At 42.6% G+C, this 71,941-nt stretch overlaps 1 protein-coding gene across 3 annotated transcripts; it reads right to left on the bottom strand.

Moving 5' to 3' along the window:
- Positions 1–16,257: 16,257 nt before the first annotated feature.
- Positions 16,258–48,111, bottom strand: VLDLR (very low density lipoprotein receptor). 3 transcript variants are annotated; one of them, XM_055578196.1, is made up of 19 exons: positions 47,585–48,111; positions 34,513–34,632; positions 30,279–30,401; positions 28,761–28,883; positions 26,749–27,120; positions 26,524–26,646; positions 26,311–26,433; positions 25,749–25,868; positions 25,519–25,644; positions 24,856–25,027; positions 23,789–24,007; positions 22,214–22,332; positions 21,506–21,645; positions 21,030–21,171; positions 20,049–20,195; positions 18,767–18,850; positions 18,296–18,376; positions 17,273–17,442; positions 16,258–16,362 (listed from the first exon to the last, which is right to left on the bottom strand). In XM_055578196.1, the coding sequence occupies exons 1-19, from the start codon at positions 47,664–47,666 to the stop codon at positions 16,327–16,329; spliced, it is 2,622 nt and encodes an 873-aa protein (XP_055434171.1). In that variant the 5' UTR covers positions 47,667–48,111; the 3' UTR covers positions 16,258–16,326. The 3 variants fall into 3 exon arrangements, with proteins under 3 accessions (XP_055434171.1, XP_055434168.1, XP_055434170.1); XM_055578193.1 differs by lacking the exon at positions 18,767–18,850; XM_055578195.1 differs by lacking the exons at positions 18,767–18,850; positions 28,761–28,883.
- Between the last annotated feature and the right edge of the window lie 23,830 nt (positions 48,112–71,941).

A 71,941-nucleotide genomic window follows, 5' to 3' on the forward strand; every position in this document is an offset into this window, starting at 1 on the left:
ATTCATTCCAGAGTGTAAACTTGTATATTTCTATCAGGATTAGTCATCTGGGCTATGAGAAAAATCTAAGGGGTTTCTTGTTTACTATATGGGTGGGAAGAAATGGAAGTACTCTTTAAAATGCCAAATTTAGAAAAATTTGATGCAAAATTCTCATCAAGAAGGACAAAGTTAAGTAAATTGTGGAACAGTCATATAACCTATAAAATCATGTTTTAGACAAAACAGATAACACAGCAAAGTTGTCATTATTTATAGCTAAATGAAAAAAAATGCAGGTTGTAAGAGATGTGTAATGTGATTATGTTTTTATTAAAACAAAACTAAAAACTTTCTTACTATATGCTTTCTGTCTCTCTAAATATTTCAGTAGTAAGACAAGGGACGTGTTCATAAAATAATCCAGAGGACAGAGCCCTTTCAAAATAAGACCAGAAAGTTGCTTTTCCAAAAAAAATTGTCCCATCTGATAAATACTGTAAGGAAATAGTTTTTCTATTATTCTGGCTATTTGTTTTCTACTTCTAATCTTTTCATCTCTGTGGCTCGCAAATGCTTCTGCATGACTATGTGGCCAAATTAGGAAGAGGGCTGCAAACGCTCTGACATAAATTACTGAAGCACTCATCTCTGGCATGAACTTAGGAAACTAAAAAAAACAAACAAAAAAAACACCCTGAGGGCAGGAGACATATAAAATGAAGAAAGTGAGTAAGTTGCAAAAATCTTTGGGAGCAGCATTTAGGGGAAAAACATTGTTTTTTATTATTAAAATGTTAGCTACTGCAAGCATTTTGACAATGCTGTTTGTGAGGTTGAGGAGGTTTTAGTCCTAGTTTGCTTAGAGTCTTTTTAAATTAGGAGTTGATGTTATATTTTGTAAAATCATATTTCTGCATCTGTTGAGACAACTATATTTTAGAAAAAAATCTATGAATATTATAAAGTACATTGATTTATTTTCAAATTATAAAGCAGCTCTGCATCCTTGAATATGAATAAATCTCATTTGGTTATGCTATATTAACCTTTTCATTTTATTGTTGGTATGATTTGCTAATATTTTGCCAAGAATTTTTACATTGGTGTGAAATTATGCAACTCAGATGGGATTCAAACCCAGGAATCAAACCTACGAGCTGGACTCGAACCCAACCTAAACCTAGACTGGGACTTGAACCCACATCTTTGAATGTCTTTTATCTGAGCTCACACACCTAGTCTCAGGACTTACTGAAGCTCAGGTTCATGATGTCTTATGGCAAAAAGAATTTAGCGAGAGACTAAGTGATAGGTGAGAAGTGGATTTATTTAGAGATACACATTCCATAGACAGAATGCAGCTGGTCTCAAAAGACAAGAATGGCCTTGGGAGAACCATATTCCATAGACAGTGTGTGGGCCATCTCAGAAGACAAGAGGCCTTGAAACATGATGTGGTTAGATTTTATGGGCTGGGCAATTTCATAGGCTAATAAGTGGTAGGATTATTCTAGCTATTTTGGGGAAGGAGTGGGGATTTCTAGGAAGTGGGCATCACCCAAATTGGGCCATCACCCAAATGGATTTCCAGGAATTGGGCCATCACCTCACTGGTAGGTGTGTCATTTAGAATACTAAAGCATTACAATGAGCATATAATGAGGCTCAAGGTCTATTGGAAGTTGAATCTTCCCCCATCAGGACCTAGTTGGTTCTATCCAGTTTTTGTGATGTCCTAGGACTATGTCATTCTTTTAAAGATTGTGCCTTGCCCCCTTCCCTTCTGTTTAGAATGTTCATGAGAGTTATTGATGTTTTCTCGTAATATTTGCCTGGTTTTGGTATCGGAATCTTTTGAAATGGCTTGGGAAATACACCTTCCTCTTTAATTTTCTGGAAGAGATTGGGCAAAAATAGTACCATTTCCTTCTTGAACATTTGGTTGAATTTAGGCTCAAGGGCTTGGCCTTCACTCTGAAACCTTCAGTGGTTCCCATGGTAAAAAGGATGATGTCTGAAAAGTGTGTTTTGGGAAGATGAATCTGGCAGCTGTGGGCAGGAGATACATTGGCAGTGAAAGCCTAGAGAAAAGCAGCAGGAAAAACATTTTAATTTCCAAAATTCCGGCAGATAAAGCTTTGCTCGATTTTTCACAGGCTCGAAGGAATTCCTCACATAAAAATGAAAGTGACTCTGTTTGATGGGAACTGCGCATAGCCTGGCAGGTGCCTTTCCTTACAGAGAGGCCTGTGCACGGGTGCTCAGCTGAATCTGTGGACTATAGCCTGGCAGTGGACTCTTCTGTCTATGGGATTTCCTGGGCAAGAATACTGGAATGGGTTGCCATTTCCTTCTCCAGGGGATCTTCTCGACCCAGGGATTGAACCCACATCTCTTGCATTGCAGGTAGATTCTTTACCACTGAGCCACTTGGAAAGCCCGGAGATGCTCTGAAGTGAAGTGAAGTCGCTTAGTCGTGTCCAACTCTTTGCCAAATGGTGGACTGGGGTGGTACAAATACTATCACTGAGAAATTACTCTTGGTGTCCAAGGTTTCTCATTCAACTAAATAAATCCAGTCTGGCTTTAAAAAATGCCCAAACCATAGTTATATTGCAACATTTTAAAAATTACTGGAGTTTTTTTTTTTTTTTTTTTTAAGGAAAGTGATTATTTCAGATTTTATTTATGGTTTAAGGACTCATAAAAGAAATACACATCTTAAGGACTTGTTCATAACACAACTATAAATTTGCTGTAAATTTGTTGTCATTTTGAACAAGCACCATCTTCTGGGCATGATATTCTACATATTTCCTTCTACACTGTTAACTAATTTTTTTTAAGAACAGTATTGCAACTTGATCATCTGATTGCAGCAGCCACTCTCAATGAGTTTCACTTTATTGCATCAGCTCTTGGGATAGGACAGGCCAGTGCCAAACAAGGAGCTTAGTAATTCAAACTGCAAAAATAACAAGAGGAATTTAAGATTGAAGCCATCATATTTTAAAGCTATTTTCAATTCATGAGTGAAAAATACTTCCTCAAATATAAGTTTATGAGAAAATCATTCAGCATTTTCTTCTACATTGCAACTCAAACAATGCCTATGTATTAGTAAAGCAGGTACACTTTTCTAAAGTAATACAATGCTTTTGGGAGGGAGACACAACTGACATCAATGGAAGATTCAATGAATCAGGGAATGCCTTTCATTTGTCATCAGTGTGAATGACTTGGCATTGTCAATATGGGTGGTGTTATTTTAAACACCGAACATCGTGTATTGTGATTTTCATTGTAAACTAAAAGTCTGTGATGTCAAGCTTCAATAAAATTTCCTTCTGGCAAGTGAACCTACGAAATGTACATAAGGGCATTTTTTTTTTTTTTTTCCAAACAGCCCTGAAAAAAAAAAAAAAAAACACCTCACATTGAGATAGTACCTATTTGTTTTCTCTTCTGGTCCTTAAGACAATTATGTGAAGTGACTTAGTCAAATTTTATCATTGACTCATTTTACAGGTAAAAAAAAACTGGAGGCTTGGAGATGAAAGGGAATTTACTAGGATTACAGAGCAAGTGAGTGGCAAAACTAAAATCAAAACTGAAATCTCTTAACTCTGGCTCCCCACTTTTACTATTAATGGCACGCTTCCTCTCTTGAGTGAAACACAGATATGCTGACAAAGCAATTCCTCATTTTCAGAACTCAAAATACAGACACCTGATATGTAACACAGGGCAAGCTAACATTATATTCCTGGTGATGAGTATTTTGTAAATCAACTCCCTAATGTTATAGCTCCGCAGATAGAAAAATCTGTTAGGTTTTGTTATTAAATAAGGTCTTAATTACTTCTATCCATTAATATACTATTTTTAAAAAGTCTATTTTTAATTGAAGGATAATTGCTTTACAATATTGTGTTGGTTTCTGCCATACATCCACATGAATCAGCCACAGGTATGCATATGTCCCCTCCCTCTTGAACCTCCCTCCCACCTCCCACCCCACCCCATCCCATCCCATCCCACCCCCAGAAGACCTAATAGACATTTCACCAAAGAAGACACGCAGATGGTTAATAAACACATGAAAAGATGTTCAACATCACTCATTATTAGATAAATGCAAAGCAAAACTACAATGAGGTATCACCTCACACTACTGGGCATATACCCTGAGAAAGTCGTAATTGATGACATCTCAGAGTACATATGTATAGAATCTTAGGGAAAAGGAGACAGTCATGGAAAATGTGCATTTATTTAAATGTATAAACCAGAGACTCATGCCCTTGGGTATGGACTTTTTTAGAATCCATAGATAGGCACAAGGAGATATAGGGATCCCTGAAATGAAATGTAGTTTTGCTTTTTTTTTTCTTCTGGGCAAATCCTTTGGTTTTATCAGACTTAACAAAGGGTGTGATTCTTAAAAAAATCGTACCCTAATGCAGTCGTCCCCTACCATTTTGGCACCAGGGACCAGTTTTGTGGTCCTTGAAGACAATGTTTTCAAGGACTGGGGGTGGGAGGGGTGTTCAGGATGATTCAAGCATATTACATGTATTATGCACTTTATATCTAAACTAATGCCACCACTGATCTGACAGGAGGTACTGATCTGTGTTCCAGAGATTGGAAAGGTTGGCCCTCTTCTAATGGATACAAAAACAATCCCTCCTTTTTCACACCAAGGCAGCCCCCAAAATTTCTCCATCTCCTAGCAATCAGAGCGCTTATTGTCTGTTTGCAACATTTATTTAGTACCCATTGAGCACAGTTTCGCCTTGTTACTTAACTATAAATAAGAGAGGCTTCATTTCAATCATCTGTGTTTCAGAGTACCCAGCATCCTCTGTGTGTGTAGTAGTGCTTAGTAAGTCGCAGGGTTTGTGAATGTTGACTTTCAGCTCTCTGATAACTAAGTCGGATTTTATCATTGACTCGTTTTACAGATGAAGAAATGGAGTCTTGGAGCTAGAAGAGAAGTTACCAGGATTGTAAAGCAAGTAAGTGGCAAAACTAAGATTGGAACTCCAATTTCATAACACTTTCCCAAGAATACATGAAGGCTTGTGGGATGGAGCTTTTTTGTAGCCATGCTATTTAAGTTGTGTGTTGGCAAATTAATTCTAAATGCTAAAATGAAGTAACAGTTGTGATTGTCAAGTTACAGAATAACTTTTTAAATAGTCTCAGCAGTATATAGTAACCTAGATGTAATTCCCTGGTCTGGTTACATGTTTATTTCAAAGATGGTGCTGTTGGCTTGAAGTATGTTCTGTATGAGTTCCTTGCTAGGATGGCCAGGGAGGGTCTCAAAATGTTTTTAACCAGTATGACAAATTACTGTGGTCTCTAGCAGAACACTCAATGATTTTGTTTATTTACTTGGCTGCTCCGGGTCTTAGTTGTGGCACACAGGACCTTCAGTCTTCGTTGTGGCATGCAGAGTCTAAAGTTGCAGCATGTGAACTCTTAGTCGTAGCATATGGGATCTGATTCCCTGACCAGGGATCAATTCCAGGCCCCCTCCATTGAGAGTGAGGAGTCCTAGCCACTGGACCTGCAGGAAAGTCCCTACTCAATGATTTTTGCTGTTTCAAAATATTCAGTCTACACTCAAAGATGTAAGATTTATTATGTGAGCAAAATATGTGACTAAAAAACAGCCTTGTGCTCCCTGAACTTAAGTTCATAAAAGGAGCTCCAATTTGTGTGCGGTGTAGGATATGTTGGCAAAGGTAAATGACCTCTAAAGGGTATTTCTTTGAGATTACGCTCCCCTGAAGGCTGGTATGCTCTTTTACAAAATCTTGCCTGCATTTGTGGGATTAAGTTTAATGAATGGTATTTCTGTTAAAAAGTGTCCCACTTCATGCTATACACCCTGGTGGGGATGAGGGAGGGGGACAAAGATTACCAAGACTAAATTTTTACATTAGAGAAGCTTTTATTTCATTCAATCAGGAAGTTATACACATAAAAGTAGATAATCTCTACATAAGAATTGTACATGCTCTTGTGGAATTATATGTGGGTCGATAAGAGACACACGGGCCAAGTTGGGGCAGCAGGGAAGGTTTCCTGGAGAAGGTGACGTGTGAACTAAGTCTTAGAAGAAGAATAAGAGCCAAGTGAGGAGAGATGAGAAGAGCACATAAAGCAGAGGGAAGAGTTTGAGCGAGACTCAGCTTTGCATGGGAAGCAGCAATTTGTTGGAGTAGGGCAGGGCTCACAAACAGTTCAGTGCTACTGGAGCATGAAGTTTAGCCTGGGGGATCACAGGATAGAGGAGGACTGAGTAGAGAGGTCAGATCACGGTGGTCCCGAGCCTGAGCCAGAGGACTCCAGCTTTCATTCTGTCGACAGCGAGGGCCACAGTCATATTGGCAGTTTGAAAAAGTGACTCTATGATTTAACATACTCCAAGCCCCTTAGAGGTTGTTGCTATGATAAGTTCTGTACACTGACTAGCAAATGCTGAGCTCACATCATCTAAAAGCCACCAGACCCCACCTATTACATGGTATCATTTGTAGCATCACTTGGAGTGACTCTGCCCCTTAAGCTCCAGTTATGGACTTGAGCTTCCATCCCACATTATGTAGAAAGTCCATGGTTCCCACTAAAGAGTTCCAAGGGTCCCAGGGGGCTTCTACTCTCTAAATTCTGGCAGCTATGAGTTCAGTTCAGTTACTGGATTGTTCTGTAGGTCCCTGTTCTGCTGTCAAGTCAAGCTGCGTCTGAGACTGACTTTCCAAGACTTTCATCAAAAGCCACTCACACGAGGTGTGAAGCATGTGCCACACACTTTCCTGAAGGGCTGGACAGGTTGAAGGGTTCACAGCACAGCAACTGCCAGTGTCTCCAATTGCCTGTTAGGTGTTCCTGGTGTCTGGCAGTGGAGCCCCATAGGTCCATGCACACACCCCTTCTCCCCTTCCTGATTCCCAGCACTTCCCCACCCCCTCCTGAGGCCTCTATTTCTAGAAGGCAGAACAATTCATCAATCTATCCCTCTCCCCAAACCCAGCCCAAGACCTCCTTCGGCCTCTCCAAAGATTTCCCTTCTCTCACAGCAGTATAAAAAATTCATTTCCCAAGACATTTCCAGCCCTCCTGCCAAGGCAAAGGAAACAACAGTTACTTTGGGTTCTTGTCTTTTTTTTGCACCTTCATGTCACTGATTTCTGAGAGAACTAGAGAGTCCATGCCAACCCGTGTGCCACTTTTGGTGAGTTGGCACAGTTCATTAGGCCTGTGGAAATCTTATCTGCCTCCTAATGGAGACAGTGCGCAGAGAACTGGGAACACAGTGCCCGCTGCAGGGGAGGAAGAAGCCAGGGAGAACAGCACGTAGCCTCTGGCCCAGCCTCGTCCTGTCCTGAGGTGACTGGGTCCTCAGACGGGAAAGGTTGGTTCTCTTTTCTGAATGAAAACAGGTACTGGTGCTGACGTCTGCCAAGAGCTTGTTTTCTGTTTCTGTTTGTTAATATTTGGCTTCTGTGACATGCGTGGGTGCCCTTCAGAGACTCACCTTACTTAAAAAAAAATCTTTTCCTCTGAAAAAGGAAAGATCTTACACTATTAAAAATATATATATATCCTTTTTCTCAGATTTGGGGTCTTAGGGGGCTCTTGTCTTCTAAAACAGAATATCCTTCTTCCTCTTTTTTTTTTTTTTAATATTAAGACCCAAACTCTTGTTGAATTTCTAGGCTTATTAGGTGAGTAACTGTGGCTCTGTGGGTGACTTACGTAGGACATTGTCTGAAGAATGGGTTCTCCTTGCTGGGTAAATAGAGGCAGACATTTGAGACATGGGTTCAGTCCCTGGGTGGGGAAGATCCCCTTGAGGAGGAAATGGCAACCCACTCCATTATTTTTGCCCAGAGAATCCCAGTCAGAAAGGAGCCTGGAGGGCTGCAGTCTGTGGGGTCTCAGAGAGTCCGATGTGACTGACACACACACACACTTTTCCCCTACGGGGACTTGTTACCAATTGTATCAGACAAGTATCCAACTCAGTGACACTGGGATCCCTCTCAACTGACAAATACCAGGATCCTGAAATTTCCTGGGGGAAGTAGTTCCATAATCCAATGCCTTTAGAGACCAGATGGGGAACAGGGAGCATACATGGTGGTTGGATAGATGGAAAATGCTGGATCCTATCTAGGCCCATTACATTGAAAAATTGTGTGACTATAGAAAACATATCTGTACAGGAAGTTGCTCAAGAGCCAGCACAGAACTCTGTACAGAAAAGGACCCTAGCAGATAGGAGGACTCCCTTTGAATGGGTGAATCACGTGTATTTGTGCAGACTGGAATTTATGCTCCAGGCTCTTCTGTTCTTCTCCCTCGTCAGGGAGGAGAAGCACGGCATTCCCCTTAGCTTCCATGCAGCTTTGTTGAGTGTTTCCACTGATGCTGTGGTCATGCCTGTCATCCCTGCCCAGTCAGGGTGCAGCCAGGCTGATACCCAGCAGGCAAGAGAGTACTTGACTTGCCGAAGCCATGGCCATCTACCTGTCTACTGCCATAGTCTCCTAACTTATCTCCCTGCTTCCACCCCTGTCTCCCTGCCACCTATTCTCAACAAAGCAGCCAGAATGATCCTTTTAAAATGGGATGTACCTCCACTACCCCCAAACCCTCTCAAGTTGTCCCATCACTTGAAATCCCAAATCTCTACCACAGCCTTTGAAGTCTATATCACTTGGCTTCTGCTGCTCCCTTCTCCCCTCCCTTTCTGTCTTGGTCACCTCTACCTCCAGGGCCACCTTGCTTGTTTCCAGATGAGACAAGAAGGCTCCTGCCTCAGGACTTCTGCAGTGTCCTCAGTGGACTGCTCCCTTGTTCCACCAGGTTCTCTGCCCAAGTCACCTTCTTGGAGGGCTTCTTTGACTGCTGTCTCTAAAATAGCTCGTTCTTTCATTCTCTAATCCCCTGCTCTGTTTTGTTTTTCTCTGGAGTTCTTATCACTACCTGACTTAATGTCTGTCCTATTCCTGGCTTCCAGTTATAATGCAACGTGAATGATGGGGCTTTTGCTTGTCTTGTTCTCCACTGGTTCCCCAGAATCCAGAACAAAGCTTGGCACATAGGTAGCATTGAACAAGTAAAATAAGGACCAATGAAGTGTGTGTGTTTGTGTGTGTGTGTGTGTGTGTGTGTGTAGAGGTATCTTTTGAAAATTTTCATTCATATACATCCTTCCTCATTTTCATTAAAAGTTCAAGAACTTGTATTTCCCCCAAACTGACGATCAATTTGTTGTTGTTTAGTCACTCAGTCACGTCCAACTCTTTGCGACCCAATGAACTGCAGCATGCCAGGCTTCCCTGTCCTTCACTATCTCCTGGAGTTTGCTCAAATTCATGTCCAGTGAGTTGGTGATGGTATCTAACCATCTCATCCTCTGATGCCCCCTTCTCCTTTTGCCTTCAGTCTTTCTGAGTGTTAAGGTCTTTTCCAGTGAGTTGGATGTTCACATTAGATGCCAAAGTATGGAAGCTTCAGCATCAGTCCTTCTAATGAAAATTCAGGGTTGATTTTCTTTAAGAATGACTGGTTTGATCTTGGTGTCCAAGGAACTCTCAAGAGTCTCCTATAGCACCACGGTTTGAAAGTATCAGTTCTTTGGTGCTCAGCCGTCTCTCTGGTCCAGCTCTCACATCCGTACATGACTACTGGAAAAACAATAGCTTTGACTAAACAGAGCTTTGTTGGCCAAGTGATGGCTCTCCTTTTTTATATGCTGTCTAGGTTTGTCATAGCTTTTCTTCCAAGGATCAAATGTCTTTTAATTTTGTGGCTGCAATCTCGCATGATCAATTTAGGATATGCCAATTATAAAGTTCTAGAACCTTTCCGAAACTGTCACTGTAGGTCCCCTGAAGCCAATGAAGGAATGTCTGTTCTTATCTAATTATCTAAAATCATCCTCCAGCATTTATAAGCCCTTTTTGGGAAATCACAGTACTCATTGTTTGGGGTCAGGTAAAAAGGCAAATTTGCTTTTGTTTTAAAGAATTATTCTCAGCCTAACTTTCACTTGTAAATGGGTGAATTTAAGAAAACATAAATGACAATGGATTTAAACCATACTCTGCCCTCAATCAACCAGTAGGCAAGAAATACCTCTAAATAAGAGCCTAGAGCATTAATTAAGTATTCAAACCTGCAATTTAGTGTTCTTCCACATTTCTCAGATTACCGGCACATCACATTAGCTTAGCATGATAAATCCAAAGATCAAGCTAATCTCACCTTCTGGAGTGGTGCAAAGTTTAATATCTTCTTCCCCCACTGGTTAAACAGACTTCTGTGTATAACCAGTGAACCTGAAATAGTCATTTTGGCTCTTTAATCAGCAGAAGGTCACACATAGGAGGGTTTCTGCAGAGCTCATAGGTACACCACCATTAATCTTGATTTCTTGGAATGAAAAAGATCTCCAAAGGCTAGAATTTCAAGGGGAGACCTCAGAGGGAACACTTGCATATAGGATTAGTATGAGTGCAGACCAAAATCAGATCTACAAACAGACACAAGTGAAGAATTTTAACTTTACTTTAAAAAAAATGAATTATGATATTTGGGGGGGAAATAAATTACAATTTTTTGGTACTGGAAAGGAAATAGCTGTTATTTGAGTACAGCATTTTATAAACATTGCCTTTTTGCCTTAGGAAGACTCTATGCAAGTAGAGGTTAGGATTTTAAGAGAAGGACAAAAGTTTGGGTGGTAAGCAGCTTACCCATGACTGCAGCTAGTCTAGTGGAGTAGGAAACACCCAAATTTACATTTCTCTCACTGCAAAGCTGGTATTCACTCAACACTTCATTCATTAAGTGAATCTTATGTTCATTAAGGACTCTTTGTTGAGCTTTTAAAGATTTTTTTTTTTTTTTTTTTGGCTGTACTGCACAGCATGTGGGGCTTCCCTGGTGGCTCAGATGGTAAAGCGTCTGCCTGCAATGCAGGAGACCTGGGTTCAATCCATGGGTCGGGAAGATCCCCTGGAGAAGGAAATGGCAACCCACTCCAGTACTCTTGCCTGGAAAATTTCATGGATGGAAGAGCCTGGTAGGCTACAGTCCATGGGGTCATAAAGAGTCAGACAGGGCTGCACAACTTCACTTCACTTACAGCATGTGGGATCTTAGTTCCCTAACCAGAGATCATGCCCCTGCATTACATTCCCTGCACCAGGGAAGTCTCTTAGAGACGTTTTTTTTTTTTTTAAACAGTTTCTCTTTCCCTCAATTTCCTTATTTTCTTCTCACTGCTCCCTGTGCCAGTTTCAAGGTTTAGCACCCAAACATTTAGGAGCCATTGCTTAGAAAGTTTCAGATGGATTATCTATCTCTAAGGCTCACAAAAAATTTAGCCTTATCATAAATGAGTTTCAATACAGACTTCTTAAGAGCTGATGAGCAGAAAGTATCAAAATTATTTTTCTTGCTTGTCAAGGCCTGCCTTGTCCTGTCACCCTGGGGCTTCCTCCCTTCAGGGCCTGTTCTCTGTCATCCTCAGGATGAAGCTCTGGCCCAACATTCCTTGGTAATAGTGGCTTTGATTTTCATTTCTCTCATGAGAGGTGGAGAGGCGGGGTTTGAGAGGGTGAAATATTGGCTGCCTGTGGGGAGACACTAAATTGACCTCTAAAAATGGCAGAAATAGGGCGTCTCTTATTCTTTCAACTTGATGTATCCAGATCTGGTTCCCAGAAAGCAGTGACTGAGCCATCTTCAGTTGAGGAAAGGAGAAAGATTTGGGCAAAAACTTTTGGAAAAGTTCTTTAGAAAAAGGAAAGGCTTATAACAATTTGGGCTTCCCTGGTGGCTCAGTGGGATAGAATCCACCTGCCAATGCAGGAGACATGGGCTCCATCCCTGACCCAGGATGATCCCTTGGAGAAGGAAATAGCAACCCAATCCAGTATTCCAGCCTGGGATATCTCATGGACAGAGGAGCCTGGTGGGCTATAGTCCAGGGGTTCACAAAGACTTGGATGTGACTTAGTGACTAAAAAACAATGACACAACAATTCTCTCAAAAATAAACTTTATTTAAGTTACATGTACAGTTTATTAATAAAAGAAATATTTATCTACAGGTCAGCAGGATGGGATGTGTTCCAACATGTGCCTCTAGAATTCTGAAGATCCTGAGCATGATAACTGGTTGTATGCTCTGGACTTCTGAGGCCTTGCATACTCTTAAGTCATATTTTGGTATCAAGTGACGTTTTTAAAAAACAAGAGAGTTTTGTCAAAGCCAGTCATTTCATTCAAAGAGTTCTTTCCCCTCTGTGCATGTGTGAAATGTGAGCAATGCCCAGGTCTCATGGGTAGATGCCAGAATACCTAAGATCCAGGGTTAGGTATTGCATCATCAATCCATAGACTCAAGTCACAGTTCTTTCTGTCTTCTTGGGCAGGTATCTCCTTATGAGAACCTTAATATTTAAGATATGTTGTGTTATAGTTTGTTTTCCCCAATGTCTTCATACACAGGAATGATGTTGCATGTTTATAAATTCCTTTGGGGACTCTCTATCTTTCACCTTGTAATCCAGTGATCTACTCTACTTCCCATGGGCAAGGAAAATAATTCTGGAACTTTTAGCATCTTGTAGGCCTGGCACTGAACAAACATTTATTCTGTGCCAACCTGATACGGAGGTGCTATCGTTATACCCTCCTGGTGCTGCCATATTGGAAGCCAGTTACTATGGGTGTCTGAGAAACTGTGGAAGCATCCAAGGTCATTAGTAAAGGAAACTCAGCAAACACACAATGTGACATTCAACTTAACCTTCACACAGCACTGCCTCTTTGTCTGAGAGGAGTGCCAGTAAGCACACAGGGTTTGGAATCACCTATTATTAGCCGCCTCAGTTTTCGTATCTACAAATTGGAGATAATACTTACCTATTCATGTTGTTGTGAAGATCAACTTTTATATTTTCCAGAACTTCCACAATTTAGGTCCATTGAAGCTGAGGGCCCCAAATGAGTGATAAAGACTAACAGGTTGTATTCCTCATTCTTGGATGTAAGTTGTTACAGCAAAAGTGTAGATGTGTTTTAAGAACTTCCCCACCATTAAAACCAAGAATTCCAGCTTCTATTGGGTTCAAAATAATAAACTGCTTCCCAAGGTAAGAATTCTAGGAAATTACTCCAGTTAGACTGCATGACACAGACGCATACCCCCCTCAGAATCTTCTGCTTGGGCATGAGGGTAGTTAAAAGGTAGTCTTCAATTGAGGTCTTCTGTTTCTAAGTGTTAACTGAAGAGTCAGTTCTTCCAATGCCCTATATCTTTGCTATTTAAAGCCTGTCTTCTCATTTTTTGAGGAGGGTTATCAGATTTCCAAAGATATAAGGAACAGAAGCAAGTGTCAAAGTTGAAGTCTCCAGGTTTTTGCCTTGTGTTCATCAAGAATAGAACACCAGAGGCTTGGAAATGATACCAAGGCTTTAAAATAGCTGTAAGAATGTTTTAAGAGCTGACTGAACAACTAGGAATATTTCTTACCAAACAGATAGCTTGCAAAGGCCATTTAAAAATTTGGACTCAAAACCTTGACTGAATTTCTTTACCAGAGGCCACAGATGTGTTTATCATCAGTCTTCATAGCAGTTGGTAAAGTCTCTAGAGGGCTTCCTTTCTGTGACTTGCATGACAGGCTCATTTAACTTCAAACATCCTTCTTTAGTGTCTGATAAGCTTCATACTTTGCCTCTTAATTAATTCTCATTTCCCATATTAAACTCTAGAGACATAGCAAACTCATGCCAATAGGTTTTTACATTGGAGTCTTAAAGTTCTTGTGTGGCTCCCGATGCACAAGGCTCCAGTCTCCCATGAACTATTACTTCATGCTGAATTGATTAGCCATGTAACTGTTCTAATTTCCATAGAAATATCTAGTTACCACATTTCTTCAAGTGAGTTTGTATCTCTTAAGGTAGAGTTTCTGTCCTTGGTTACTTCTGTAGAGAGCAAGGTGAAAGAATGAGATGCTATAGACTCTTTGAAGGTTGGAAATCAGGACCTAAAACCTGGAAGTCCTACCAGGGACTGGAATCCAGGTGATGATGGAGGATCTGCTTGGGTTTATTCTTAAAATCTATGGCTTTGGGCTTTCTAGTGGACTAATACTATATAATCCTTGTAATGGGGGGAAATACTGGTGTCTTTAAGCTTCCAAGGAAGGAATTCTGTTTTGCTCTAAATGAATAAACCTATCAATGGGTTTTATACAAGAACAAGGTCAAAGTCCCAGTCAACCAAGTGGCCTTTAGAGTTTACAGAGATGAATGCTCATCTACTTATAGAATAGACACTCCAGACACCTCACAGGAGCAGGGCACATGCTGTTTAGTGTCATGACTATTTGCAGATGAAGCAACAGGTGGCAGGCAGAGACTCCTACCTTTACAACTTCATCCTTATCCTCTGTATGTTTGACCTCCATACCCCCACAAAAAAGGTCCACACCAGAATTCACTCTCATCCATTCAACTGGACTCACAAGAGGGCATCTATTAAACAAGATGACAGACGCACCTTCTCATCTAGGATTATTGATCTCTTCACCTAAGCCACAAGCCAAAGGACAACTGTCTTATTTACATTCCATATGCAAATGGACTCTGCCTCATCCACTGATCCATTTAGCTATTCAAAAATATCTTCTCTTCATCCTTTGGCTACTGCACTGATCAATCTGCAAAGATTGCAGCTCCTTCTGCAGTGGACCGTCGCCTTGCTTTGGACTTGGAGCATCTTCCCAGGGTTAAAGCTTTGTTTCTTCCCTTGCTTGTTGGCTTCCTGAGGTTTAAGAGAAAGCAATGGCCCATCTGATGCAAATCTTACACAAGTTGTCTGCTACTTTTTCTTCTACCCAGTGTCCTTTTCTACTCTTCATATTAAACGCTTTGAAAATTGTCCATAGAAGGAATTCATTCTATGCCAGCAAGCCTGACAGATGAGATCACCTTATAGATTCTCCATGAAGTCACTTTAAAATAGTGGTTTTCAAATATTAGTTTACATCAGAATCACCTGAAGGGCTTCTGAAAACACATATTCCTGGACCTTGCTCTCAGAGCTTTTGATTGAGCAGGTCCAGAGTAGGGCCTAAGAATGTGCGTGTTTAACAAGTTCCTAGATGATGCAGATGCTGACCTTAACCCCACTGAGAACCACTGCTTTAGACTGTTCAAGAATGGCACTGCCTGTTACCTCCCTAGCTGTTCTTCAGGGTCGATGGTGTAGATGTGTAAAAGAAAGTTCTTACCCATGCACTGGAAGGCACTTTTCCTTGAATGACACATAATTTTAGGACATGGAAATCTGAGACAAGTACAGAAAAAATTGATAGAAATCTTTAGCATATGTTACTGGATCAGGAAACTAATTGGAGTAGGAAATTTCCTCAAAGGGTTCTAGGTACCGGCTAAACTAGCTTCTTTCACCAAACAAGAAGTATTTGGGGAGGCAAGTATTAAGGGGTACCTCATTCTTTTAGTACTTAGTTGTAAGAGAAACAAGCCATATTATAGGCTTCAATATACAACATCAAGATCTAGAGCTCATATATTTAGTTAGAACACCTGATACTACTCAGGCTGTTTATAGAAGTTCATCCTAGAGGAATAGGCACAAACCATGGTTAAGCTGCTTGGTTTAATTTTTTTTTTTTAGCACTTGGAAAAAAAATGTACAGTAGTTTGAACACTTAAGTCTTTGCAAACCTCCATTGAGGTCAAAGATTTCATTCATACGTACAAAATTAGTTTACAAATTTTTTTTTTTTTTTGGCAATTTCACCTTAGTAACCCGTTTTATCCTATTGCCATTGTCCCAACCATTGAAAAAGTTTACAATAATTTACATAGAAATATTTTCAAAGTGCTTAAGAATAGTGATTGTTCTCTGGGATATTTACAGATGGCCTATACAATGTATGTACATGTGGTATACACTATAGCACAAGTTTCACTGCTGGAATATGGCTTTCGAGGGAAAGTGCATATTTGGCCAGAGGTGGCAATACTGTTTAGAGATTCAAGGGTTACAGATACTTTTGGTAACCACATCCAAAACTGAAGGAGAATGTGGATGGGAATATTTACAAAAGTAATATAAAAATGATTAAGTATACAAGCTTGATCCACGCAAAGATATCTTGATGTTCTTCCAGATGGGAGGAAGAAAGAGGCTTCAGCTGCTGGCTTGGTTACCATTCCAAAGTGGGGGGTTTCACTGGTTCAGACTTCAAAGGTCGTGACTTGTCTCAGAAGTCAGGCTAGATCATCGTCTGTGCTTACAACTGATATCTGTTGGACAGAAAAAGCATGGAGTGAGTTTGGTGATTCCTTTGTTGGTAGCAACTTCATTTTCTAAGCAAACCTTGTTTTTGAGTTGTTCATTCAGAGACCAAAGGTGCCCAGAAGGGAAGCCAGACCCCAAACTGTACTGAGTTGCATCACTAATGCATTTTAATTTGAATTCAACTATATTTACTGGATAGAGAGAGAAAACAGTGTGACTGATTCTGCCTATTCTCCTGAATGATCTTAGATTGTGGATAAAAATGTGAAAAGACATGCATGTGGCATGAACTGACCACCACTCTTGCTTCACCAGAGCTCTGCACTTGTTTGGTTCAGACTGTTCCAAAAGTGAAGGCTAAACACTCCATGTTGGTTTCAATTGAAGATCAAGTGACTGACTCCAGTGTTGAAAGGAAGGATAGCTCTATGAAGTGGGATAGGTGATTTTCAAGCATTTGGTCGTTTTGGCTAAATGAAACTTGCTCAATACACTGACTTTAAGTCACCCACCCTATAGGCACCTGCTTTAAGTTCAAAAAGGAGGTCTTTGGTTCATGCTAATATTTACATGTAGCTTCCATAACCCAAAATATCTTAAATTGTACAATGATGTCCTTAAGTTGACTTGTCATTCTGTTCAGGGCAGACAGTTGTCAGCGACTTAAATTCTAACAGGCTAGACTGTCTAATCTTCAGGGAGTAGATGAAGTACTGGCTTGACCAAAAAGTTTGTTTGAGTTTTTTGATAACAGCTTATGAAAAACCCAAACAAACTTTTTGACCAACCCAATATTTGGTGACTCCATGGTTCTAATGGCTCTTTCCAGCCCAGGCAATCATAGCTTGTGTCGTGGTCTCCTTTCTAAAATGTCTGACTGCAAGTCATGTACATAAAGACACAGAGCTGACTTACTGCTGGGTACGTGTGTCCAACAGAAGCACTGTGTCTACCAATGTCTATTGACAGGTCCTCTTCAGTGGTCTTCAAGTACACAGGATTGTCAAAGTTCATGCTTTTCATGTTCTTATGTTGCCAATTCCGCCACATCAAGTAGCCACCTACTGCTGCCATTGCTAAGAGCACTGAAAAAAAGTTAGAAGGTGACTAATCAAGGTCTAGTCTCAAAACATACAAAAAAGGAGGATGCTCAAGAATCCATGATTGTTAACTAATAAAATCTTCATGTTTTAGGAAGCTGGGATGACTAGAAATTAGAATATAAATGGGCTAGGAGCTTAAAACAAGTTCAGACCAGAGGTTGTGTTGTTTTATAGACACTGATGCATAGCTAGACACCTCCGTCTGGGCAGTTGTGGAGTCCTTGGCTCCTCCCCAGGCTGATCGAGTTCAAATTTCAGAAGCTTCTGGAGAGTTCTTCAGATGGTCCTCCTGGTGAGTTAGCTAAGCTTGGAATCTCATAATTTAGGATAAAGAGACCACTGTAGCATACTGCCTCACACTTCACATGCCATAGAATAGTGTTAGAGGTTCTTCTTCCTGGGCTTGAAAAGGCTTAACTATTTTTAATGTACCTTCTATAACTCCTCAAATCATTTAAGAACTCATGTATCTCCTCTGTATGAAGTATTATACATATTTCAAAGGGGAACAGAAAAGTGCTCTTCACTGGGACGGACTTATTATGAAAGGGGATAAAGCCAGACAAACACCTCTGAAGTAGAAAGCACTGAGCATCTTGTACATGACAACTGAACATTCACGCCTTCCAGTTGCAGTGCTAAGGACACCACTGTAGAGAAGGTTATGGACTCTTAAATGAGCATGCCAGCTTGGGGAGGGGCCAAGGGTGATTCAGTGTCCGGAGTGCTGTGACAGTACAAGGAGCTACAGGAAGGGCATCTCTAGATGAACTAGAAACAGCCGTCCAGTATCTATGAAGTTCCTTGGATCCAGATGTGTGGGGAATGTACTTACAGAGGGGAAGGATGGCCCAGGCAGCAGAAGTCCCTTTAGGGGGAACACTGACCTCCGATACTGCTGTGGTCACGTTGATCCCTACAGGGGAATAAAGGGCATCAGTTTAGAAGGATCTGAATTCAGACTTAGAAATTCACCCACCTGGTAGAGAGCCTCATGGCCTCTTGCATCCACCACTGCTGCTCAGTATCTACTCCAATTGTATACCTGGTCTATAAGAACAACTGGTCTAGAAGTACTTGTGAGTCTCATGTTATAACAGCCATTTCACAGAACAGCTCTCTCACAGATGTCTTATTAAGTAAGGTCAGGCTAAGAGCTGCAGGTTCTAAGTCTTTGGAGTTTAAATACAGGTTACCAATTAGGGGCAGAACGAGGAGTTAAAGGCTGCATTAATGATGTAAGGGACAGGTACAAAGAATGTGGCTGTTAGTTGAGATTAACCGTTTGCAGTACTGAACCCAATACCTCCAGGAACTAGTCCACTAGTTGGAGAAATTTCTGCTGTGTTGGTATCTTTTGTCTCATTGTAATTCACAGTAGTTGCAGTACCTGAATTATAAAACCAATAACCTGGTTAATGCCAGGGTTCCAGAGTGGCTAGCTCTTTAGTCCAGACAAGCCATGCAGTGGGGTATTTTAACACTGGGAAATTGACAAACCACTGCTGAACAGAGTTGCATGGTGGATGTGTCAAAACTAAGGGAAACCTCAGCAAAACCACAGATACACAAGTCTTTGGGCAGAACTGTAAGCACTGGGAATTTGACAATTCAAGAGACACTGATGTATAGAACAGTCTTATGGACTCTGTGAGAGAGGGAGAGGGTGGGAAGATTTGGGAGAATGGCATTGAAACATGTAAAATATCATGTATGAAACGAGTTGCCAGGTCAGGTTCGATGCACGATACTGGATGCTTGGGGCTGGTGCACTGGGACGACCCAGAGGGATGGAATGGGGAGGGAGGAGGGAGGAGGGTTCAGGATGGGGAACACATGTATACCTGTGGCAGATTCATTTTGATATTTGGCAAAACTAATACAATAAAAAAAAATTAAAATAAAAAATGATAAAAAAAAAAAAAAAAAGATATACAGCCACACTTAATGACCTCTCTAGGCAAAGTCCCAGGCTCCTGGAAGTTGCAAGAAATGCTCTCAAAACCATATTACCAGGCATACTAGTCTCACTGTCAAATTGTTTTGTGATTTCTTTCTCAGTAAACCGAGCTTGTCCCTGCAGGGACTCAGTATCATGCTAATAAAAACCTCACATTATGAGATCCTAATTCACAACATGTAAGTTTTAATTTGCCACTTAGTCAAAAGCTAAGAACAGGAGACCAAGATGCAAGTTTCATTTAAGTATGAATTGAAGATAATGTCACCCACGAGGGCCAGAAGTTCTCCTGGAGCCCTGGCCTTCTTTAAGCCTCATTTCAGACCCTTTCTTTGAAGGACAATGTTAAGACTTTAAGAATCTGCAAGTTGGCTGGGTCAGGCTGTTATGGGACTAACTGGTACAAACCAGTATAGTCACCCATAAACTCATCTTATGTGAGTTAGAAGTCAGTCCTCAAGGAATGACACGAACTCTTGGTAGAGTTGGTAGCAGATACGTTCTCTAATTTATTCCAAGAGTGAGTTAAAACGGAATTCTTAAAATCCAGGCTAATTTTTATAGCTAGTGTTTTATCCTATTGCTTGTTGTAGCTCCTGCTTATGGTTGAAAAGGAAAAAAGCCTTACTGTGGCACTCTCGGCCATTGTCCTCTAGATTGTATCCATTGGGACAGGAACAGGTGTATTTTGGAGAGTGGTCATTAATCTGTGGGGCTGGCAGGCAGAGGTATTCACATCCTCCATTCTCCATATCTTCTTCACACCAGTTTTTACCTATTCAGAAAGAAAAGTCTTTTCAAAATGGGTCTTCCAGTGCCTGCTATACATAAAGCTTGGTTCTAGATGCTGAAGACATGAGTCCTTGTCTCTAAGGATTGCTCTGTCAACCCCTAAAGTGAAGCCAATACTCATGAAGGATAAATAGTAGGAGTACAGGCAGCATGCTCTAAGGACACACAGAGCCAGAGAAACTTCTTGGAAGTAGGAAAAGAGTTATGCTGTACACAGATGTATGGAGGGAAGAGGTGGGCAAAGGAGGTGAGTGAGCAGAGGCTTCACTATCGGTCCAAAGCTTACAGCCAAAGCTCAGAGGAAGGAGAGAAGCATGCTCTTCTGGCTTTGTCTCACTCCCACAGAATGGGAGGAACCCAGCTACGGGGAGGCTTAGAGGTTTCGTTTAGATATAACCAGTCATGTATTCTGAGCAGGAGACCACATGCCCAGATGTGTTTGAGCGTCTATACAGTACCATACAAGAGGTGTCATGGTGGAGAGAGGGAAAGGTGATGGCATAAAAGCTACTTTGGAGGCTTAGTGCAATAGTTGTAGCAAGAAGGAATGAATGCCAAGGGGGATGGAAGGGATTGATATAAAAGTCAGGAGGCTGACAGTTGGGAGGGAAGCTAAAAGCTGAAGTTCTGAAGCTCTTTGACCTGTAAGTCAGACTATACTGAGCACCAGGTCTGAAGGGTTGGAGGGAGGGTCCAGTGGGGGGAAATTTCCATCGTGGAGCAAGCTGAGTTGCTAGGGAGCTGCTGATACTCAGAGGGCACTGTGTCAGGCTGCTGCCCTGAAAGTAGCCAGAGGGGCTCTGCTTCCCCACGATACCTGATGGTTGTACAAGTTCGTGATAGACAATGATGTCCTGGGCATCATTAAGGTTGTTAACTAGAGTGGCCAGCTCCGAGCCAGTGAATTTATTGGCACCATAGACTGCTTCATTTTCCCCATCTATCCAGTAGACACGATCCTAAAACAGAACCCCCAAATTAGTATGTACATGTAGGATCAACATGAGTCAGTCTCTAAGGTCATTATTATTTACTGCCAATTTAATGGATCAAATTTATTTAAGGCTGGGTTGGGACGTCAGATGTAAAACTCTAAGAGAAGCAAGTTCAGGTTCTTAAAATGCTATGGGGAATCAGTATGTCAACTGGCCCAGGTTTTAGGTGATGGCCCAGGTTTGGGTTTAGGTTTCTCGAGTCATGCCCCTCCATCCTTCCCTCCTTCCCCTATTCTTTCTCTCCAAGCTGCTACAGTAACTCAGAGGTATACGCTTAAATGTGAGACACACATCTTACCTCAAATATTGTGAGTGCCAGGGGATGAGCTAGGAATTCCAGAGACTTCAGGACTATCCTGCGATCTTGGCCATTCAAGTCCACACTGGATAACATGTGCAATTTGGAATCCAGCCAATAGAGGCGGCCCTTTATAAGGTCTGGTAGGAAAAGAATGGTCAGAAGTCAGAACTGGTCTGCTTCCATTTAAAATATCTAAGGAATCCAGTACTCTGCTTTCACTGTTCCTCCTATAGCAGGGGCTCTTAACAGGGTCCCCCAAACCTTGTGCAGCAGCGTGCAGAATCTGCACCCACATACATCTGGGGGGACTCAAGGGGTACCTGAGACTGTCAAAGTAACTGACTCAAGTGTTAGTGACATCACAGACATATTAAAAGAGGCCAGCATTTTGTTGTTCTCCCCTTAGGAGCCAGAAGTGCCCTGAAATTCAGGAAATGTAAGGCACCTAGGTAAGGAGTGTTTATGATAAGAGTTCACCTAATTCATGTCACAGAGTAGTCCCAGATGGATAGAAAAGCTAGTAATTATGGAGCAAGTGATTTGTTAAGTCCACCATTCCATTTGTACTGTTTGGTTCTTCTCATCACAAATCCCTGCTTAAGAAGGAACCTTAGAGTTGTCTGCTATAGTCCAGCATTCACTATAGAGATTAGTAAAACTCTGCAGACAGTCAAACCGTGGTTGAGGAGGGAATAAAGCACATACCAAGTGTAATTCCATTAGGCCACTGGATGTCCGCTGTCACCAGCGCCCGTCTGTCAAACCCATTCATTCCTGCTTTTTCAATTTTAGCTGGTTCACCCCAGTCTGACCAGTAAACAAAGCTGGGAAGAATTAAATTAGAAATCAGCTTCAGTGGTTTAAAAGGAATAAAGTTGTAGCTTGAGACATACATGTTCAAAGAGTAAATGGGAAACTCTCGAGTATAAATTGTACCACTTAAGGGTCAAAGTTATGTTCTGGGTAAACTAAAGTTAACACTCTGGATCGACAAGCTCATTATTAACTATATTAAACTATATAAGTCTGATATTAAACTTCAGCCCGAAGTCACAGGTTATATATTTCCTTTATGAAAGGCCAATGTTTTCAAGAGAGTAAAAGGCGAGTTATCTGGTAAGTTTTACAGACACCCAGGGCTGGGCTGTGAGAACACAGCGAGGCTTCATGGGAATCACTTGTGATTACTACAGCCTTGGTCAAATTGCTAATAGCTGCTTTCCTGTTTTATTTAGGGGCAATTTGGAGGAAGTCCTCAGTGAAATGTTTCTAGAGAGGTTTATTTATTTTCATTGGACTTTCAGACAACTTGCACACTTAGATGAAAGCCTAGAGATAACGTGGTTACCAAAATCTTCACAACTCATGTGACTACTTAGGTTGGATCATTCAGAGCTAACCTGATAAAAGTGTTCAGACAAAAATTAAATCACTTGCATTTAGAAATGAGCCTATCTATGAAGCAGAAACAGACTCACAGACATAGAGACAGACTTATGGTTGCCAAGAGGGACATGGGGGAGAAGGGAGGGGTGGATTGGGAGTTTGGGATTAGCAGATACAAACTATTATATATAGACTGGATAAACAACAAGGTCCCACTGTATAGCACAGGGAACTATATTTAATATCTTGTGATAAACCATAAGGGAAAAGAATATGAAAAAGAATGTGTGTATATATATGTGTGTGTGTGTGTGTGTATATTTATGTATCTCCAAATATACATATATATATTTCCAGGCAAGAATACTGGAGTGGGTTGCCATTACTTTCTTTAGGAGATCTTCTCAACCCAGGGATTGAACCCAGGTCTCCTATGTTGCAGGCAGATTCTTTACTGTCTGAGCCACGAGGGAAGCCCTATATACACACACACACACACACACACACACACACACATATACATATAGCTGAATCGCTTTGCTAAAAAGCAGAAATTAACAAATTGTAAATCAACTATACTTCAGTGTAAAAAATCACTTGCACAGAAGCTGGGTGGGCATAAGAGTTTAGATACAGCTTTTGATGTATCTCAAATCAGAATTGTTTCATTCATGTGAACTAGCAGTCATCTGCTCAGGGAGGGCCTGTCATATAGATGAGTCCATTCCCGGCTTGCTCAACCATGGCACCACTGACATCTTGTACTAGATCATTCTTTGTTGTAGGGAGCTGTTAAATCTTGGGATTTCAGTACTATTTTAGGCACAAGGGAAGCTCCTGACCTACACAGATAGCATCTGAAAGTCTATGTGATGAAAAACACAGAATACAAACCCAGACAACGGGTCCACAGCTATGGAGGCAGGCTCTCGCAAGTCAGAGTTAAACAGGAACTTCCTCTTGGTTCCGTCTAGGGTAGCTACTGAAATAGTCTTAGAAGCCGCGTCAGTCCAGTAGATGGTCTTGTACACCCAATCAACAGCAATGGCTGCAGGATTATAGACATTGTCGATCATTTTAACATGTCTACCAACTTTGTCATCAATTGAGGCACTGAAACAGAATAGGTCACAAGAAATTTAAGAGTTTGACACCATCGGAGCCTGGAGAATGGACTTTCTGCTCACAACATGGTCAACTACTTTGTTCAGAATGAACTCTAGTAACCCCATAGTTCAACACTCAAATTATGTAACCACGCGGCTTACCGATTCCAAACTACTAACCCTGTAGGTGATCTTGTTGTTGGTCTGCATGCTACTTGCAAAAACACCATACTCTTAAGTGAAACTATTTGCTTCAGTAACTATCATCTGAGTTTCTACAGTTCCCAATAAGAAAAAGCTACCACTACTATGCTAGTTGTAGCAACTATGAACTAACTCAACTAACTGGAAAAAAAAAAAAAAAAGGGAGAACATCAGAGAAATTAAGATGTTACCTGTTATAGTCTTATAATTGTAGCCATCTTTTATTTTACAGGTGATTGTTAGTTTCAAATGAGGAACTGATAATAATTTAATAATTAAAGAATCAGTGTTTAGATTTAATGTGTATGTATGCTAAGTTGCTCTAGTTGTGTCTGACTCTTTGTGACCCTATGGACTGTAGCCTGCCAGGTTCCTCTGTCCATGGGATTCTCCAGGCAAGAATACTGGAGTGGATTGCCATGCCCTCCTCCAGGGGATCTTCCCAACTTGGGAACTGAACCCGCATCTCAAGTCTCCTGCATTGGCAGGTGGGTTCTTTACCACTAGCGCCACCTGGGAAGCCCCTTAGATTTAACATTCTTGACATTCAATGCTAGACTGGAACTGGAGATGAGGGAAATTTCTCCAAACCTTCAAAAGGCCAGTGACAATGACTTAGACCAAGACACCAAGAATGGAACTGTAAGTTACCTGAAGATGGCCTTTTGGCTTAGATCAGCCCAGAACAGTTTCTGAGCAGCGATGTCAGCGTCGAGAGCCACAGTGTTTCTCAGCTGTTCAACTAGTTGGATATATTCTTTCCTCTCCAAGCCAATCTTCCTGATGTCTCGTCTATTGGTGAAGATCAAACTTGGCTCTTTGCCTGCAAGACAGGAGTCAGGTTAATTTAGCTTTGCTGAAAGAAGACAAGGTCCTTCCAAGTTACTTCCTGCCAATAGAGGTGCACTTAAAAAGTGAGGGCACTGCTGAACACTTCAGGAGTACTCTTGCCGAAGTCCGTGCCCCTGGGCCTGCGAGCACTTCCTACTGTTTAAGAAGGCCATCCTTGGGTCACAGCATTCAACAAAATAGGGCAGCTGATGAATAAGTTACTTATTTGAATTGCACTCAAGTTTTGGAAGCAGTGAATAAGCAGGTATTCATGAAACATATGTAAAAGGAATTGACCAAGGCAGGCATCTGAGGCAATGATTTGCTATCTAACATCTGCAATTGCACTGTGAATTTACTAGCATTGCTCTCAAGTACTATTTTATTTTCATATTTCATTTGACTGTTGTAGTCACTGGCTGTACCTTTCATGAGCACTTGCTCATAAAAGTACTAGAGCAACACTAGTCCAAGTCCATTTACCTACTGCCTTGCACACGCCCGTGGCAAGATCCATTTGATAGCCACGACTACATTCACACTTGTAACCGCCTTTTAAGTTGATACAAATTTGGCTGCAGATTCCCGGATTTTGGCATTCATCAATATCTAGGAGGGAAATTAGAATTAGTCTTGCTTTTCCTAGATGATCTACAGAGATCTTCTGACCTTTCCCATCACCCCCTGTTCTCAGGCTCTGTTCTTCAACTCACCTCCACAGGTTTTCCTATCTATGAGTTCAAACCCAGCTGCACAGTCACATTCATAGCCTATAACTAGGTCTTTGCAGATATGGGAGCATCCGCCATTATTAACCAAGCATTCATTTACATCTGAAATAAAAAGGTAGTAGAGTTACTCAATACTAAAATTGATATTTGATCTATTAACATTTAAAATCCAGGCTATTGGTGATAACTTGTCTGGATAGTCTAGTCAAACCCATGATTTTTCAAGATCTAATAATGTGTCTTGCAGATATACATCTCAGCCTGTATTGGGGAAATAGTAAACCCAATCTCTTGGCAAGTTAACAGTTGGTTAAGCAGTATTTAGCCAAGGTTCTCTATTGCTGATTGGTTATCATTAAGGGGATGAAACTATGAACTACTTTGTCAGCACTTTTAAGTCATAACATTTCACTTTTAAGCCCAGCAACTGAACCTAATTCATTAAAGTAGTTTACCCAGGCATTAGGCAGGCTCTAAACTGCATTAGCTCTGCTGGGTCTGCTTAACCTGCCCCACTCTGTCCTCACGCAACCCCTTTACTTACGGCATTCTTTCAGGGGCTCGTCACTCCAGTCCCTGCAGTCCTGCTTCTGGTTGCACACTTGACTGATATCAATGCATTCCCCACTTCTGCACTTGAACTTCCCGGGACCCAAGCACTGATTGACTACAAACCAAGACACGGAAGAGAGATTCCATCAGTGGATCTGATCAGAGCAACCATTGGACTAACAACCCACAACCAGGGGACACCCACCATTCTTGCAGTTGACTTCATCAGAACCGTCCACGCAGTCTCGGATGCCATTACATTGCCTGCTGCCGTGGATACAGCTGCCGTCCTCACACTCAAACTGGTCGGGTCGGCAGGTTCGGGAAGCTACAGGGGGAGAGAATGGCATGGGGTGAAGTCAGCCGAAGTGTCCCTGGTGGATACCTGGGTGAGAGCTGAGCATGCCACACTGACAGGAAAGTGACTTACGACAGTTGACCTCATCGCTGCCGTCCTTGCAGTCGGGATCCCCGTCGCATCGCCATTTCTTGTGGATGCACTCGCCAGAGCCACACTGGATCTCGCTGGCCGGGCACCTGGTGTGGATCACTGGCTGGCGGCCACACTGCTCCAGGGACTCATCCGACTGGTCCGAGCAGTCTGCGTCATCGTCGCACACCCAGCTGATGGGGATGCAGGAGGAGGTGCTGCACTGGAACTCGTGGGGCCCGCAGGTTGGTGGGGCGCAGTCCAGCTCATCGCTGCCATCGCTGCAGTCATCCTGGCCGTTGCACATGAAGTTCCTGGAGATGCAGCGGCCGCTGGAGCAGGTGAACTCATCAGAGCTACACGTTACGTTGCCTATTGAGAGACGAGATGTCCCACTGAAAACTCATCAGGACTTGTCCTTTCAGGCCTCTTGTCCCCAAATCTAACATGCAGGTCATGGATCATGAACCCCAGCTTTTTCACCTAACTTAAAAGTGAAAGTTGGATTATATCAATATTTCCCAGAACACCAGAAAACAGCCTTAACATGTAAAACAGGCAAGGACATTTGAAGAGGAACAGAAATGAAGGAATGAGAAAATAGATGAAGACTAGAAGCATCTTAAAGGGACAGCAATTAATAACTTAAACTGTCACAAGATACCTCATTGGGAAAGGTGGACATGAGTTCTCTTTAAATGGTTACACTCCTCATCAGGCCAGGCTACATCCTGAGCTGAGATGATCAGGCATCAGGTACATGAGCAAACATTCACTCCTAATAAGCATTGTGACACCATCACCAAAAAGAAGTCTCCGTGTATTATACCACCATACACGGTTCCTTCTTTTTTGGTCCTTCCAATCAGGATCAGGAGTAACAGGTCTTAAATATTTTCAAGTTTTAGAAAGTCACTTTTGGGGCTAGAACTGCAATCTAGCAGCCAGGTGTGCTAGATAATGATAAGCTAGTCAGTTCATACTTTGACTCAGATTCCTGCCAAATTAATAAAGGTCAAAATTTGGTGGTAATTGGGGTGGAGACCACGACTCTCTTGGGAAGCAAAGTCTAGATTGAAAAGGGAAACACTTGGCAGCTCCATGGCTTACCAGTACATAAAGCTCAGTTCTAGGATTCAGTGCCAAAACTCATTGGACTAGGTGCAATGGTAATGACCTTGGCATGTGACTTCTACACGCAAGACTGGTGTTTCGACCACAAGTGCCCTCAACTCATTGTACACTTACTGCATCAGGAGGCCTATACCTGTCAGGCTCAGCAGCTATGGTTTTAAAGGCCCTATAAAAAGGTGGATGCTTGAAAGAACATTCAACACAATGTCTGTTCAACCTAAAGACTTTCCCAGGGCCTCGCCTATAACATGGAGCATTTTATTACATGTTTTCCAAGAGCAGAAACATGAAAGGCTAGGAAACAGAGTTAGTTTTTACAGGTAGGAACTGTGATAGGAGACAAAGGTACCACCGGTTGGCTAGCGTTTTCTTTGGGTATCACCAGCAAGACGTTAATTTGTCCTTCTGTTCCAGTTTAGCTTTTGGAAAGGTTAAAAGAGAATCTAGTTTGGGGGCTGAGGAATGCTTGTGTGAGACTCAAGTAATTTATAACACTAGGCAGATCCAGTTTCAACCTGGGGATGGGTTTGCTGGCTTTAGTCTCCTCGTTTGATGGAGCCCAAGTGAGGAAGGCCCACGAGCTGCTGTCCTAACCAAGACAAGAGTTCACACAATTGCTGCTTCACTGAGCCATCTCCACATGGAAGTGCCTTGGAGGACTTACCTTCTTATTTCTATTTGCCTAGAAGAACCAGCCAAGCAAGCCATGGTCAGTTACCATGCACACTTCTCTGAGTTTGAGGGCAGTTAGGAAAGACAAGGAGTCGAGCAGGTAGTGAAGTCACTAGAAAGCAAGTCAAGTCAACTGCACCTTCACGCCCACCCTTCTTGGAGCAAGAGGGTCTTTGGGTTAAGCCACTCAACACTGATCTTCTTACCACAGTTTTCTTCATCTTCTCCACTGTCACAATCATTTTCACCATCACACCGCCAGGACACTGGGATACACTGAGTGGAGCGGGCGCCACAGCTGATTTCATTTATGCGGCATGTTCTCATATCTGTTGATGACATACAGTCTCAAAAGAGCCTCCGAACTCATCAGCACAAAGCTGCTGCTCCTGTGCTGCCTGGAAGTGGTGACATCGGTAACTCAGTGGCCAGGCACACAGCTGAAATTCGACTGACTAGCTGGAGCCTGGGCAGATCTTCCGTCGGCTCCATGGCTGGGGAGCCAGGCCAGCCTAGGCTACCTGGCAGTCCACCCGAGAGCCTTGACCGTGCTACTCTGTCAAGGTTCTGTGGCGTGTGCACTCCTGGCTTTTGTTTTGTTTGGCATGGTTGGGTTCCTTGGCTGGCCTGCTCCTTGACCATTATGTATTTGCTGGGTACCAAGTGACACACCCAGATATTGGCAACGAATGCCAACTTCATTAAAAGCCAGATGGTCTAATACCTATGAAGTCTTCTTTTGCCTGAATTTCTTCACAGGCCTCCTTCAGATTGATATCTTGTGAAGTAGGGGCACCCTCTAATTCTTGACTTTACAGGGTCGTCCCCCACTAAAACTTGGAGCTGGATCTTTGTGGAACCCGTCTTCACCTATGCTAACTCACCTCCTTTGGCCAGTGCTTTTATTCACCTTACTTCTTGCCTGGAGAACTACAATTAACACACATCTCTTCCTTTTTGCTTAATTTTCCTTTGTAATCTTATATTCCAGACCTAAACTTTGTTCATATTAGACTTCCACTTTTAGTGCTTTAGCAGGCCTCTACTGCCTTAGAAGGAACATGAAAACTTTCTTCACCAGGATATGCAAATGATTCTAATTTATCTATCCCACATCATCTTCCTCTATGATGTCATAGACTTTCTCCTGAAGGTCAAGCCTAAGGACACATGTGTATTTGCATACCTATGAAGTTTCTCTTACATAAGAACAAGCTGTAAGCTCCCCACTTAAATACCTTTAGGTTACATGTTTCTTAAAGTCACTCATATCATCCTGTTTCTAGTCACCTTACCCCTTCAGCAGTAGATTTTTTTCTCATAACATGAGAAACTCTGCATCTAAAAGCTTACACTTGGTGGACAGGGGACCCTCACATCTTGACTTAGCTTCCAGGACCAGAGTACCATCTGCTCAGCGTCATTATCATCAAACATTTGAAATCTATGCACCTAGTCAAGGAGTTCTTAAATCTTCTGGCTTCAGTATTAAATGTTCAATAGTGAAGCTACCCAAGAGAATGTCAGTCTTGTGAAGATTAGGGAGAACATTCTTTAATATTATTCAAGATTGACTGATAATGATCTGACTGACCTTGGAGTCAACTGGCCTAACTTTAAAGAAGGGCAAGGAAAACTAAGCAAGTTTTAGAGTATATAATACTTAGAGCTATGAGACATGGAACAGCTTGGGAAAGTTCAAGTCCAAAGCGAGTCACACTCACGGCACTGTTCTGGGCTTTCATCAGAACCATCTTCACAGTCAGGATCCCCGTCACACTGCCATCGATTAGGAACACACTGGCCATTGTTGCATACAAAGTCAGACTCGGCGCATGTCTTCTTCACTACAGAAGTGGATTTGCAGGGTTAAAGTTGAAGTCACTCACCCAAGAGCCCTACATTCCCATTAGGGGTACAACTGTATTTGAGATGCTTTACTCTAAAAATAAAGCTAAGCCAATTAGCAGTTAACTGCCAATATCCAGCAGGACCTTAGAAAAATCTTTTTTTTTCCCTCCCTTTCCCCTAGAGGAGGAAGGTGATCATTTGAGAGACTTGGAGGACACTGAGGTCAAGGGATCCCTTCCAATGAACTTCTTGCCCATTTTATAACACTGAGATTGAGTAATAAGTTCATTCTTTTCATACATTTCTTCCAAGTCATTTAAGTGCTTCATAAGTTTAACAGTCAAACATTTCATCTTACAACTGGCTCACAGTATAACTGTTTTAGGGCCACCTTGTAACAATACATGGGTTTAGCATAGAGACAGAAGGCCAAGCTCCACTACCAAATACTGTCACCCCTACAGGTCTATTGGGGCAGAGGAACCCACTGGATAAGAAATAAAGGAAGCTCAAATCTGAGTGTAAGAGAAGTTGTATTTAGCAACCAAAGGGTGGGCTCCCATCAACCAGCTAAAAGTCCCTGAACTTACTATGGAAGCTGCCAGTCCTCATAACTGGCTACTAGAGTTAAACAGCCTGAGACAAGGTATCTGTTCTGCTACTAATTCTTACTAGGGCAGACTTTTCTCCTTAATTAGGGTGACTGTGTAATTTGTCCAAATTGACACAGACTCAGTAGAAAGAGGGTACTCTTATTTTTACCAGGAAGACAAACGTCATTCCAGGACTGTGCTAAGCAAAGCCAGCAGCGTGGTCATCCTACCCCTGAGGAACTCCCTACCCAGGGAGTAAGATGAGTCTTGACAAGGAACCACATAGGGCATTCCAAGAGCATCCTTCTTAGGTTATATTCCTCTTTGCCCCTGTGCCTATACTTTCTACTTGAATTTCCAGTTAAGTCATTCTTTAACAAATATTCTGAATGGAAAATAAGCTAAAAGTCAACAATTTATTGAAAATATGAAAGAGGCCACTTCAAGTCAGGGGTTTAAGCCAGGTACAACTCTCAACTCAGAGTGTACAAAACCAGAGGGCTGCTCTGGGTTAGCCTCAGATATTGTTAAGGGGGTGACTTCCTAGGTGGTGCAGTGGTAAAGAATCCGCCTGCCAATGCAGGAGACACAGGAAATGCAGGTTTAATCCCTGGGTCAGGAAGATCCCCCCGGAGAAGCCAATGGCAACCCACTTCAGTATTCTTGCCTGGAAAATCCCACACACAGAGGAGCTTGGCAGGCTACAGTCCACAGGGTTGCAAAGAGCTGGACACAACTGAGCAATGAGCATGGTTAATGGAGAGACAGGATTATAGTCAACTTCTAGAACTCAAGATGGGATGATCAATTATGATGATCTGAAAAGGATTGTTTATATCCTAAAATTGTGTAGCTGAGGGAACAAGAAAGGCCATATTTTCAGATTCACACCTGCTTCTAAAGTCACTGAAATGCTCAAACCCCAGTGTTCATGGTTTAAGTGATATCCAAGGCCCATCTTCTCCTGAGCCTGTAGAAAGATGCCAGAGGGTCTCGGTTATTGTAATTCACCCTGTGATACTCTTCAGAAGTTGTGAAAGAGAGAGTAGGCAATGGTTATAAAGAGACCTCATGAATTTACAAAGTATAAGATGTTACAGGGATAGAAAAGATTGGTTGTATTACAAAGTGAACAAGAGACACATGGGGTCAGTAGGTTGCTAGGGTTTCTCTCTCTCCATTCTGAACACAGACTGGGAGGGGAAAGATGGGCTATTTGAACTGGGCCTTGAGAGATGGATGGAAATTTAGATGTGTCACGGGGAAAGAGAACTGCTAGTTCCATACTGAGGGTATCTGAGTTACTGATTTATCAGTTCAGCCTAACATCTGTAGAAGAATGAGTTACTGGGACTCATAGAACATGGCTTGTAGAATCCAAGTTGAAGTTGACTAAATATGCTAGTTGACATGCTTGAAAGAAAAAGCCCTGCTGAAGTTGTAACCAAGTTCAACATCAAGAGGTTGGACAGGAAAAATAGGAAGTAGCTTTAGAAGTGTTAAGTAATTGTGTAGCCTTTCATGGCAGAACATCTCCATATAAGCATTCACAGCTTCCCGAGCAAAGCTCCCACTTTCCTTCTCTACTCTCATACCTGGAAGGCAGAGACAAATTATGGCCAAGAATATATTTCCTTTCTCCCATTTTGTGTGATCTAGATTATGTGTACGTCTACCTCCTTATCTCTTCCAGGTCTTCTGTGATGTAGCTAGAACTGATTGATGTGGAGACTATTTTAGGAAAAGCCAGTGATGACCCCTACAATGACCCAGGTTAGTTTCTACTGAGGTAGTCAGATGGTAAAGTAAGACTTCAAAACTTCCAAACATGGAGATAATAATTACTCTCTAAGAACATAAAAGGGTTTTGCCAAATACATAGTTCAGCATAGAATAAGAATTGCTACTTACAGCAAGAGCACAGTTGACAAGAGTGAGGTCCTTTAGTGAGAAAACTAGTGAAAGAATTATATTATCCAGGCAACACAGAAAGAGCATGGAGCTCAATATCTTGTAGAGTAGATTAAGATCTTAGTGTTGGAATGCAAAGATGTAAACATGTCACATAGAACTATTCTTGGTCCTGAGACTGGAGATAAGCTTCTTTCCTGAGATTGCAGAATGGACTTACTCTGCTTCCAAATGAGCTACTAATTTACATATTGGCATGCAGGCATCCCTGATACTGCTCTGAGAGCTCAAGCACAGGACAGCCTGCCAGGATGTTTATACTACAGAATTTTAGTAATGATGCATGAAGTAGGCAAGGGCCTAACAAGATAGCAGTTGATGAAAACTACACTTAGCTTCTATTTTTCTTCTGTACTTTCAATTTGTCTAGCAGATATCTTTATGTAATGTCTTTTAGAAGGTAAAAGACAACGTTATCACCGACATTCATGAACAGCCTTGTTTCAGCAATTTAATGACATGGAACAAAGGGATCATAAAGCAAACTTCAGCTTGTATTCAAGGTCCCTAAATGTCATCATGACATGTAGTTCACAGCTGTCCTGGCTTAACGAGAGGTCACACCAATTGCAAAAGCAGTCATTTCTCACAATAATCTTTTAATAAATGCTGATCGATCGGTATAATGGCATATCCCTGTTTTCTTTTTTTAATTTTATTTTATTTTTATACTTTACAAAATTGTATTAGTTTTGCCAAATATCAAAATGAATCCACCACAAGTATCCCTGTTTTCTTTGGGAAGAGAGTGTCTCCCATCCTGTCTAGTGCTTTAAAATTAGCATCTCTGGAGAAAAGGAATTGTAAAAGAATCCTTATCTGATCTTTGATCTGGGCTGGCTTATGAGTTACTGGGACTCATAGAACATGGCTTGTAGAATCCAAATTGAAGTTGACTAAATAGGCTAGTTGACTACATCTAGCAACTAAATGGGCTTCCCTGGTGGCTCAGAGAAGTGTCTGCCTGCAATGCAGGAGACCCGGGTTTGATCCCTGGGTCAGGAAGATCCCCTGGAGAAGGAAATGGCAACCCACTCCAGTATTCTTGCCTGGAGAATCCCATGGACAGAGGAGCCTGGTGGGCTAGTTGAAGTTGACTAAACATGACAGGAATTAATTAATCTCTGAAACTGCAAGGGATTTCTTACTGTCCATGGCTTGCTTTTTGGGGGTCAAAACCATTTGAGAATTTTTAAAGTCTTTTCTAAGCAATCTTCTGTCTCTATTTCTGGTCCTCCCCTCCCTTTCCCTAGCTTCCTACACCAAAAGTTTGCCTGATCTAAGATCAACCAGGTCCTTTCATTTGAAAGGAACTCCACTTTATCTTCATGATTTAGTACTCAGGTCAATAACCTCACACACTCAGTTGTATTCCTCCTAGACCAGAAAGTATAGAATCTTTGGACTCTGGTTCAGAGCAATTCTTAGGAGTGGATTCAGAATCTTGACACATTTGTAGAAGTGAAGATAATGTCATCCCTTTTCAGTAAAATGCCCAAGTCCTAGTGAGGAGACAGGTGAGACTGTGCAGCTCTTTACTCACCACAGTTCTTCTCGTCACTGCCATCAGCGCAGTCTTCATCCCCATCACATTTCCACAGCAGTGTGATGCATCGGCCATTAGTGCACTGGAACTGGTTGGCTTCACATTTGGCTTTTCTTCCTAAAAGCAGGAGGGAACACTTAGCTAAGCTGGGACACCCGGATGGTAAGTTAGAGATGCTTGTTACTTGAAACCCACGGATAGGCGTCCTCTCAGAGGGACAGGTGCAGCCTCAGAGGCTGTAACACTGTAGGGGCTAGAGCTGCATGGGCCTCGGGGCAGTGGCTGACAGTAATGAGTTCTTAGCTGAGCACACACTATCTACATAAAACTAGATCTCCCGGTCTCTCTTGCAGGAGGCATAGCCATGGGATATTCTGGCTGATGGATGTAAGCAGAAATGGTATATACAATTTCTAGGAAATATCCTCAAAGGGACAGGGAATCCAGTTTCCTCAATTTTGTTCCTTTCTGGCTCCTGAAAACTAGGCATGGAGGCTGGAATAGTGATCTTGGGTCAATGAAGCCAGACCAAGATATAAGGAACGTAGATTGCCTACAAACTGCAGGTGGCGGGGCAGGGGTTCACCGTGGACTCATTTCTCTCATTTGTCTAAGTCATTTTGTGTCACTATAATCATGCAGCCAAATCCTAATCCTTTAATGGCATTTCTTGCCCACATTCTATACTGTTACTCATCAATGATGTTTCTATTATGAGCAAAGTAAAGGAGATTTAGAAGGGGTGGCAAGGATAGAGGTGAGGTTAACACATGGCTCCTTGTCTTAGAATTTGAGTCTAATTGGAAAAAGATATGTTTAGAAAATGACTCCAAGATAAGACAAAAAGCATGAAGAAGACATAGTTAAGAGGTGAAGAGAGATAATTTTTTTAAATCTAATTTTTATATTAGAGTTGATTTACAATGTGTTAGTTTCAGGTGTACAGCAAAGTGATTCAGTTATACATATATCCATTCTTCTTCAGATTCTTTTCCCACATAGGTTATTACAGAATATTAAGTAGAGTTCCCTATGCTATACATTAGGTCCACGTTGATTATCTACTTTTATATAGTAGTGTATACATATTAATCCCATATTTCTAATTTATCCCTCCCCCATTTCCCCTGTGGTAACCATAAGTTTGTTTTTAAAGTCTGTGAGTCAATTCTGTAAATAAGTTGATTTATATCAGCTTTTTAGATTCCACATATAAGTTATATCATATGATTTTTGTTTTGTCTGACTTCACTTAGTATGATAATCTTAAGTTCTATCCATGTTGCTGCAAATGACATTATTTCATTTCTTTTTAATAGCAGAGTAATATTCCATTGTATTGGGTTGGCCAAAAAGTTCATTTGGGTTTTTAAAATGAACTTTTTGGCCAACCAAATGTACACACATCACATCTTCTTTATCCATTCCTCTGTCCAAGGACATTTGGATCGCTTCCATGTCTTGGCTATTGGAAACAGCACTGCAATGAACACAGGGGTGCATGTAGTTTTCTAACTTATGACTTTCTCCATATATATGCCCAGGAGTGGGATTGCAGGATCATATGGTAGTTCTATTTTTAGTTTTTAAGGTACCTCCATACTGTTTTCCATAGTGGCTGTACCAACTTACATTCCCACCAACAGTGTAGGAGGGTTCCCTTTTCTGCACACCTAAATAAAGGGAAATCATTTTTAACTTAGTGATGCGAGAACAGCAAAACAGGGTGAAGCCACACACCTGGATTCTATTTCTCTGAGCCTGTTTTCCTGTGCTCCATGGACGAATATAATTCACGTAATGGCAAGAACGAACACTTGGAAGCAGGGCACTCGTTTTTTGCCGGGCGTGGGGCAGCTAACATTTAGGTGTTTCCTACCATTAGCAGGTTTGTCCTCCTGGAGGATGTAATTTCTTTGAGATAAAAGGCAAAGATCTGGTTGCTAAATGCTGATATACTGCAACTATTCGAGAAAACCAGCCAGTGGAGGCATACAGTTCACGTAGAATCCTTAGGGAGGCCTTCAAGCAGAAAGCCTTGAGCCTTCCTGCACCTTTCAGCATCTGCAGCTGTGGCAGGAATGAGAACCGATGCTACAGTGACCAGCACGGACTGGGACTCTTGTATTATGTACACAATGCTCGAGTTGGCCTCCCTACTATCAGCTACTCCCTGCTGTCTGGGAGCATTCTAGGCTTTGTGGCTAGTTCCCGGGAAGATTAAAAGGTGGTCCTAGTTTGCCATATGGGTGTGTGATTACTTAGGTACTAAAAGTGCCTGTTTCAAAACTATATGTATCACTCTGCCCTCAAGAGTCTAGTTAAGCTGGGACCCAGATTCAAAGGGGTGTGACTCAATGGCACTTCCTAACTATATTTCATTTTTCACTTTTTAAAACATTTTAATTTTTTGGCCCTACCACATGGCTTGCAGGATCTTAATTTCCTGACCAAGGACTGAATCCAGATCCCAACAGTGAAAGCACTAAGTCCTAACCATTGCACCACCAGGGAATTCTGCCCAGCCCCAGTTTTTTGGGGTTTTTTAACATTTACAGTCTTAACCATTTTTTATTATTTATTCATTTGGATGTTCCCCGACCAGGGACTGAAGCCAAATGCTGGGGGGTATCTGAACCAGGGCCCACTGGCTATAGTGCTCTATCCATACTACCTCTGAAGGTTGTGGGAGTGGTAAGAATCTACTTTGAGTACTTTATTTGAAAAGTTTTTTTAAAAAAGAACAATTTATAGTCAGAAAACAGAAATATACATATATGACAGAAAAGTCAAAATACCTTTTCAAAAGGCTTTTGTTACCAGAAGCTGTTTGGTCAAAATGAGAGGCAAAAAGCATGGAAAAGATAACCATATAATCTGACTTGGACAGGACTTTAAAGTAAAAAACAGATAATGGTTTTCCACTTCGGGGTTAGGTACCTGGCAGATCTCTTTAAAAATGAGTCTTGAAGCTACAGATCTTACAGACACTCAAGCTGCTCTGAGATTAAAGATGGGCACACAATAGTCTAAGGCTGGTGTTTAGCCCACTGTCACCTTAAGGAGGCTCTCTGAACGTAACTGTAACATACAAGTCATCAACAGTAACAAATTCTGGGTTAAAACCCCAGCAATGCTACCTCAGGAGTGGCTGTTGAGTGGACTCAGGACAGACACAGGCATTTTCTTAGTGTTTATTCCATTATCTTTAGACAAAAAATTTCTACCTTTTCTTATCTCAGATGTTTCCACTTCACCCAAGCTTCTGCCTAATGGTCATAAAGCTACGTTTTACCACAGCACACACGGCTCTCCATCAAGAACGGTAAATAATGGGGTTGGAGTGGAGTATGCTACTAACCAGCCATCCCTGCTTGTTTAAAAGAGGAGCAGGGTTGGGGTGGGGCTGGGTAAAGCTAGTTGACTTTATAAAGGGCCCTTTCTTTAAAGAGAGGAGAAGAAAGATGCTAAGCTCCATGGCCATGCCTCAGTTTCTTGTTTCCTAAGCACTTTGTTTCGGGAGATTGCTCTTGGGCAGACAGGGTTCCCTGTGTTTGTGTTAGTCGCTCAGTGTCCAACGCTTCGTGACCCCATGGACTGTAGCCCACCAGGCTCCTCTGTCCATGGGATTTTCCAGGCAAGAATCTTGGAGTGGGTTGCCATTTCCTTCTCCAGGAGATATTCCCAATCCTGAGATCGAACCCAGGTATCCTGCATTGCAGAGAGATTCTTTACTGTTTGAGCCACAGGGCTCCCTGCTGCTGCTGCTAAGTCGCTTCAGTCGTGTCCGACTCTGTGCAACCCCATAGACGGCCTCCCACCAGGCTCCCCCTGGGATTCTCCAGGCAGGAACACTGGAGTGGGTTGCCATTTCCTTCTCCAATGTATGAACGTGAAAAGTGAAAGTGAAGTCACTCAGTCGTGTCCGACTCTTAGTGACCTCATGGACGGCAGCCTACCAGGCTCCTCCATCCATGGAATTTTCCAGGCAAGAGTACTGGAGTGGGGTGCCATTGCCTTCTCCAACAGGGTTTCCTAGTTCTGTTTAATTCCCTGCATTGTGAAGGGTGGGGGCAGTGTGAGGGGACAGCTCAGCCACCTGGTTGCAGCTCAGTGGGTTTTCTGTCCAGGTTTCAAGAAGAGTCTCCCTTTACACCTGTGGTACCTACCTAGGAGTGCTGCCGTGCAGAGCTCCAGGAGAATCGGAAGCACCAAAGGAGTTAAGAAGCTTTTGGTTTGCAAAGCTTTGGGGGATTACAGGATTGTGGCCTTGTAGTCTATTTCCAGCCATGACAGTTAAGTTTCCAGTTCAGTATTATACTTTCATAAAGGGAACAGGGTGAGCTTGAAATCGTCGACACCCAAGGTCCTTTCAATGCTTAGGCTAAGCTAAAGCCAATGATGCCTCAAAAAAAATAAGTTATAAGTTGAAACGCTAGGCATTCTCTAGTTCAGGGTCTATTTGCTCAGAAAGATGAAAAGTCAGAATAAATGGGATTTTTAGTGGGTTCTTCAAAGTCATGGGGTTCACGGGAATGCTTTTGCAGCACTGAGGTGGTTGAAGTCAGGGGAAAGGCTATGACAGCAGGGAACCTGGGTGTTCTGTCTCTGTTTCAACCAGTATTTCTTTTCAACATTGAAATTTTGTGTAAGAATTTGGAAGGGTCCTACAGCTTTAAGAAATCAAACAGTTGGACTAGACCTGGGTCTCCTTTCAGCTCTAATACTGAAGATGAATACCCCTGCCTCTGGGCCAGAGGGTTGGAAGTCACTTGGACCTAGTCATCTACATGGCTGTTGACATTTGTAATGACTGAATGCCCAGAAACACTGACGATTTCCTTGGTTTTTGTCACACGGTTGATAACAGACTCGACAAACGGGAGCCTTGCTTATTACCTAAACAGGTAACGTTGTTACCCAGATATGCTGGCATTTCACTGGCTCCAAGAAACGCAGGGGTTTTCATGCATTTAACAGGCAGCCTGCTATTGTTGTCTAATTGTCCCTGCAAGGGTTAATATGGAAGAACAGTACATAAGCTTTGGGGAAAAAAAACTGTATAGATCTTACAGTAAATGCCAAGCCTTCCAAATGGGCCAGAGTTCTCTGCAGGGCTCCGAGTGGCACCTTTGCAGGAGCGGTCCAAAAGAAACGCCCACAACAAAGAGATGTTTCTGTGTCAGGCTCAGACAGGAACTTCACTCTGTACAGAGGGGCTGCGGCTGCCGCACTGCTGGAACTAGCAGGGCCACATGTTCCCATCTCTCACAGGCCTCCCATTGCTGAGCACACGGTGTTATCATCTCCTGGGATTTCTTCAGTCCATTTGTTTTGGCACTTCTGGGGCCGCCAAGGGCATTTATTTTTAGTTGAGCTCACTTCTACTGCTTGCCACTTGAACGCCAATCTTTCTATTCTTAGGTTAAAACTCGTTTTAGGACAAGTAGCTTTCCAAGTCAGCAAAGAAGTTTTCCTCCAGGGTTAGTAAGAAGAACTGAGAAAGAGGGTCTGAGCTGTGTTTTGGCCTTTAAGTCAGTCTCTGAGAATCAGGAAGTGAAGTCGCTCAGTCGTGTCTGACTCTTTGCCACCCCGTGGACTGTAGCCCGGCAGGCTCCTCCATCCATGGGATTCTCCAGGCAAGAATACTGGAGTGGGTTGCCATTTCCAACACTGTGAAATAATTAGGTTAATCCTTCTGATTCACTCAGTCCTACAGTTCAATTGTCAGTTTCCCTATTTACAGTGGATTGAGATGATCTTGAGAATCATGGATAAATAACTTAATTTTTTTTTTTTTTTTTACTGTTAGCCAAACACTACTCTAAGACCTCACTCTTTCAGTTGATTTAGCTTTCCAATACTACACTGTCAAAACTACCATTCCCCTTTTACACATCAGGGAAGCTGTTTGGAAAAGGGAAGGACAGTACTTGCCAAGATCACCTTGGGCAGAACTAGAATTTGAACTTGGGTAGTCTGGCTCCAGATACCATGTGACTGAGCATGCATACCAAAGAGCGCACCTGACCGGGACCACTTCCTTCCAGAATATTCTGCTGACTTGTGATCTGGGTAGTAGCGTCAGTTTAAATTAATCCAGAATGAGGTAGTATCACTTGTCAGGCTGACCCTATCCTAACATAGCCTTATAGTTGAGACAGAGCCCTCGCTTCCTTCCCTATTTTGATTAAAAAAAAAATGCTGCCTCAATATCTCCTGCAGTTCTTTTCCTAGAGAACCACTGTGCTTGGATTTCTGGTCTAGAATGAGCAAAGGCCCTCCTGATACATTTGGGAAGTTATTCATTTTGTGGGTGGGAAAAGTCAGTGTTTCTCAAGGTCAAGTTGGTTTCAGAAGCCCTCAGAGGACTTGTTAAAACACCATATGCCCCCACACCAGAGATTCTGGTTTAGGAGGTCTAGTGTGGGGCCTGAGTTTGCATTTCTGTTGAGCTCCCAGAGGATGTTGATGTTGCTGGTTCCTGACCACACTTTGAAACCACTGCGGGAAGGTCAGGAGGCTAAGATTCTACCCACGAGCCAGTGACTACTTCCACCACTTCGTTCTCAGCGTTGCACTCTACAGTACCCACCCCTGCACATCACTAGGTGGGCATACATGACAACAGTCAATCTAACAGCAGACATTATGATGTCATCCCTGATGTAAAGCCTTTATGCTATTAGGTAAAGTCTACCCAGATACCATGAAGGCATGTGGAGTGAAGAGGTTCTTCTAAAAATCCGTCTTCCCCTCCCCCTGTGCCCCATCTCTGATTGACCCACTGCTTACTTTAAATCAGTAGTTCAATAACGAGCCCAGATCCTTCTCCCCTGGTATTTTGCCATCAAGCCCTGGGTGTGTCCAAGCTCTCGCCTAATCTAAATTGATCTCCTGTTTCTCTGCCTCCAGGCTGCCACGCTCTCTCTTCACATCAAAATGGTGAATCAGGCAGCCAAGGAAGGCCTGGAATGCCAGGGATGGGATCACTGGCAGGCTTCTCCATGGCTCTAGGATTGAGTCTGGTTCCCTATCCATTTTCCCCAGCTTTTCTGTCTTGCTTACCACCCCACTCAAATGTTATCCTTGAATGATATCTACAAGTCCTTTCTTGACCAACTTGAGGGTGGTTTGGCTGCTTTCTCATCATCTCCTGTGCCTGTCACATAGCTCTCACATACTGGGATGTACTCACCTACCTGTTTCCATCTCTACAGATGGAGATCCCTCAAGGCAGGGCCTGCAAGGTGTCTTTATATCTTGGGAACTGGTGCCTGACATCGAAAGATTCTTTAGGCACTAGTGGGTATTCCCTGACACATCTGCTGATTTATTAGCTCACTAAAGAAACTGGTCTGAACTACAGACTTCTCCCCCCACCCACAGCATTCTTTCCAGGTTTTCTGAGCTTGAAACCAAGTGTGAGCAGTTGTTTTACTAGTTAGAATACTCTGAAAGACACTTAGATTTCAAAGGCCACAGTTCCCTACAAGAATACTTTCACTTCATTTTCATGATACTTTATCATGCAGCATCAGCAGAATGAATGTGTCAGGGTAGGTACACCAGCCTCATTTCCACGTGAGCAGAGAGGTTCCAACACAGTGTGCAGGGAAAGTTAGCAGCAGCGCACTATTAGAAATTTCAGGGATTTTTATCTCTGACAGATTTTAGCATTCTTTGGTAATGCTGGCAGGCATACACTGTCATTGGAGTCCTATCACCTTTGTAGGATCATCTGCAGGGATGGAATGAGAGTCTAAGTTTTTGGTAGTTTCTGAGAAACTTCATAAGCTGTGGCCCATGTGACGTGTGGGACCTCCAGCAATTCTCAGCTGTTACCTGCCTCTTTTATGATTAAGTCTTAACCACTGGGTCTGCTTGCTCCCATCCAGAGCTTCTATCCAGGATGTCTTTGGATCACGGATTTCCTGGTTTGACTTCCCCACTAATGAAAGAGGAGCCCAACTCCCTGGTCATTGTGTCCCCTATGTCTGGTGCTATATGGCATATGGTGGGCACTCAGTAAATGGAGGTCACGTGGTTTTGAGCAGATGGACAAAGAAGGCTGGCATCAATCTACCCCCTACTTAGTGAATCTACAGATCAGTTAATAACTCAGACCTTGGTAAGGTGTCTTAAGAAAACTAAAGATGAGAGGCGGTCTATAAAACAGAAACCTTATTTACTCATGGCATCTGGGGGAAGAATTATAACATGAAATATTTAATTTCCAAATGTCTATCACCAAGGTTTTTATCATCTCCCTTGCTTGGAAAATTGCAGGTCCCACCAGATACCCCACCCCACTCCCTACCACAGTCACCACATCAAAATATATAAAGGCAACCAGGCACTAACGCCAACTCAGATGACCCAAGTGGTGGCAAGGTCAACCACTCTAGCCAGTGGTCCTATCTTACAGTTCTGTCCCCAAAGTTATCTCTTTAAATACAGGGCCATGAATACCCTTTCCCTGCTCCACCTACCCATGTAGCATTTTTAAAGTACAAAGTGGGCAAAGGCTCTTTAAACAAAGAGTAAGCCATTTCTAGCCACATCTCTGTATTTACTCTCACAGCATCCAGCAGGCATTCTCTTATTAATTTAGAGTCCACAATTAACCAACAGGCCCAAACTTTTTCAGGAAACTTCACATGAAGAGGAAAGTGTGCTAACTTTATATGGTATCACCTGCCATTTCATTTAGTTCCTGTAGTGCATCTAGTCTATCTAAGCATCATAATGTATCTAACAGTATCTAATGCCATCAGTGAAAGTGAAGTCACTCAGTCGTGTCCAACTCTTTGCAACCCCATGTCCATGGGATTCTCCAGGCAAGAATACTGGAGTGGGTTGCCATTTCCTTCTCCAGAGGATCTTCCCAACACAGGGATCGAACCCAGGTCTTCTGCACTGTAGGCAGACTCTTTACTGTCTGAGCCACCAGGAGGTCAATACCATCATTAAGTGGTATTAATGATGTTTAGAATTTCTCTTGCAAACCAACAGAAGAACTTAGCAAAGAGATACCAATTTAGACTGAAATAATGCACAGAGTGAAACTGAGATAATTTTCAGTTACAAAGCCAGATTTTCCCAGAACTAAGTCATTCTCTGCCTATTGTTGTTTGTTTAGCAACTAAGTCATGTCTGACTCTTTGCAACCCCATGGACTGTAGCCTGCCAGGTTCTTCTGTCCATGGGATTTCCCAAACAAGAATATGGGAGTGGGTTGCAGTTTCCTTCTCCAGGGGCTCTCTGCCTTTAAGTCCTATGAAAAGCTATCAATTTCCAGATTTCCTAGCCAGACAACTCTTTAGATGGGCCACACAACTAACCTGGACCATTACTTCTGCTCATCAGGTACATCTCATCCATCACCTCTGCCCAACATATTCTTGGACTCTTTGTCATGAAAGCAGTCTCTGTGCTGTGACCTAAGCACAGACAGGAACAAACTAAGCAATTCAGAGTCTAACCACCTGGACAGCAGCTGTATTAGCCCATGCTGAGAAATGTTTCTAAGGCAGGAAGTTTGATCATAAGCTTATGGTCCTTATCATAGTCCTTTAAGGGATTTAATTTGCACAGACTAGTATGTGAAGGTGGTTTTCCAAAGAAAGGTCAGTATCCAAAGTAAATTTAATTATGACTTGAAATTGTACAGGTGACTGCCTAAATCTGATCATTATTCCCTCTACTGAGAGGGATGACTTTATTCACATTCTGTAAGCACTAGAAAATGGTCTAAATAGTTAATCTCCATTATTTCTAGGCTGTGCTCCACGTCTTCTGGTGTCAAGATCAAAACCTGAAGCCATACAACTGGAGGGCTATGTGTTCCCTTAATCTTATGGCCGTGTTCTGCTCTAAGAGTTCTTGCTCTTGATCAGTTTGACATTCCTCCTGGAACAGAAGGGGCTTGTGACTATTTTTCACCTCTTCTAGAATCGTAACAAAATTACTCAAGTGAAATGGAGTTTACGGTTATCCGATTTTTAAAAAGGCAGAAGCACTTCTTTTGAGCATGTAGGTGGCTATAATTAAAATATGCAGTATGGTTATACTGATGTCCTGATATTTGGCAGCTCTACTGAACTCGGCCTTTTATATACATGCTTTAGGAACCTAGGGACTCAAACAGTTTGAGCAAAGAATCAAAATGACTCAGGGCAGGTAGGCAGGTACATAGCTAGATGTCACGTGAAGTGGGCAGTGGGACGATCTGGGGGACAATGCTGCTCCAGACCGCTGGTGGCTGTCACTGCCAAGGAAAGCTTGACTGGTGACACTCCTTGAAAGAGCCCCTGCTCACATGCTTACTCTAATCTAGTTGAGGACTGTGGTCATTGTCACATCTTCTCTTGGTGCTATCTGGGTAAGTCAGATTTATTTTTCCCCAGCCCTCTGTTCTCCTATCCCTTCAGGCACTACCAATCTCACCAACCCACTCCCCCAACAGAAGTTCTATCTGCTCTTTTGTTGGTAGCTAGCCCGGGGACGGCGGAGCCTGGTGGGCTACCCTCTATGGGGTCTCACAGTCGGACATGACTGAAGTGACTTAGCAGCAGCCATATCTGAATAGCTCTCACAAAACCTTGGTTCTCCTAGGCTCTGGCCTTAATGAATATATGGTACTCCAGACCCTAATCTTGATTATCTAAGCTGGAGGAAAATGTCCTACAGCTCCCAGGGTTGGTTGGTTGGTTGGTTGGTTTTTTCCCCATATCGGGTATACTCCATTATTTAGCCTAACTTAAGGTTTTTTTTAGCCATCATCTTTGAGCACACCTCCCTTGTCCTAGAGTATTTTAAACCAGCATCATGAGTATTTTGGGGCAGATTGTAGAAGACCAGGGTCAAAAAGTCAGCCCACATGCCTTGGGGCTTTGAACTTCAGACAGAAGCCAATCTGGGTTAGTTCAGGTCAATATCTACCTCAGCCAACCCCAAATTTCCTCCAGTTCAGAAAAGATGTGTCTCCTTTCCTTTGAAGAATTTAAGTTTTGCATGGGCTTCTATTCTCCACTGTTCATGGCTTGTCACGTATTTCACATGTGACCTAGGGGAGCAAAAGGGATGCTCACCTACCTGATACAAGATGAATATATGGCTTCAACTAACTTACTTTGACAATTTAGGTGAATTCCTAGCATTCTTTAGGATAAGGTTAAACTCCAATGAAAAGTTATTATATCTTAAAAGAATACGAACAGAACACACGGCAAAAATGAATCGTCTCTCCCACCTTCCTGGAGCACCATCAGTAGATTCTGGTGTATCTTAATCTTTTGAAATGATATGAAAGGTGTAATGCAAGTCATGGCACTACTCTGAGAAATCGTTTAGTAAGTTAGTATTGCTCATCCATTAATGATTAATGTTAGAGTCTGAAAACTTTCATAAGCAGGGCTTTTCCAAGCTCTGTCTGGTTACACATCAGAGGCCATCTTCACTACACACACGCCTTTTTCAAGGAGTCCAGGCAAGTGAAAGAGTTTGAGAGGGCAGTCCATTGGAGCCTGTCCATTTTTCACGTTCCCTTAAAGATAACATTTCTCAAGCTGCTAAATTACCAGTCCGTGGAGTCACGTGACCAATCTAAACGTGATCCGGCTGCCAGCCAATCGCAGAGTGCAGGCAAGCCCGTCCCAGCTTCTCACGCTCGGGACAGTCAGAACCTAAGGGCAGGGGGGCATTTGGAGACTCAACTCCCCTCCCTCCAACCCCCGCCCCAAGTACTGCTTGAGGGGCTGCTTGACCACACACTTTAAAGTTCGCTCTCTCTTTAGGAGACTCGTGACTGCAGGCTGGCAGGCCTCCCAAGCCACAAGGCGACAGGAGCTAGGGACTCTGGAGTGGGTACTTAGGGCGCGGGCCGTTTTCCGTCCCAACTCCCCAGAGCTGGCGAGCCAGCCCCTTGGTGTCAGGTCGAGATCACTTCGGGGACCCGCCAGGATTTTCACCAAGTCCTCTCAGAAGGGCTTGCTGTAGCCTGCCTGGGAAAGTTGCGCGGCCGCAAGTGGGAGCGTGGTTGAGGACAGGGCTCCAGGCCCAGTGCGGTAGACCCTGGGGACCCGACAGCAGTACCCCCAACCCCCTGCAAACCACAGTCGTACACCAGCTCTCCCAGCTCCCGCGCTACTCCCTCTGATCTATTGTTTAGAATGAGGACTAATTACAGTCGCCAGATTAGGACTCGATTCCTCTCGAGGAAATCTCACCGGGAACGAGGCTCAGCAAACTAACCTGATTAAGTCTCCGTTCCACTCCCCTCCCCCGTTCAGCTCTCCTGGAGACCCGAGAGGTTTATGATTGCGGCCCGAAGAGTGGAAAGGGGAAGAGGGGAGAAACATCTAGAGGGGAGTCCTATTTCAAGCCTCACTCGTCCTCTAACCCTCACTCCAGAGGCAGCCCTGTGCCTGGGGAGTCGCAGTCCGGGTGCGCAAGCTGTGCACTTCTCGCCGCTCGCCGGAGACTCTCGGCCGCAGCCCACCGAACATACGCCCCTTCACCGCCGCTGGGAATTCCAGCGCGGGTCGGCACCCGGCGCCCCGCGTCCCCAGAGGCGCCCTCCCTCATCTGCCGCCCACTCCCAACCTCCCTGGAAGTCGGAGGAGCGTGCCCGGGGCTGCAGCGCACGTCTCGGCCCACCCGGCCCTTTGCCTCCTTCCTAACACTCCGCCCGGCAGAGGAGATACAACCATTGTTCAATGGCTTAGAAGCCCGCATCACCCATCCCCGGCCCAGCGGAGTGAAAAACGAGACAGAGCAGAGGCTTGAGCAGAAGGAGCATTAGGGAATGAAGACTAGTTCGGGAAAGGCGTTAGGACACCCCAAATCCCACTGTCCCCCCACACTAGCCCGGCACCAAAGAGCCGCGGTGCTGACAGCTCAGAGGCGCCACCAGGGTGGGGAGGGAGAGAGAGAAGGCGACAAGAGCGGAGAGGCGCCTCCTAGGAGGGGGGTGGGGGGAGGTGGGCAAAAGGAGACCCGCGCCTTGGGGCCCCCTGGCGCCCCGGCTGGGTCCCGGCAGCCCGCTGAGGGGCGCGTCCTCACTCACCGGCTCCGCTGGCGCCGCTCTCCCGGGGCGCCCAGCACAGCGCGAGCAGCAGCCAGAGCGCCCAGCGCGCGGACGTGCCCATGGTGCCCGCCTGGATGGTGCCGCCGCCGCCGCCGCCGCTCGCTCCGCACAACAAGTTACCAGCCTTTCGGAAAGGAGGAAGGAGGTGGGGGCGGGGAGAGAGGAGGGGAAGGGGGAGGAGGGGAAGGAGTTCGAAAGAGGGGGAAAGGGAGCAGGGAAGAAGAGGGCACCCCCTCCTCTACAACTTGCACGATCTCCGCCCCCCCTCACCAGCCAACCCACCCGCCTCCCCACCTCCCCGGGCTGCAGCGGCAGTGCGAGCCGAGCTCGCGGGCAGAAAATTATGCAGGCGCTGCAGAAGAGCGGAGGGAAAAGGAGGGGAGAAAGGGAGAGGGGGTGGGGAGCCGAGAGCGGAGAAGACAGAAGAGAGCGGAGCCGGCCGCGGAGAACCTACACTGGCGGCGGCTGGAGCGCGGGGTGAGGAGCGAGGAGGGGGCAGGAGGGGGAGTGGTCAGCGGGGAGCGGGGGGCGGGCACGGCGGCCTCAGCCCTCCTCCCCCTCGACGCGCTCCTCTTATAAGCTCCCGGCCGGCAGGTGCCTGCGCCGGGGGTGTGTGTGAGTTTGCGTGCGGGTGTGAGCGTAAGTGGCCGTGGCCGCGGCCGCCGCTGCCACCCGGACTGCTCCCGGGGCCCGGCTGCTTCGCGCGTCCGCCGAGAGCTCACGGGGGCCCGGGGCGGCCGCTGGTTGGCTCGCGCACCGCCCTCGCCTCCAATCCCCGGTGCCTGCCCTAATTTCCTGATCCATGGAACCTGCCGCCGCAGCTGTGCGCTCCCTACAGTCGTTACTGTACCTTCCCGGCAGCCGCCAACAGTAAATGCGGCAGCAGCAGTTAGCACTGATGCAACTACCGAGGCTGTTGCCACCGCCTTCTCACTAACGGGGCTTACAGCCCGGGGAGGGGGACTTGCAGCTTCCAGGGGCAACAAGCATCTCTCTATACCACCCTCTACTGCTCCCCAAAGAGAGGATGGTACTAGGAGGCTGGTAGGTAGCTTCTTCCTTGGGTCTTCTCTCCATTTCAAAGTGATGAAAAGGAGTGGATCTAAACGTTTGGGGTACTCTGATGTGGGGTTGGGGCTGCTTGTCTCAGTTGAACGCTGAGATGCCATTTTTGCTTGGAAAAAAAAAAAATTCAACGTGTCTTTAAGTGGGAGCGTGTGTGTAAGGAGAGTGCTTGTGGTTGTGGTTTGTCCTCTGTAATAGAGTGGGACTAAAATAACCCAGCCTGGGATGAGGAGGAGAGCTGCACGCTAGTACAGCTCTCTCTTCTCCCATCAACGATTATAGTTAATTGCTAATTGCACAAATAATAGTTGGAGGGCCTGTAATTAAAAGCTTACCCTTTTCTTGTTTGGGGGAGGGGAAACCCATAGGTTTATTCTTCTTGATATAGTTTGCAACATTCAATTACAAGGCTTATGGAAAGAAAAAAGGAAGCAAAGGCAAGACTTCTGTAAAGGATTGAATCCTGTTTTGTGTCTGGCAATACTGGCTTTTTTTGTGTACTTTGGTTTTCTTGCTCAATTTCCCCTGCTTGTCCCTATCTAACCAGACCTGGAGGACATACGGAGCTATTTCGCCTTCTTAAATAAAGGGTATGTATACATATATATATATATATATATATATATGTGTGTGTGTGTGTGTGTGTATGTGTGTACGTGTATACATACATACATATATATATATATATATATTCAAATTTATTTGGGGCTGTGCTGGGTCTGCTTTGCTGCACAGCGGTTTTTCTCTAGTTGTGGTCGTGGGCTTCTCCTCGCGCTACCTTCTGTTGTGGAGCACGGGCTCTAGGGCACACGGGCATCAGTAGTTGTGGCACACCGGTTTAGTTGTCCCCTGCCCCACCCCGCCCCGACCATGTGGAATCTTCCCAGACCAGGGATTCAACTGGTGTCTTCTGCATTGGCAGGCAGCTTCTTTACCTCTGGACCACCAGGGAAGCCCTGAGTTTATATATATTTTTAAAAGTTTTGATCTCCAGTGACTCAAACTCTGCCCATTTCAATAGGACCAGCTCTGACTATTCTGTTGATGATATGAGAAATAGAGGGGTCCTGCCTCGATGCATTCCTCTTGTCTTGGTGCTCCAGGGCATTTGTCAAGGCTAACATTAGATGGGATGTTTATTAGAAACTTACTGTATCCAGGGGATGGAGAGGAAAATTCCAGGTCAGAGTATACTTTACTGGGACCAGAGGATACCCAGATTGTGACTGGTCAACATGAAGGGGCTTAACTCCATGTATTGGAAGAGACTTACACACAGTTCATTTTGAACTCTATTTTGCTCACCCTTGGTTATACATTTGATACAAACTGCAGCAGCCACACTTGTGTTGCCTGTGAAATTGAGCTGAACTCTGCTTTATGCCATTAGTAGTAAAGATGCATGCAAGGCATTAAGGGGTGATGGTAAAAGAGATGTGTGGCAATTCCAATAATCTCAGGGTTCTGAAAGACCATATGATAGTGAGCTATGTCACTGACAGGAGAGAAAAGGTGGTAGAGGGGATGCATGGAAGAAATATGAAAAGGTACAATGTTAACATAGGTATGTGGCTTTTAATATTTTATTAATACTCAGAGCTAAATATACATACTATAAGATGAACACTGCTGCTGCTGCTGCTAAGTCTTTTCAGTCGTGTCCGACTTTGTGCGACCCCATAGACAGCAGCCCACCAGGCTCCCCCATCCCAGGCAAGAATACTGGAGTGGGTTGCCATTTTCTTCTCCAATGCATGAAAGTGAAAAGTGAAACTGAAGTCGCTCAGTCATGAATACTAATATGGTATAATAAGATTTACCTTTGACAAATACATTATACTTTCTATATCTCCAAAGGATATAAATAAACTGTTGGTGAACTTAGCTGCGGCTCTATGTGCAATCCTGCGGCTCTCTTGTTGAATCCAAAGGAAGCATAACTTTCACTGGATGTGTCACTTGAGCAAATCTCAGTACCTCACTGTGCCTGCCTTCTGACCTACAAACGGAACACAAAACCAGCTCACATAAAGTCAGAGTGCTCTGTGGCCTCAAGTGCCAGCTCTCTGCAAAGTGCTGATTACTGAAAGGATAGGTTGTAAGGAAGAGTGAATTTGATGAACATAGAAAGTAACCGAATAACCAGGGATGAATTTTTCATGAGTGGAGACAGGTATAGTTGAGCTAGATAGGCTCAGGGAGGTTGATGCTGCTGGATTCAGAGCCTTCAGGTAAATGCACAGGCAACCCCATTCCCGCAATCCACCACATTCATTCATTTGTTGAAGCAACAAATGTTGAAGCACCACGCACTGAGCATCCCTGGGTAGCAGGTACTGTGCTAGGCAGTGGGTATGCAGAGATGCTTCTTGGGTGAAGCTCAGGATCTGGTGGGGAGGCAAAGAAACTGCCATGATTGTAATACCCTATGCATAGCACACGCTTAGGCTTCAAGGTGTTGTAAGGTTAAAAGGAGAGAGTAGCTAATATGACTGGCATAGAAGGGAATCAGAAAAGGCTTTCCAGAGCACTTGTTTCTGAGCTGAAATCATATTTTGACCAAACAATTCCAGTTCTCTTTACTGATGGTCACATGATAGGATTGTACTTTCTGGCTCCCATAGAGTTAGGTGGGGCTGAAAGACCACTTTTGGCCAGTTTTTTGTGAGCAGAAGTTCTAAAGTGCCACTTCTGGCCTGGAGCATTTGATGGAACTTGCATGAGACCTTCTCTTTTGATCTGCATGCTGACCAGAAGTGCTCAAGAAGTGGCTGCTCCATGAGCCTGGTCTCTGAATGACTAGATTGAGTAGTTCTCTGCTGTCTGCATGTCTCTGGCCATGGTCATACAGAGTAGAGGTCAGTAAATGGCCAGTGACCTGTTTTTGGATGACCTTTGAATAAGAATGGTTTTTACATTTTAAAAAAGAGTTATACAAAAAAATGTAGAAGAAAATGTATAGCATATATATTTAGCTCTGAGTATTAATAAAATATTAAAATGCAAGAGATTACACATTGCTCACAAAGTATTAAAATATTTACCATCTGAGTCTTTTGAGAAAAAACTGGCTACCTCCTGACACCGAGTGAGAAGTAAACCTTTGTTGTCTTTATTTAGTGAGCTTTTCTTACCTCAGCATGACCTCTTGTTAGCTTGAGTGGTACACTGGGTGAAAGAAGACCCTGGTGCATGGAGGGAACAAAGGCAAAGAACATCAAGTGCTGAAGGAAATTCAAGGGCTTCTGAATAGTTCCATGTTGGGGTTCCAGTCGGCTAACAGCGAGAAGTAAGGCTAAGGAAGAAAGGCAGGGACTGGATTATGAAAATGTGTATGTATGCCAACACTTTTTTTTTTTTTTTGCCTTAAAAGTATCTTTTTATTTTTAAAAATGTATTTGTTTGGGCTGTACCAGGTCTTAGTTGTGGTGTGTGGAATCTTTAGTATGTGGCATGTAGGATCTAGTTCCCTGACCAGGGATTGAACCCTGATCCCTACATTGGGAGCACAGAGTCTTAACCACTGGACCACTAGGGTAGTTCCCCCAAAATCTTTTTTTTTTTTTCAATTAAAGTGTAGTTGATTTTGGAGAAGGAAATGGCAGCCCAATCCAGTATTTTTGCCTAGGAAATCCTATGGACAGAGGAGTGTGGTGGGCTACAGTCCATGTCACAAAGAGTTGGACACAACTGAGTGACTGAGCACACACACATAGTTGATTTATAATGCTGTTTTAGTTTTAGGTGTACAGCAAAGTGATTCAGTTATACATATATATATGTGAATACATGGATATTCTTTCTCAGATTCTTTTCCATTATAAGTTGTTATAAGATATTAATTAAATATAGTTCTCTGTGCTGTATTGTAGGTCCTTGTACATCTATTTTTTTATATAGCAATGCATATCTATTCATTCCACACTCCTGATTTACTTATGCCCTGCCCAGCCCCTTTCATGCCAACATTTTTGACTTGACCCTGTAGGCCATGGTGAGGATTTGCGATGGATTTTTTTACCCCCATTTAAAAAAACAAAAATTCTTTAAGTTATACAAGTTACTGTGGAGCAATTATAAACTACAGAGAAAAACTACTTTTAAAATATACTTTCAGTACCCAGAGATACTGTTAACATGTCTATTTCTTTTCTTTTAAAAACATTTTTAGTTATATCCTCAGGTCACAGGATTGTATTGACATTATTATAAATCGTTCAGTTGTGCCTGTTTTTACTTGTTGATTTTACTTTTGCAAAACCAAAGACCAGTATTCATGAGCCCAGTACTGCCTCCAAGAAATAGAATATTGACAGTAACCGACATCTATCCAGGCATGTCCCCATCTCATAAGCCTTCTCCCTAGAGGGAAACCACTATCGTGATAGATTGTGATGAGATTCTGGACATTCAGTGTGTTTTAGAAAGTTCACTCTGGTGTGAAGTGGTCTGTTGAGTGACTCCTTTGGGAAGCAGGGTAGAATAAGACTAGAGGAAGAACAGTTAGAGGCCCTGGAAGTAAGAGAAGACACCGAGAAAAGACAAGAAGAAGCTATTACTTGCAGTCAGAAATACTTGCATAATTCTTTCATGCGATTCCCGCCCTCCAGTTCTCTGAATGTAGCTTTTAGAACAGAATTTTCCAGCCGTGATCAATCCATAAGAGTCCCTGGCAATGTGTGTTAAACATGTAGATTCTCAAGCCCCTCTCTCGGAGACCCTGACTCCATAGATCCAGTATAGAGCCCAAGAAGCTGTATGTGTAACCTTGCTCCAGGCGACTCTTAGGATCAGCAGTGATTAAGAAACCTTCCTAGAAAGTGTCTTCAATGCAAGTCTTAACTGCCAAGTAGTTTTACCTCTCTCACACCTGTATGTATAGATTTGACCAATTTTCCAATGGACAGTGGGTTAGGGCCCACAGGCAATGGGAAGGTTAGTGTTGGGTTTTTCTTTTACTTCAAACCCTTGAAACTAATAAATACAGGGTCATCTTCAAGCCCTCTTGCTAGACTGAAGCCCTGATTACCATGTTTTCTACCTCATAGCCTCACTGTAGGAAGTAAGAAGTGAAATGAACTGTTCCTTGTGGAGCATTCTCCTTCTAAGCATTCTGATGGTAACTTTGCAGACCTCCACCGCACCATTTTCTAATTGTGTGGAGGCCAGTGAATTAAATGGAACTCATCCCTCTTTAGGCTTCCAGATAGGATCTGCTGGTTTTAAACCAGTGGCTTATAAATTTTAGCTTTGGTGAGAGTCACCCGGAGGACTGGTTAAAACATGAATTGCTAGGCTCCATCCCAGAATTTGTGATTCAGCCTGTCTGGGGTAGAGTCAGAGCATTAGCCTTTCTAACAAGTCCCCCAGTAATATGTCACTGGTCAGAACCATCACTCTAAATCCATCAGCATAACTGCCCTCTTCAGCTGCTGCTAAGTCACTTCAGTCATGTCCAACTCTGTGCGACCCCATAGACAGTAGCCCACCAGGCTCCCCCGTCCCTGGGATTCTCCAGGCAAGAACACTGGAGTGGGTTGCCATTTCCTTCTCCAATGCATGAAAGTGAAAAGTGAAAGTGAAGTCACTCAGTTGTGTCCAACCCTCAGCGACCCCATGGACTGCAGCCTTCCAGGCTCCTCCGTCCTTGGGATTTTCCAGGCAAGAGTACTGGAGTGGGTTGCCATTGCCTTCTCCACCCTCTTCAGCTACTGTTATCAATTCAAGGGCCTCAAGGAGTCATCCTCTAGCCTTCTGGCCACTCTGATTGGATGCTTCAGCCCTAAGCACATTACTCCAGGCAATCCAGTTATAATGAAGCTCAGGATTTTTGCTTGATTAGAGAGGCACTCTTTTTTTTTTTTTCTTTTTACCAACTTATTTTCTTAAGCCTTTCCCCAATATTGTTATTTCTGTTATTTTTAACTTTTATTTTATATTACAACATAGTTGATTAACAATGTTGTGTTAGTTTCAGGTATATAGCAAAGTGATTCAGTTATTCATGTACATGTATCTATTCTCTTTCAAATTCATTTCCCATTTAGCTTATTATAGAATATTAAGCAGAGTTCCCTGTGCTGTACAGTAGGTTCTTGTTGGTTATCTGTTCTAAATAAAGCAATGTGTACATGTCAATCCTAAACTCCCAATCTATCCATCCCCCTTACCCTTCCCTCTAGTAACCACAAGTTCATTCTCTAAGTCTGTGAGTCTGTTTCTGTCTTGTTAAAAGCTCATTTATATCATTTTTTAAAAGATTCTTAGTGTAAGTGATATATGATATTTGTCTTTTTCTGTTTAGTTACTTCATTTAGTACGATAATCTGTAGGTCTGTCCCTGTTGCTGCGAATGGAATTATTTCATTTTTAATGGCTGGGTAATATTCCATTGGATATACATGTTCCAGGTTTTCTTCATCCATTTATTTGTTGATGCACATTTAAGTTGCTTCCATGTCTCAGCTATTGTAAATAGTGCTGTAATGAACACTAGGGTGCATGTAATCTTTTTCAGATATATGCCCAGGAAGTAGGATTGCTGGGTCATACAGTAGCTCTGCTACTGCTGCTGCTAAGTTGCTTCAGTTGTGTCCAACTCTGTGCGACTCCATAGACGGCAGCCCACCAGGCTCCCCCGTCCTTGGGATTCTCCAGGCAAGAACACTGGAGTGGGTTGCCATTTCATTCTCATGGTAGCTCTATTGTTAGTTTTTTAAGGATCCTCTATACTGTTGCATATTGGGTGTACCAATTTACATTCCCACCAACAGTATAGGATGGTTCCCTTTTCTCCACACTCTCTCCAGCACTTACTATTTGTAGAGTTTTTGATGATGGTCATTCTGACTGGTGTGCAGACATATTTCATTGTAGTTTTGAGTTGCACTTGTCTTATAATTAGTGATATTGAGAATCTTTTCATGTGCCTCTTGGCCACCTATATGTCTTCTTTGGAGAAATGTGTTTGTAAGCCTTCTGCCCATTTTTTGATTGGGTTATTTGTTTTTTTGACACAGCCACATTAACTGTTTGTAAATTTAGGGTACTAATCCCTTGTTGATTGCATCTTTGCAAATATTTTCTCCCATTCTGTGGGTTGTCGTTTCATTTTGTTTATGGTCTCCTTTGCTGTACAAAAGCTTTTGTGTGTAAAAGAGTCCCATTGGTTTATTTTTTTTTTCTATTTCCATTACTCTAGAGATGGCTCAAAAAAATATTGCTATAATTATGTCAGAGTGTCCTGCCTATGTTTTCCTCTAAGAGTTTTATAGTATTTGATCTAATATTAATGTCTTTAACCCATTTTGAGTTTATTTTTGTGTATGGTGTTAAAGAATTTTTAATCTCATTTTTTACATGTAGCTCTCTAGTTTTTCCAGCACCATTTATTGAAGAGACTTGTCTTTTCTCCACTGTATAGTTTTGCCTCATTGTTGTAGATAAATTGACCATAGGCATGTGGGTTTATTTCTGGGCTTTCTATCCTATTCCATTGATCTATATTTCTGTTTTTGTGTCAGTACCTTACTGTTTTGGTAACTGTAACTTTGTAGCATAGTCTGAAGTCAGTGAACCTGATTGCTCCACCTCCATTTTTCTTTCTTAAGCCTGCTTTGGATATTTGGGCTCTTTTGTGTTTTTCATACAAATTTTAATATTTTTTTTGTTCTAGATCTGGAAAAATGCCCAGACTTGATAGGGGTAACTTGATAGGGGTTGCATTTAATCTATAGATTGCCTTGGGTAGTATAGTCATTTTGACAGTATTGACTCTTTCAGACAAGAACATGGTATATCTTTCCATCTGTTTGTGTCATCTTCGATTTCTTTCATAACCATCTTATTGTTTTCAGAGTACTGATCTTTTGCTTCCTTAGGTAGGTTTATTCCTAGACATTTTATTCTTTTTGATGCAATGGTAAATGGAGTTTTTCCTTAATTTCTCTTTCTGATACCTAATTTTTATTTTTTTTTCTTTTCTTTTTTTTTAATTTATTTTTTTTTTATTTTACTTTTCAACTTTACAATACTGTATTGGTTTTGCCATATATCAACATGAATCTGCCACAGGTATACATGTATTCCCCATCCTGAACCCTCCTCCCTCCTCCCTCCCCATACCATCCCTCTGGGTCATCCCAGTGCTCCAGCCCCAAGCATCCAGTATTGTGCATCGAACCTGGACTGGTGACTCATTTCATATATGATATTATACATGTTTCAATGCCATTCTCCCAAATCATCCCACCCTCTCCTTCTCCCACAGAGTCCAAAAGACTGTTCTATACATCAGTGTCTCTTTTGCTGTCTCGTACACAGGGTTATTGTTACCATCTTTCTAAATTCCATATATATGCATTAGAATACTGTATTGGTGTTTTTCTTTCTGGCTTACTTCACTCTGTATAATAGGCTCCAGTTTCATCCACCTCATTAGAACTGATTTAAATGTATTCTTTTTAATGGCTGAGTAATACTCCATTGTGTATATGTACCACAGCTTTCTTATCCATTCATCTGCTGATGGACATCTAGGTTGCTTCCATGTCCTGGCTATTATAAACAGTGCTGTGATGAACACTGGGGTACACGTGTCTCTTTCAATTCTGGTTTCCTCGGTGTGTATGCCCAGCAGTGGGATTGCTGGGTCATAAGGCAGTTCTATTTCCAGTTTTTTAAGGAATCTCCACACTGTTCTCCATAGTGGCTGTACTAGTTTGCATTCCTACAAACAGTGTAAGAGGATTCCCTTTTCTCCACACCCTCTCCAGCATTTATTGCTTGTAGACTTTTGGATCGCAGCCATTCTGACTGGCGTGAAATGGTACCTCATAGTAGTTTTGATTTGCATTTCTGTGATAATGAGTGATATTGAGCATCTTTTCATGTGTTTGTTAGCCATCTGTATGTCTTCTTTGGAGAAATGTCTATTTAGTTCTTTGGCCCATTTTTTGATTGGGTCATTTATTTTTCTGGAGTTGAGCTGTAGGAGTTGCTTGTATATTTTTGAGATTAGTTGTTTGTCAGTTGCTTCATTTGCTATTATCTTCTCCCATTCTGAAGGCTGTCTTTTCACCTTGCTTATAGTTTCCTTTGTTGTGCAGAACCTTTTAATTTTAATTAGGTCCCATTTGTTTATTTTTGCCTTTATTTCCAATATTCTTGGAGGTGGTTCATAGAGGATTCTGCTGTGATGTATGTCAGAGAGTGTTTTGCCTATGTTCTCCTCTAGGAGTTTTATAGTTTCTGGTCTTACATTTGGATCGTTAATCCATTTTGAGTTTATTTTTGTGTATGGTGTTAGAAAGTGTTCTAGTTTCATTGTTTTACAAGTGGTTGACCAGTTTTCCCAGCACCACTTGTTAAAGAGATTGTCTTTAATCCATTGTATATTCTTGCCTCTTTGTCAAAGATAAGGTGTCCATAGGTGCATGGATTTATCTCTGGGCTTTCTATTTTGTTCTATTGATCTATATTTCTGTCTTTGTGCCAGTACCATACTGTCTTGATGACTGTGGCTTTGTAGTAGAGCCTGAAGTCAGGCAGGTTGATTCCTCCAGTTCCATTCTTCTTTCTCAAGATTGCTTTGGCTATTTGAGGTTTTTTGTATTTCCATACAAATTGTGAAATTATTTGTTCTAGCTCTGTAAAGAATACCATTGGTAGCTTGATAGGGATTGCATTGAATCTATAAATTGCTTTGGGTAGTATACTCATTTTCACTGTATTGATTCTTCCGGTCCATGAACATGGTATATTTCTCCATCTATTAGTGTTCTTTGATTTCTTTCACCAGTGTTTTATAGTTTTCTATATATAGGTCTTTAGTTTCTTTAGGTAGATATATTCCTAAGTATTTTATTCTTTTCGTTGCAATGGTGAATGGAATTGTTTCCTTAATTTGTCTTTCTATTTTCTCATTATTAGTGTATAGGAATGCAAGGGATTTCTGTGTGTTGATTTTATATCCTGCAACTTTACTATATTCATTGATTAGTTCTAGTAATTTTCTGGTGAAGTCTTTAGGGTTTTCTATGTAGAGGATCATGTCATCTGCAAACAATGAGAGTTTTACTTCTTCTTTTCCAATTTGGATTCCTTTTATTTCTTTTTCTGCTCTGATTGCTGTGGCCAAAACTTCCAAAACTGCATTGAATAGTAGTGGTGAAAGTGGGCATCCTTGTCTTGTTCCTGACTTCAGGGGAAATGCTTTCAATTCTTCACCATTGAGGATAATGTTTGCTGTGGGTTTGTCATATATAGCTTTTATTATGTTGAGGTATGTTCCTTCTATTCCTGCTTTCTGGAGAGTTTTGATCATAAATGGATATTGAATTTTGTCAAAGGCTTTCTCTGCATCTATTGAGATAATCATATGGTTTTTATTTTTCAATTTGTTAACGGAGTGTATTACATTGATTAATTTGCAGATATTGAAGAATCCTTGCATCCCTGGGATAAAGCCCACTTAGTCATGGTGTGTGATCTTTTTAATGTGTTGTTGGATACTGATTGCTAGAATTTTGTTAAGGATTTTTGCATCTATGTTCATCAGTGATATTGGCCTGTAGTTTTCCTTTTTTGTGGCATCTTTGTCAGATTTTGGTATTAGGGTGATGGTGGCCTCATAGAATGAGTTTGGAAGTTTACCTTCCTCTGCAATTTTCTGGAAGAGTTTGAGTAGGATAGGTGTTAGCTCTTCTCTAAATTTTTGGTAGAATTCAGCTGTGAAGCTGTCTGGACCTGAGCTTTTGTTTGCTGGAAGATTTCTGATTACAGTTCAATTTCCGTGCTTGTGATGGGTCTGTTAAGATTTTCTATTTCTTCCTGGTCCAGTTTTGGAAAGTTGTACTTTTCTAAGAATTTGTCCATTTCTTCCACGTTGTCCATTTTATTGGCATATAATTGCTGATAGTAGTCTCTTATGATCCTTTGTATTTCTGTGTTGTCTGTTGTGATCTCTCCATTTTCATTTCTAATTTTATTGATTTGATTTTTCTCCCTTTGTTTCTTGATGAGTCTGGCTAATGGTTTGTCAATTTTATTTATCCTTTCAAAGAACCAGCTTTTGGTTTTGTTGATTTTTGCTATGGTCTCTTTTGTTTCTTTTGCATTTATTTCTGCCCTAATTTTTAAGATTTCTTTCCTTCTACCAACCCTGGGGTTCTTCATTTCTTCCTTTTCTAGTTGCTTTAGGTGTAGAGTTAGGTTATTTATTTGACTTTTTTCTTGTTTCTTGAGGTATGCCTGTATTGATATGAACTTTCCCCTTAGGACTGCTTTTACAGTGTCCCACAGGTTTGGGGTTGTTGTGTTTTCATTTTCATTCATTTCTATGCAGATTTTGATTTCTTCTGTGATTTGTTGGTTATTCAGCAGCATGTTGTTCAGCCTCCATATGTTGGAATTTTTAATACTTTTTTTCCTGTGATTGAGATCTAATCTTACTGCATTATGGTCAGAAAAGATGCTTGGAATGATTTCAGTTTTTTTGAATTTACCAAGGCTAGATTTATGGCCCAGGATGTGATCTATCGTGGAGAAGGTTCCGTGTGCGCTTGAGAAAAAGGTGAAATTCATTGTTTTGGGGTGAAATGTCCTATAGATATCAATTAGGTCTAACTGGTCTATTGTATCATTTAAAGTTTGTGTTTCCTTGTTAATTTTCTGTTTAGTTGATCTATCCATAGGTGTGAGTGGGGTATTAAAGTCTCCCACTATTATTGTGTTATTGTTAATTTCCCCTTTCATACTTGTTAGCATTTGTCCCACATATTGCGGTGCTCCTATGTTGGGTGCATATATATTTATAATTGTTATATCTTCTTCTTGGATTGATCCTTTGATCATTATGTAGTGATCTTCTTTGTTTCTTTTCACAGCCTTTGTTTTAAAGTCTATTTTATCTGATATGAGTATTGCTACTCCTGCTTTCTTTTGGTCTCTATTTGCATTGAAAATCTTTTTCCCGCCCTTCACTTTCAGTCTGTATGTGTCCCCTGTTTTGAGGTGGGTCTCTTGTAGACAACATATATAGGGGTCTTGGTTTTGTATCCATTCAGCCAGTCTTTGTCTTTTGGTTGGGGCATTCAACCCATTTACATTTAAGGTAATTATTGATAAGTATGATCCTGTTGCCATTTACTTTATTGTTTTGGGTTTGAATTTATACACCTTTTTTGTGTTTCCTGTCTAGAGAATATCCTTTAGCATTTGTTGGAGAGCTGGTTTGGTGGTGCTGAATTATCTCAGCTTTTGCTTGTCTGTAAAGCTTTTGATTTCTCCTTCACATTTGAATGAGATCCTTGCTGGGTACAGTAATCTGGGCTGTAGGTTATTTTCTTTCATCACTTTAAGTATGTCTTGTCATTCCCTCCTGGCTTGAAGAGTTTCTATTTAAAGATCGGCTGTTATCCTTATGGGAATCCCCTTGTGTGATATTTGTTGTTTTTCCCTTGCTGCTTTTAATATTTGTTCTTTGTGTTTCATCTTTGTTAATTTGATTACTATGTGTCTTGGGGTGTTTCGCCTTGGGTTTATCCTGTTTGGGACTCTCTGGGTTTCTTGGACTTGAGTGATTATTTCCTTCCCCATTTTAAGGAAGTTTTCAACTATTATCTCCTTAAGTATTTTCTCATGGTCTTTCTTTTTGTCTTCTTCTTCTGGGACTCCTATGATTTGAATGTTGTAGCATTTAATATTGTCCTGGAGGTCTCTGAGATTGTCCTCATTTCTTTTAATTCGTTTTTCTTTTTTCCTCTCTGATTCATTTATTTCTACCATTCTATCTTCTAATTCACTAATCCTATCTTCTGCCTCTGTTATTCTACTATTTGTTGCCTCCAGAGTGTTTTTGATCTCATTTATTGCATTATTCATTATATATTGACTCTTTTTTATTTCTTCTAGGTCCTTGTTAAACCTTTCTTGCATCTTCTCAATCCTTGTCTCCAGGCTATTTATCTGTGATTCCATTTTGATTTCAAGATTTTGGATCATTTTCACTATCATTATTCAGAATTATTTATCAGGTAGATTCCCTATCTCTTCCTCTTTTGTTTGGTTTGGTGGGCATTTATCCTGTTCCTTTACCTGCTGGGTATTCCTCTGTCTCTTCATCTTGTTTATATTGCTGAGTTTGGGGTGTCCATTCTGTATTCTGGCAGTTTGTGGAGTTCTCTTTATTGTGGAGTTTCCTCGCTGTGTGTGGGTTTGTACAGGTGGCTTGTCAAGGTTTCTTGGTTAGGGAAGCTTGTGTCGGTGTTCTGGTGAGTAGAGCTGGATTTTTTCTCTCTGGAGTGCAATGAAGTGTCCAGTAATGAGTTATGAGATGTCTATGGTTTTGTAGTAACTTTGGGCAGCCTGTATATTGGAGCTCAGGGCTGTGTTCCTGTGTTGCTGGAGAATTTGCGTGGTATGTCTTGCTCTGGAACTTGTTGGCCCTTGTGTGGTGCTTGGTTTCAGTGTAGGTATGGAGGTGTTTGATGAGCTCCTGTCAATTAATGTTCCCTGGAGTCAGGATTTGGACTTAAGCCTTCTGCTTCTGGTTTTCAGTCTTATTTTTACAGTAGTCTCAAAACTTCTCTTTCTATACAGCACCATTGATAAAACATCTAGGTTAAAGATGAAAAGTTTCTCCACAGTGAGGGACACCCAGAGAGGTTCACAGAGTTACATGGAGAAGAGAAGAGCGAGGAGGGAATTAGAGGTGACCCAAATGAGATGAGGTGGAATCAATAGAGGAGAGAGCAGGCTAGCCAGTAATCACTTCCTTATGTGCACTCCACAACTGGACCGCTCAGAGATGTTCACGGAGTTATACAGAGAAGAGAAGAGGGAGGAAGGAGACAGAGGTGGCCAGGAGGATAAAAGAGGGGAATGAAAAGGAGAGAGACAGATCCAGCCAGTTCCCTAAGTGTTCTCCACCATCTGGAACACACAGAAATTCACAGAGTTGGGTAGAGCAGAGAGGGATTAGGGAGGAGACCCAGGCGACCTGGTGGAGCAAATGGAGAGTCCAAAGAGGGAGAGAGCAGTCAAGCCAGTAATCTCGCTCCCAAGTAAAAATGGGTACTGAAGATTGGGTTATTAAAGGTACAAAATTGATGACAAATACCAAAAAGCAAAAATTAAAAATCTAGAGTAAAGTTTGGAATTTCAAAAATACAATATTAAAGAAAAGAAGAAGAAAAAGAGAAAAAAAAGTCACAAAAATTATTAAAAAAATATAGGTACAAAATTGATAATACCAAAAAGCAAAAGTTAAAAATCTAGAGTAGAGTTTGGAATTTCAGAAATACAATGTTAAAGAAAAGAAGAAAAAGAAAGAGGAAAAAAAAGTCAAAAAAATTATATATATAAAAAAATATAGGTACGAAAATGATAACAAATAACAAAAAGCAAAAATTAAAAATCTAGAGTAGCGTTTGGAATTTCAAAAATACAATGTTAAAGAAAAGAAGAGAAAAAAAGAAAGAGAAAAAAAGTCACAAAAATTATAAAAAATATATATATGAAATTTGCTTTAAAAAAATAGGGTCTTTTTTTTTGCAAAGTAATAGTAGGTTATAAAAGTGAAAATTAAAGGAGTAATAGAGGACTTAAAAAATTTTTTTAATTAAAAAAGAAAGAAAGAATGATCGTAAAAATAGTAAAAAATATATCTAGGACTTTCTCTGGTGTTGTTTTGGGTATTGTGGGGTCAGTTCATTTTTGGCTGGTTCCTTGGTCCAGTTTATATTTCTCAAGATCTATAGGCCCCTTCCTATGTAGTCGGTACTAACAACAGGGTTTTACTGTATTGCACCTGTCGCTTCCAAGGCAGTTCCCTCTGTTTTAGCTTCTTCTGTTTGCTGGTTTCTTCAGTGTCTGATTTCCACCCTGACACAAAGGGGGCGGTGGTGGACACTTTTTTTTTTTTTTTTAGTCTCACTTGTTCAGTCGTGCTGTGGGGAGGGAGGGACGCTGCAAACAAATAACACTGGCGTGTGCTCGCAGTGCCTCAGCCACACTGGGCCTGCCCCCACTCACGGCGCGTGTACCCTCCCTGCCCACACTGCTCAGGCTCTAGGTTGCTCCACCGGGAACCATCCGAGGCCGGCCCTGGGCTGCATGCACCTCCCAGGTCTAAGCCGCTCAGGTTCAGGCACTCGGGTAGTCCTCAGAGGCGCAGACTCCATTGGGCCTGCGTTTTGTGCCCTTCCCAGGTCCAAGCAGCTCAGGTGATGAGGTGTTTGGCGAGCGTGGTCGCTGTGACTTATCGCCTCCCTGTCGCTTGGTTTTCTGGGTGTACAACTGGCGCACCTTCTCAGGTGGATGTTGACCATCCAGAACCCCAAGAAGTCTTAGCAAAGAAGCCTGCTTACAGTTTTGTAGATAATGTCTCTCTGGGGCTGCGATTGCCCCCTTCCGGCTCTGGCTGCCTGTCACCGGAGAGGGATGGTCTGTAGCTGGCTATCTTTGTTCAGTCCTTTGTTCTGTGCATGGGCCTGGCAGTGTCTTATGTTAGGGCTGGCTTTTCACGTGGTAGTTATCCCACAGTCTGGTTTGCTAGCCCAAGTTAGTTTGCTTAGATAGTTCTCAGGGTATTCAGGCCAGATCCTTACTCTAAGCGCTGCAGCCCACGCCTCCCTGCCCAGCCCCCACTTGCTAGTGGTGGGTACAGACGTCTGCGCTGCTTCTCCGCTGGGGGAGTTACCGTTGGGCTCGTAATCTGTGGGTTTTAATTGTTTATTTATTTTTCCTCCCTGTTATGTTGCCCTCTGTGCTTCCAAGGCTTGGCACAGAATCGGCAGTGAGAGTGTTTCCTGGTGTTTGGAAACTTCTATCTTTTTAAGACACCCTTCCTGGGATGGAGCTCCATCCCTCCCTCTTTTGTCTCTTTTTTTGTCTTTTATATTTTTTCCTACCTCCTTTCGAAGACAATGGGCTGCTTTTCTGGGTGCCTGATGTCCTCTGCCGGCTTTCAGAAGTTGTTTTGTGGAATTTACTTGGCGTTTAAATGTTCTTTTGATGAATTTGTGGGAGAGAAAGTGGTCTCCCCATCCTATTCCTCTGCAATCTTAGCTCCTCCCCCTACTAATTTTTAGTGTATAGAAATGAGACAGAGTTCTATGTATTAATTTTGTAATCTGCAACTTTACCAAATTCATTGATGAGCTTCAGTAGGTTTCTAGAAGCATCTTTAAGATTTTGATGAGAGAGTTGGACCATAAAGAAGGCTGAGCGCAAAAGAATTGATGCTTTAAAATTGTGCTGCTTAAGAAGACGTTTGAGAGTCCCTTGGACTGCAAGGAGATCAAACCAGTCAATTCTAAAGGAAATCAACCCTCAGTACTCTTTGGAAGGATTGATGCTAAAGCTGAAGCTCCAATACTTTGGCCATCTTATGCAAACAGCTGACTCATTGAAAGAGACCTTGATGCTAGGAAAAACTGAAGGCAAAAGGAGAAGGGGGCAGTAGAGGATGAGATAGTTAGATGGCATCACTGACACAGTGGACATGAATTTGAGCTACTCTGGGAGACAGCGAAGGCCAGGGAGGCCTGGCATGCTCAGTCCATGGCCTTGCCAAAAGTTGGTCATGATTTGGCAACTAAACAACAACATCAGCAATATATAGTATCATGTCATCTGCAAACAGTGACAGTCTTTTCCAATTTGGATAACTTTTATTTCTTTTTCTTCTCTGATTGCTGAGGCTAGGGCTTCCAAAACTGTGTTGAATAAAAGTGGCAAGAGTGGACATCCTTGTCTTTTTCCTGATCTTAGAGGAAATGCTTTCAACTTTTCACCATTGACTATGATGTTAGCTGTAGGTTTGTCGTGTATTGTCTTTGTTAAGGTATGGTAAGGTATATGTTGAGGTATGTTTCCTCTATCGAAAGGAACTCTTTTATAAGCAATGGAAATTAAACCAGAACTTCTGTAGCCATTGTGCCACTGTGAAGAAGCCAATTTGAAGAACAACTGATTCATGGAGAAGAGAAAGCTGAGAGCATCAGGGGAACAGCACCCAAACTGGAGCTGGAGCCCAGGTGTGGTTCTCTTGAAAGCTTTTGTTCTGTAGGGCTTTCACTTACCTTGGCCCATAAATTCCCTTTGTTGCCTAAGCCAGTTTGGATTGAGTTTTGTGTTGTTAACAAGTAACTAGTTGATAGAGGTGCCCTCTTGAGGGAAGTAGCATGCATATGGTGTACATACTGGGCAAAACTCTGCCTGTGGACATATTTCCAGTGGAAATAACATGTTCACCTCTCTTGATGGGGTTTTGGGAGAGGAATGCAGGTGTCAGTAAGGACTCATCTTAAGCAACTGCTCTCTTGGACATGCTGACCAAGTCGCCTTCCACCCCACCTCAGCCTGAAATAAAGCACTCGATGTCAGCTAATTACAAATGAATCTTTATTGAGGGTTACAATCTCATAAGAACAATTTTTTTTTTTTTTTTACATTCCAAAGTCAAAGACTTTTGCAGATAGTTTTTGAAGAATTTTAGAAAGTAAAAATGTGGCCAAATGTGGTGAAAAACAGTTATGGTTTGAGAGAAACTCCAAAATGGGTTGAGTATGACGATAGGCCATTGGTTCTCACTTGGGAACAGTTTTGCCCCCAGGGAACATTTTTAAGTTGTTCTGCCTCAAGGAGAGGTACTACTGTAGTGGTTTATGGGGCTGAGCCCAGGGCTGCTGCTGCTCACCCTACAGTGCACAGGACAGCCCTCACAACAAAGAGTTATCTGGTCCAAAATGCCAGTGGTGCCACAGTTGAGACATCCTGGGCTAGGCTTAGGTACAGTCGGCTGATTCTGAAATGTATGAGATTTTTTTTTTTGCCTCAAACAGGGTAGGGGAACATTATTTGGAATTTGGACGACCCATAAAAAAGATGTTCTCTCTTTGAACAACAAAAACAAAACTTGATTTTGTCCAGTCAATAACAACAGTGAATGCAGTATCAGAGGGCACTGTGTAGATTTACAGACCTAGGAAAAACAAACAACAGTAGAGTGCATTCAAATTGAGATAGATCAGTTCAGGCCATCCACATTCTGGCTGCATTGTGAACTCATAGCTTACTCCTTGGAAGGAAAGTTATGAACAACCTGGACAGCATAGTAAAAAGCAGAGACATTACTTTGTCAACAAAGGTCCGTCTAGTCAAGGCTGTGGTTTTTCCAGTGGTCATGTATGGATGTGAGAGTTGGACTATAAGGAAAGCTGAGCGCAGAAGAATTGATGCTTTTGAAATGTGGTGTTGGAGAAGACTCTTGAAGGTCCCTTGGACTGCAAGGAGACCCAACTAGTCCATCCTAAAGGAGATCAGTCCTGGGTGTTCATTAGAAGGATTGATGTTGAAGCTGAAGCTCCAATACTTTGGCCACCTGATGTGAAGAGCTGACTCATTTGAAAAGACCCTGCTGCTGGGAAAGATTGAGGGCAGGAGGAGAAGGGGACGACAGAGGATGAGATGGTTGGATGGCATCCCCGACTCAATGGACATGGGTTTGGGTGGACTCCAGGAGTTGGTGATGAACAGAGAGGCCTGGCATGCTGCAGTCCATGGGGTCACAAAGAGTCAAACATGACTGAGCAACTGAACTGAGGTGCCCTTTACTTTGCAAAGTTTTTATTTTGCTTGTTTTTTCATTTCAGGAATGATATACTTGACCATTTCTTCTGTGATAATTAATTCCTGTGCTCTTGGTCCCAGATTTGATTGTTTTCATTTGTCGTCAGTGTGATTTACAAGAGGTTTTAGAATGTATGGTTGTAGTTTAATACTCTTACAGTTGGAGTGTTTTGGAAAACAGGGGCTATGTGGTCCCTAGTGTGCTAGTTAAGTAGAGATGCTTATTGGAACATAAGAATTTTAACCTGCAAGTTATAACTAATCAGTCAGTGAGTTGTAAAGTATGTACTGTTCCACCATGATTAATTCCATTTTCAAACTTTTAGGGGTTTTCTGGAAGTGGATAGTTAATATATCTAATTTTTTTTTTGCTTGGCTATGTGTGTAGTTTAAATTTGTATTATATTGCTGCTTGAATTTCTTGAAGGACTGAGTTTCTAAATGGGTATGCCACCTGGCTCTTCAAGAAGGTTTTGTCCTAGTGTTTCTAAATCATTTTAGAAAGATGTTTGTGAGGAGTTTGAATGCTGATGGCTGCATCTGGAGTATGGAGGGAATCCTTGGTTTTCCAGCCCACTTTTAGGGTTCTATGGTGGTTTGGAGGAGGTACAAGTAATTCTGGACTCTTAAAGGGTGGGGTGGCTTAAGGTAGGAGTAGATACCAGAGGGGTAGCCAAGTACAATTGAGGAAGGCATTTGTGTATCATTTGAATTTGTATCCCATAAGCAGTTAGGGATACTAATCCAAACCATTCAGGGCTTTGGATTAAGAAATGATGGGATCAGATATTTGTCTTCAGAAATATGATTACTTGAGAAGGTGACCATGTCTGTATAGTATCTAGAGATCACCCTATGTGGTCCCTGTAAGCCTTTGTGCATTGACTGGGTGCAGGGAGGCAGTGTAGGTTAACAGTAATGAGAGAATATGCTGGAGCCAGTCTTCCTGGGTTCAAATCCTGGCTCAGGCACTTACTAGCTGTGAAATTTTGGGTAAGTCATTTAACCTCTCTCTCTGCACCAGTTTTTTTCACCTGAAAAATGGGGATAACAAGTACACTCCTTATAAGAATTCAGTGCACTCATACAAGTAAAACAGTTAGAAATGTGCCTGGCATATAATAAATGCTCAGGAATTATTACCCACCATTGTTAATAGTGATAACTTTTATTGCTGTTGTTATCAGTAGCGCCTGTGTAAAAGAGAGGCAAAGGGATTACAGGTGCAGGCCCAGGATTGGGACAGTGGAAGGCAGTGGTTCTGGACCCTGTCTGCACACTAAAAATCCCCTGGAGAACTTTTAAGAATATCAACCCTGGAGTCCTACTTGAGATCAATTCAACAACAGTGTCTGGAAACAGGGCCTGGGTGTGAGCATTTTTAAAGCTTCCCAAGTGATTTGCATTCTAATTATAACTCACTTGGTGTCCTGCCCATGGGAGACAGAGGGAAAGCTGGGTGGGGAAATTTGAGTGGAAAGCGCTGCGAGGGAGACCGGGATGTCCTGGTGGCTGCTGCGGAGGAAACACAAGCAAATCCCCTGCCAGCATTCCAGAACAGCCTCCCTGTCCTCACCCCGTGTGTGCTGCCCCTGGCCTGGCCTCCCACGTTCAGCTAGATTTGTCAGCTGTAAGAGAGCCAAGGACCATGGGAGGTCAGAAGCACTGTGCAGCCAGACTGCTAGGACCCCAGCTGGCATCTACCTATCAGTGATGGATTATGGATTACCTCCAGCCTCATGCCTTCACGCGTCAGCCTCCCAACAAGGACTTGCCGAGCACCTTCTGGAGCCCAGTTGCGTGCCAGGTGACTGGAGGGCAGAAACCAGATACTGATGTGGCTGCCACTGGGGAGTGAGTTGCTATTGTGTTGTTTGCCTTTTCTACAGGAGCCAAAATTCAGGCTTGTTAAGTGGTAATTGACAGTCCTTTCTTCTAAGGAAGTTTCTCTTGGGTTTGCTGCCAATAGGAAGTGTATTATTCCTCTGAGCACTACAGCATTCATTTATCGAGTGCCCACTCAATTATGAGGCACGACAGAGTTTGCCATCTAAGAGAGGAAAGACCACTTAATGATTCCTAGAGTCAGAAGTCTGGAATAAATGAATAGACAGATCAAAGAGTTAAGGGGAATCCATTGTAATTGGACAGGCACTTTAAGCAAGAGCTGGGTCTTCCACTGAAATCTTAAAGGAGCCTTTGAATAAGTTGTGTGGCAGAGAAAGTATCTTTTTGAACATTAAGCTACAGTGATTTCAACTGACCATCTCATAGGATAAAATGTGAGGGTTGTGGTTGTTTTGCTAAACCATGGTGGGAACACACACGAGCTCTGGTAGAAACTGGAATTCCATTGTGAGATCTTAAGCATTATTTCCCCCACCCCAAGAGAAATAGAATTAGAGTATGTTTACCACAATCATTTTCTGGGGGCTGATTGTTTTACTGGATGGACAGTTCTTACTTGTGAGGGAAACAGAAAATCTTTACCCTTTGGGAGAGGTTTCCTTCTAGAGTTGAAGAAAGGTTCATGGTTACTGATCCAAACTGAAGGACGAGTGATGGTTAATGACCCAAATCAGACCTTGTTCCTGGGATTTGTTTTGGGAAGAAGAAAATGGAAGGCCGCTTGGAAGCACAGATCAGCGGTCTGCTGGAGATGAAGTTGGGGAGGATCCCAGGAGTGGATGAGGGAGCTTGGGAAATGAGACTGGCTGAGAACTCTGTTGAATCTAATACTTCCCTTTCACCTGTCCCCCCCCCCCCACCCCCACTTCTTGGCTACACAGGTGGCATGTGGGATCTTAGTTCCCTGACCAGGGGTCAAACCCATGCCCCCTGCAGGGGAAGCACTGAGTCTTAACTGCTGGACCTCCAGGGAAGTCCCTGCCTTTCACCTTCTTCACCATAACACCCCAATGTCACCCATATCCTTCTTTCCAATCAAAACTTACTCCTTTCCTGATATAAATAGTAAACAAAAATTATGGTGTAAACAGTTGCCATGTTTGTGAAATGAAACTGAAATATAGAAACAGGTGTTTTAATCAGGTTCTTTTGGTGAAGTCCAGAAAGCGATCTCTTCTGTGAAAAGGGGCTGAAAGGTTGATGAGTCATTGTTGAGGTTTCTGTCTTGGAGTTTCCTTCACTCCCCTCTTCTGTTTGTCAGAGATTCCCACAAAGAACAAAGAGATGAGGGGAGAAAGGGCAGGCTGACTGAGCATAAAGGCTATGCAAAACACTCCATAGAAAATCTCGACAGGTCCCAGAAGATCTTCTCTTCCTTTTATAGTGATTCCATAGCACTTGCCTGGCTAGTGGAACAGTTTTCTGAACATGAGACAATAATAAAAAATGATGGTTATGTCTTACATAGCGTGAGAAGAGTGTCTTGAAATTGTGCACTGCCTTTCTCCTGAGAAGGTTCAAAATACTCGACAAATACAACATCATTACTCCCTGGGAGGAGACTGTGGACAGACTTTCAGGAGAATAATCTCTCTTCATCAGTTTGGAAGGAGCTCAAGCAGAGATCAGTGTCCTGACTCAGCTTAAGCAAGTGTCCCAGATTGGTTGAGTTCTAAATCTCATGCAGAGAAAGATTGGTATTAATACTAAATATGGCCAGTTGAAGTCTACCTTGTGGTCCCTTGGTGAGCTCTGTGTCTCATGCTTTAGGAAGGCACACTGTAAGTTTTTCTCGTATCTTATTCTTTTTTTGCAAGTCAGTCAGTACAGTTGCTCAGTCGTGTCTGACTCTTTGCGACCGCATGGACTGCAGCATGCCAGGCCTTCTTGTCCATCACCAACCCCTGGAGTTTACTCAAACTCATGTCTATTGAGTCGGTGATGCCATCCAACCATCTCATACTCTGTTGTCCCCTTCTCCTCCTGCCTTCACTCTTTCCCAGCATCAGGGTCTTTTCCAACGAGTGAGTTCTTCTCATCAGGTGATCAAAGTATTGGAGTTTCAGCTTCAGCATTAGTCCTTCCAATGAATATTCAGGACTGATTTCCTTTAGGATGGACTGGTTGGATCTCCTTACTGTCCAAGGGACTCTCAAGAGTCTTCTCCAACACCACAGTTCAAAAGCATCAATTCTTCGGTGCTCAGCTTTCTTTATAGTCCAACTCTTACATCCATACATGACTACCGGAAAAACCATAGCCTTGACTAGACGGACCTTTGTTGGCAAAGTAATGTTTCTGCTTTTTAATACGCTGTCTGCTGCTGCTGCTAAGTTGCTTCAGTCGTGTCCAACTCTGTGCGACCCCATAGATGGCAACCCACCAGGCTCCTCTGTCTCTGGGATTCTTCAGGCAAGAACACTGGAGTGGGTTGCCATTTCCTTCTCCAATGCATGAAAGTGAAAAGTGAAAGTGAAGTCACTCAGTCGTGTCTGACTCTTAGTGACCCCATGGACTGCAGCCTAACAGATTCTTCCGTCCATGGGATTTTCCAGGCAAGAGTACTGGAGTGGGGTGCCATTGCCTTCTCCAATACACTGTCTAGGTTGGTCATAACTTTTCTTCCAAGGAGCAAGCGTCTTTTAATTTCATGGCTGCAGTCAACATCTACAGTGATTTTGGAGCCCAAAATATAAAGTCTGTCACTGTTTCCATTGTTTCCCCATCTAT

Source organism: Bubalus kerabau, chromosome 4 (genome assembly GCF_029407905.1).
Source record: "Bubalus kerabau isolate K-KA32 ecotype Philippines breed swamp buffalo chromosome 4, PCC_UOA_SB_1v2, whole genome shotgun sequence".
NCBI classification, from domain to species: domain Eukaryota; kingdom Metazoa; phylum Chordata; class Mammalia; order Artiodactyla; family Bovidae; genus Bubalus; species Bubalus kerabau.

Bases quoted from the DNA above. Each gene is read 5' to 3' on its own strand.
- VLDLR (XM_055578196.1), bottom strand. From the start codon at position 47,666: ATGGGCACGTCCGCGCGCTGGGCGCTCTGGCTGCTGCTCGCGCTGTGC. The intron at 27,121-28,760 runs GTAAGAAGATCA...GTCTCTCAATAG, and splicing joins AGAAGATGAAGAAAACTGTG to GCAACGTAACGTGTAGCTCT. The intron at 21,646-22,213 runs GTATGTGCTTTA...TTTTCCTACCAG, and splicing joins GCCTAATGGAATTACACTTG to ACCTTATAAAGGGCCGCCTC.